The sequence below is a fragment of the Solanum stenotomum genome, chromosome 2, assembly GCF_019186545.1.
Source record: "Solanum stenotomum isolate F172 chromosome 2, ASM1918654v1, whole genome shotgun sequence".
NCBI classification, from domain to species: domain Eukaryota; kingdom Viridiplantae; phylum Streptophyta; class Magnoliopsida; order Solanales; family Solanaceae; genus Solanum; species Solanum stenotomum.
The window spans coordinates 69024569-69096657 of NC_064283.1; the positions used below are offsets into that span (position 1 = coordinate 69024569).

At 29.1% G+C, this 72089-nt stretch overlaps 5 protein-coding genes across 6 annotated transcripts in view; 2 read left to right on the plus strand and 3 right to left on the minus strand.

Moving 5' to 3' along the window:
* Positions 1-2598: 2598 nt before the first annotated feature.
* LOC125855439 (putative Myb family transcription factor At1g14600) lies at positions 2599-7904 on the plus strand. 2 transcript variants are annotated; one of them, XM_049535162.1, is made up of 7 exons: positions 2599-2831; positions 2937-3481; positions 3610-3686; positions 3766-3802; positions 4251-4455; positions 5231-5429; positions 7583-7904. In XM_049535162.1, exons 2-7 carry the CDS (start codon positions 3355-3357, stop codon positions 7865-7867), a joined length of 930 nt encoding a protein of 309 aa, XP_049391119.1. In that variant the 5' UTR covers positions 2599-2831; positions 2937-3354; the 3' UTR covers positions 7868-7904. The 2 variants fall into 2 exon arrangements, with proteins under 2 accessions (XP_049391119.1, XP_049391120.1); XM_049535163.1 differs by having other exon boundaries at positions 2599-3481; positions 4254-4455.
* A 25855-nt stretch (positions 7905-33759) lies between these two features.
* Positions 33760-36237, minus strand: LOC125855386 (60S ribosomal protein L15). Its single transcript, XM_049535106.1, has 4 exons — positions 36093-36237; positions 35030-35196; positions 34410-34607; positions 33760-34185 (listed from the first exon to the last, which is right to left on the minus strand). Exons 1-4 carry the CDS (start codon positions 36094-36096, stop codon positions 33940-33942), a joined length of 615 nt encoding a protein of 204 aa, XP_049391063.1. The 5' UTR covers positions 36097-36237; the 3' UTR covers positions 33760-33939.
* Positions 36238-49443: 13206 nt separating this feature from the next.
* On the plus strand, positions 49444-54930 carry LOC125856356 (probable potassium transporter 17). Its single transcript, XM_049535877.1, has 8 exons — positions 49444-49596; positions 50677-50899; positions 51375-51608; positions 51720-51770; positions 52376-52636; positions 53061-53113; positions 53201-53570; positions 54090-54930. Exons 1-8 carry the CDS (start codon positions 49483-49485, stop codon positions 54926-54928), a joined length of 2145 nt encoding a protein of 714 aa, XP_049391834.1. The 5' UTR covers positions 49444-49482; the 3' UTR covers positions 54929-54930.
* Positions 54931-56904: 1974 nt separating this feature from the next.
* Positions 56905-59952, minus strand: LOC125856242 (D-galacturonate reductase-like). Its single transcript, XM_049535777.1, has 4 exons — positions 59639-59952; positions 58732-58975; positions 58180-58359; positions 56905-57181 (listed from the first exon to the last, which is right to left on the minus strand). The coding sequence occupies exons 1-4, from the start codon at positions 59950-59952 to the stop codon at positions 56969-56971; spliced, it is 951 nt and encodes a 316-aa protein (XP_049391734.1). The 3' UTR covers positions 56905-56968.
* A 3922-nt stretch (positions 59953-63874) lies between these two features.
* The window catches only part of LOC125856604 (D-galacturonate reductase-like), a 10059-nt gene continuing 1844 nt past the window's right edge, over positions 63875-72089 (minus strand). Inside the window, exons 2-5 of the mRNA XM_049536192.1 lie at positions 66761-66941; positions 65483-65726; positions 64893-65072; positions 63875-64087 (exon numbers count right to left, since the gene is read on the minus strand). Of these exons, the coding sequence (XP_049392149.1) occupies positions 63875-64087; positions 64893-65072; positions 65483-65726; positions 66761-66941 (818 nt within the window). The remainder of the gene's footprint in view (positions 64088-64892; positions 65073-65482; positions 65727-66760; positions 66942-72089) is intronic.

Here is a 72089-nt window from a genome sequence, read left to right on the forward strand (position 1 = left end):
AAAATGTTCTTCGGGTGATCAAAATTAGATTTCTGACTACCTTAATCTATAATCCCTAGAAAAATGGAATAAAACTTGACAAAAATCTAATAGTATTATTAGTAATATCACATCATAAGTAAGAAAAACAACAACCAAAAGTGTAACGAATAGAGTATTCTAAATATACACCATTGTTTTTACTCTCAATCAAAAGTATAACGAATGATAAATATTGGGCAATTTCAAATAATATAGTGGCAAATTTGAATTTTTTTCATACAAAAGTATAACAAGATGATAGGATCAAGTATGTTATAGCAAATAATATGCAATATTAAAAAAAATAATGGAAATTTATATGATTATTATTAGGAAAAATTTCAACATTGGCATTTAAAGTGCAAGAAAATAAGGATGCTTTTTTTTTTAATGGGTAAGTTTGATTTTTCAAATAATTGGCACCGGCTAACAAATCCGTCTTTTGACTAATTTACCATCTTGTCCTCACTCTCTATTCGTCTTTCTACCGTTGATTTCCAATAAAAGATATTTATTGAACGGTTAGGATTTCATTGATTAGTTTCTATTTGTCCTTTGATGACTTTTTCTTTGTTTGGACTCTTTCTATTATCTTTTGCCTTTGTTTTAGGTAAAGTTGACTTTTGTCTGTCTGGAGTCTTGACTTTGTGAAAAGAAAGAAAAAGGACCATTTTTTCTTGAGTCTAATATTTCATCTGTGGTAATTTATGTGATATCGTTTGATTTAATATAAAAAATAAAAAATATGAAATTTACAATATAAAATATTTTTTGACCACTTTTATGAATATAAATTATTTTATCTAAGGATAAAGAAAATTTAAGTTATGTTATTTCGAATCATAGAAATATGATTATTCTTTTTAGCAAAACATAAATTTGGACAGAAGGAATACTTCTCCTTATAATAGCCTCGAACTTTATTTATTATTTTTCTTGGAGGGGGGAGGGGATTCTATTTCCGAGTCTGTTTTCGATTCTTTCGACCTTGAATCTAGGAAGTGGGGGTTCTATGTAGTTTTTGGTATTCGCTTTGAGATTAGATTAATTTGAATTCAGATCTGAAAAGTGGAGGTGGAATGAGCGGAGATGGGGTAGGGGGTTTTACGTAGACCGTAGTATTTGATATTCGCTTTGAAGTTAAAGTAATTTAAATTCACATCTAAAAAGGGGTGGAGCCGTGGTGGGAGTGGAGGGAGAGGGGGGGGGGGGGGGGGNTATATTCACTTTGAAGTTAGAGTAATTTAAATTCACATTTGAAAGGGGTGGAGTCATGGAGATGGAGGGAAAGGGAGGGGGGTGGAGGTGGGGGGGTCAATAGACCTCGATTAAAGATAGATGAATACTTATAAAAATTACTTACAATTTTACCACAAAATTTGATGGTGTATAGTCTGAGGTTGTTTTCAAATTAATTTTAATTAAATTATTCTTCATTTTGTTAGTCTAATTATGATTATGAAATTGAGGTGGGAAATAGATAATAATAACTATGCATCGCTCAGCAGATAGTCTAAATCGTATATATAAAATTTGTTATGTAATACCATTCTATTTAGACTAGAGTTTAAAATGTAATTTAATATAAATGTTAATTATTTGATTATCTTAATGTTATGAACTGCATTTATAATTGATAGTCGTTAATTTATTTTTTAAAAAAGACAAATTATTGACCAAATACATTAATTTATACTGATATTTTTATTTATTTAATTGAATAAACCAAATGTGTATCCAATTGAGTAAAACGTGGTGTCTTGTACATCTGATCATGTCGGTCTACTTGTCTTATTATAATACGAAATAAAGAATCATTTTTCAAAAAAATAAAATATTATAAAATATTTAAAAACAATACGAAAAGTATAATAAAATACAAAAATGAATTTTAAAAAAAATACTTCAAATACACATAAAATTATACATTTAAAAAGAAAGATATTAAAATTGAACAAATAAACACAATATGTTCTACGTGATAATTTTGTGTCTTATATGATTTCCGACATATATTATTGCATAGAATTCGGCATAAAATATCAAAAATTAAATTACCGAATCCCACAACCTTTTTACCCTTATAGTTTTCGTATTTAAATTTGGTATAAGACATTAATATCATTTGATATTTGAAACTAAATATCAATTATTACTTAATCAATATCATATATCAACATGTTCATTACTCATTAGTATAAGTTTACGGACTAAAATATCATGCTTCTTCATAGAGAGATAGAAATAATTGAAGCAATCAGCTACAATTTCAATATGATATTACTAAATACTATATCAAATCAAAATTTACTACTATTTGATATTGATTTTAAATTATTAATTATTAATTATTGAATATCAAATGTGCAGTAATATTGGTGTAAAATGAAACGATGAGAGTAATATGTAGGGTGGGCATATGTGATGATGAGAAAGCGAAGAGAGTCAAAGTATCAGCGCATCAGTTGCTTCTACTATTTGTATATTTGTAATCATTTCTCTTTATCAGAGTGAAAACAAAATACATATATAGACAGAGTGAAATATTTTTGACAAGGAATTTCATTTTCTCGTGATCTTTCTTTTTTTCTCTTTCTACAGGTAAAAGTAATAATTGTACCTTTTTTTTTGTTGCTTTAAACCTAGACATTTCCAACGGGATTGCCAAAATACCTACTCTTTTCTAACTTCAAATATCACCTTCTTGTTCAACCTCTATATAGAAAAAAAGAACTTGGGTAAAAATCTTTTTTCTTCATTCAAAAAGGAGTTTTTAAGACACCCTTTTGGATTTTGAAGTGATTTTTGAGGTAAAAAAGGAGTCTTGGAGATACCCTTTTGGATTTTGAGGAGTTTTTTTGTGGTAAAAATGGAGTCTTGAAGATACCCTTTTGGGTTTTGAAGTGTTTTTTGAGGTAAAAATGGAGTCTTGATAATTCCCTTTTGGATTTTGAAGTGGTTTTTGTGGAAAAAAAGGAGTCTTGGTGATACCCTTTTGGATTTTGAAATGATTTTTGTGGGAAAAAAGGAGTCTTGATCATACCCTTTCGGATTTTGAAGTGGTTTTTGTGGGAAAAAGGAATCTTGAAGATACCCTTTTGATATTTGAAGTGATTTTTGAGGTAAAAATAGAGTCTTGATCATACCCTTTTTGATTTTGAAGTGGTTTTTGAGGTAAAAATGGAGTCTTGATCATACCCTTTTGGATTTTGAAGTGATTTTTGAGGTAAAAAAAGGAGTTTTACAGATACCCTTTTGGAATTTGAAGTGATTTTTGTGATAAAAAAAGGAGTCTTGAAGATACCCTTTTTGATATTTGAGCTTAAAAAGAGAATGGGAAATTGTGGAAGAAATGGAGGTGTTAGACAATACATAAGATCAAAAGTTCCACGTTTGAGATGGACACCTGATCTTCATCATTGTTTTGTTCATGCTATTGAAAAACTTGGTGGCCAAGACAGTAAGTTTTTAAACTCACTATTTTTCTCTTCTTTTATTGAATGAGTTAGTGGTAAGTCCTGCTTACATTCTACGTAACATTGTCGTACTTGTTTTTGACTTTTTGTTTTGGTGCTAATATATGTATAGAGGCTACTCCTAAGCTTGTTCTTCAAATGATGGATGTGAGAGGACTTACTATTTCTCATGTCAAAAGCCATCTTCAGGTTAAAGATCTTTTTTTTTTTATAAAATTTGTAAAGTTCAAGACTTTATTATAAGTAACACTTGTTTACATGAAAACAGATGTATAGAAGCATGAAGAGTGATGTCAACAAGCAAGGTATATATATTAATGTTCATTGTTATACTATACTAGTACTAGTATATTAAATGTTCTTTCATTATGGATTAATTGACCATATCTTTTTTGTTTCCTCTATTAGACTTTCTTGATCTTTGCTTTTTTTCACATTTGTGCATATCTAACATGTAAGCATGTTTGTGGAAATAATCTCACTTTCATTTATTGCATATCCTTTCTTTCTTTCTTTCCCAATGAATGCATGTTTCTTTTCATTATCAATACATCATAACATACTCAGTATAATTTCACGAGCAACGTCTTAATACATTGCAATATACATAGACTTGTGGGAATAAAGAGACTGTTTTTGATAGACTCGGGATAATTCCACAAGTGATGTATTGAGACGTTGACTTGTGATAGTAAAGAGATTGTTTTTGATAGACTCTAATCGTAAACATTTTTTGTTGTGTTTGACAAATAGCAGAGAGAATGAGTATTCAACCAAGAAAACAAGAGTGTTTAGAGGATCTTGGTTGTCATTATCAACAACAAGAAGAACAAGAAGATGAAGGGTGTGTTGAACAACAAAAGCTTTTGGTTTACCAATATCCATTATCTTTTAGCAGCCCCAATATGGAGAGAACAGATTCTACACCATACTTTAACAGTGTTCAACCAACAAAAAGGTGATTTTGTACTGTTTTGTTGGCCTCAGTTTCCCATGTTATAAAGTGGTTTTTTGCTAAGAAACAAAAAAGGATTTTGCATTTATGCATTTTGATATGGCATTATTATCTTTCCTTTTAAACTTTTTCAGACTTATATTGATAATCTAAAAAGAAATTCTACACTATTATATCACTTATCTGTGGTTTAATTGGCGGGGTAAGAATAATAATCTCTGGATATTTTTGATTTTTTTTTTCCGTGTTTGGTAATGGATATTATTTTGTCTCAAATTATTTTATTAATATAAATAGTAGTATAGGTTATCTCATATATTCCACGAGATAAAATAATCTCATACGATATTCTTGTCTATATCATACCACCAACCAATTGACCCCTTAAAATATAACTATAGTTATATTGCTCAGACCCTTCGTAAATGTGGTTGCACCCATATTAAACCCTCTAACAATATTGTCTCACCCATAATGAATCCTAAAAAATACATACTCCTATCCTTCAAAAATATTTGATACACATCCGATAATATTTTTAATACTCTACACATAAAATGCGTTCGCACGTCAAATAACACTGACCATGAAAAAAGTCTTTAGTTCTACATACATTGTCAATCATGTTTCTCAAACTCTCCAAAAAATATTACCACTCGTATCATATCCTTTAGAAATATAACACCCATCAATTATATTTTTAAAGAATTCGAGCAACAAGTGACAATAGTAACTTGAAAAATAACAACTTTTTGTTTGATGAATTTATTTTATACAGGGCTAGAATAGAGAGGTGCAGCAGCCAGAGAATACGTGAAGCAGTGAGCAATGAGTACAACAGTAGAAATGATTATAATATCCATAGTATTATGGCAGATGAGAAAAATGAAACAGCACAACCATTGTGCAATAGTACTACTCATATCTTTAATCCTCTTACAACAAGCAATGAACTTCAAGAATCTCAATTTTTCAAGGTACGTATCCCAATATACTTTTTTATTTGTTTGTTCAAATTAAACTGCTAGTTATAAGTCTTGGTATTAGTAGTAGTAGTAGAAATAGTAGGGGTAGTTTCCTTTGTGCAGCTTTTTTTTACTATAACATAAGGTTGAGTGTACTATTTGTGTTATCAGAGGCGGAGTCATGATTTTTTTAGTTTATAGATTTTGAATTCAAGTACATAATAAAGAGGACTTTTAAATATAAATATAGAATTTGATCAACATTTTAACATATAACATATCTTATTGCACGAAGGATATGCTTACGTATGATTCTTTTTGTTTAGTTTTTAAATATTCAGAATTTTAATTTCATAATATTTTCGTTGTTTCAATGTATGTGAAACTGCTCGACTTAGCCTAAAGTCTAAGAAAAAAAGATTTTTTTTTTGAAATTTATAGTATAAGACGTTATTTGACAATTTGTGTGATTATAAATCATTCTATTAACGATAATAGAGAAATCTTTACTCAATATATAGGAATGTAACATACTATTTGAAACAGACTAAAAATGAATTTGGATGGAGAGAGTATTGAGTTTAAATAATCTAGTTTAGTTTTAATAGTTAGTCAAATTATAAACCCTGAAAAAAGCTAGAAGTGTCACGTAAATTGAGACGAAAATAATAAGGAATACTATTTAATTTTGGTTTACTTTGAAGTTCCAACTCTAGTCATACATCATACTTCTATTTTTTTTTCTTCTTTTTGTCTAACTTTGCCAGTAAATTCTTTGCTTGAATCTTCAACATGGTGTCTACAACTGGCAAAGCCTATTAAGTCTTCATTCTATAGGGTATTAGGTACACTAGTAAGTAGTTGACAGATAAAGTTAATGTTGCTTTCTCTTCTCTTGTTTTTTCTAATAATATTTTTTTTTTCCTTAAGAAGAAAATAAATTAAGTATGGTTAGATACATTGCCCACCCCCCCTCCCCCCAAAAAAAATAATTTAAAAAATTGGAAAACTAATACTAACAAGTTTCAACATAATAATAAGTACAAAAAAGTGGAATTAGCCACGAACTTGGTCGCTGAATTGCTGATAGTTGACATGATTTGTCGCTAATCCTTTGATAAATAGGATTATCGACGAATTTTTGCTGTCTAGCTACTAAAATTTTGTATTGCTAATTCTTGTTTCGTGGGAGTTTCATGCCTCATTTTATAGGTCTATTATCTCGTTTATTATGTATATTCATCAATAGTTACATCTTTTAAGAGACCTGATCGTTCAAATATATCTATGTCGATATTAGATATAAAATTTCAAATATATATATTATTTGTTGGATGGGTTGTTGAGAGTGTATTTATTGTGCGTTGGTCATGTTTTGACATGAATAAACATGTTGATAGGGAAATGGAATTTCCATGCTTTGCAATTATATTCCAACATTAATTAGTCTTTCTATAACCTAAGTTTTTGTATTTTTCTTCATAGAATAACCTCAGCATTTGACAAAAAAATTATGGTTGTTATAACATATGGTAAATTTAGAAAACCATACAAATGTGGAAGGGAAATTGAGGAATATTTCAAAATCTCTTTGAGATCTTATATTATAACAAAAAAAATCCAAGTGGTATTTAATACATATAGTATGGTACAAATATGAAAGCAGCAGTGCATTTATTTTGGTGGACCATATTTATTTAATAAGTAATGAGTAGTCTTTTTGGTACATTTTTTTTCACAAAATGAGCAGTGCATTAAGATATTTGAAAATTGTCATCATATAACATAAATAAAAATAGACGTTTTGGCTTTTGGACTTATTAGAACATAATTCACATTCAACAACATTTGTTGTGGCATTACCAAGAAAAATAATCTCTAATTTTAGCCAAGTTAGAGTTAAAGGTTAAAATTATTAGCTATGTTCAAACTTTTTAGAATAAATCATTAGGTACATATCTGATCCTTCAAAAGTAATGTACTTGACATCATAAGTTGTATTGCTCTTTATGGTTGGACTATATATCTTATCATTACAAAATATGTTAGTTTACAATTAAGTTTAACCTTTATAAACGAACAATGTTTAGATAATCAACCATCTACTTAGTTTAACATGTTAAACTATACTTGATAGTATGTACATCAATTTTTTTGTTGCTTAGGTATTGAAGACACAAGATTCAAGTAGGGATTCATCAAAGAGATTCAAATTTGAGGGCTCGATGAAGATAGATAATGTTCGAGAAGAAGAAGAAGAGGAGGATGAACGTGGATTATCGTTGTCTCTCTCATTGCATCGTCCTACGACTCAGAGAAGCAACGCATCGTCCATAATAAGTGAGATTAGTGAAACAATTTCTTCATACTCAGGAGGCTTAAGCTTGAATGTTTGGCATTCTTCATCTGAAAAACAAAATGTTAATCTTAATCTATCTATTGCATTATGAAACTTAATTACAAGAAAATTAAATTCCCCCTTAGGTGAAATTTTGAGATTTTTATTTAGTCTTTATGTATATTAAGGGGTGAATTTTTACTTTTTTTTACTGTAGTGTTTCTCTCTCTCTCTATCTTTTTTTTTTTTTTTTGGTTATTATTTTTTGTCTTTTTGTTCATGTTGATATTAGGAAACACTTCAGTAACTTGAGTGTATTGTAACTTTTATGTAATTTTTATATTTTTTGTCTTTTTGAGTAATCTAGGGTTTCATATTTGTCTTACTATTATTTTGTTTTGTTTGTAGCATTAAAGATGGTGGTGTATTGCACTTTTGTCTTTTTTATGACTAAAATGAATGATATTAAAGTCATATTAATGTACAATTTTGTCAATCATGAACTGGAAAATAATTTATTTTTTACATATTTGTTGAATTGGTATAAAAAGTAAGATTTAAGACGATAACAATAACATGTTCAACGTAATTTTATCGATAAAGTTTGAAAAAGGTAGAATGTAAGTATACTTTTCTTTTGTAGGGTAGAGAGGTTAAGAAAAAAATAATAAGAAGAAAAAAGGAAAAATAATCTTGTGCTATCTTGCTGTGTATCATTTAGAATCGTTATAAATATAATTAATAAATTTTAAATCTTGAATTGGCTTTTATCAAGAATTGTTATAAATGTAATTTCTAAATTTTAAATCTTGAATCGGTGTTTATCATGTTGATATCATATGAGTAACTTGGTCATTTATGTTTAGCTTTTCTAAATCTTGAATCGGCGTCTATCATGCAGATGTGGGTGTTGATGGTTTGGATAAAAATTGATCTAAACCGAAAAACCAAACCAAAAAATCAAACCAAACCGATTAAATGAACCAATTTAATTTGGGTTTTGGTTTCATCAAAATTTATTTATAATTTACTTATGAAAGAAAAAATGTCCAAGGTGAGAACATTTTTCTTATTGGTTTCATGTATATAAATGTCTATGGAAATTCATTGTGGACTGAAAATGTCATTGTCTCTTCCTTCTATGCCAAAATAGTGAATTTTGAAGTTTTATTCAGTAAATTCAATTATCCAAAGTTCTGTAATGCCAGTCATTCTAACTATTTTTTCGTTTGAATGGATTGTTATCACTTTTTTCACGTTTTGAATGAATTGTTTCTTTTATTTTTATGTATGGTTAATAACCGAATAACCGAACCAAATCAAACCCAAATCAAAAACAATTAAACCGATAAATGTATATTATATTTGGTTTGGTTTGGTTTTGATAATTTTAAAACCGATTAAGTTGGTTTGATTTTGATTTTGACCAATAACCGACCCAAACCAACCCGTGAACACCCCTACATGCAGATATCAAATGAGTAACTTGATGTCTTGATCATTTATGTTTAGCTTTCCTAAAATTCAACTTATCATATGTTTTCTCTATTTTATCACGACAAAAAAATAATGTCTAGTATAATTATTTTCTGCAAAATATATAATGCAATAATATAGTGGCAGATACAAAAGAGAAATTTGTAAGTAACAACAACTTATAGATTAACTTACTTAGAAATATTAATACCCATATTATAGAATTTCCCAACAATAAATTATTGATACCATCCTCTCAAAAATTTATGAATATATATTGTTTGACCAACTAGTTTATCAATATGCTCGAAATATATACAATATATATACTATCAAAGTATATAGTGTATATAAGTATATGTACATTTAGTATAATCATACATTTTGTACATATTTTGTAAATCAATTGACTGAAGTGTTTAATTGAAGCCATAATTATCCCATTAAATTAAGAATAGAATGTAATAGGGCCCATGATTTTTGACTCTTGATCCAAGTGAGACACCAAATTAGGTAAGATAGTGATTGAATTTAGCAACATACATGAATTATAATTAATTATACATACTCTTTAATTTGATGTTCATGTACATTTGGAAAAGTACTTACAATTTTGTCAAACCTTGACATGCAATATTCCTCAGAAATAAGGTAAGCATTACGTCCACCCTAGCTTTTAATCATATGGTATGCTATGAATATTATATAGTAGTGACCGTGGGTTATTGTGGTGTTCTAAAAAAAATACTAATTTTAATCGGACGATCCAAAAGTTACCAATTTTATAGGTAGACTTTTTTGCTTCGATTTTTGTATTATTTGTTGCTGCTACTATTTTTTCATTCATAATTTTCAATATGGCTTCTTTATTATTACTATATTTCCTTTTTAATACCCAATTTTGTTTGTTTTATTTGAGCTGAAGGTTTATCACAAATAATCGACCAATCTTCACGCGAAATGGATAAGATTGAGTACAAACTATCCTTCCAAAATTACACTGAATATATGATAGTGTTGATATTTTCAATATGATTTTTTGCCAAAAGATAATCTTTCTTGTATTTCTAGTTTCTTTTTATATGTATATAATAACAAAACTTAGAGGTGATATAAAGAAATATATTAAACATGGAAATGTGATGAAAAATAAGTAAAGACTTTTAGTAAACTTGAAATTGTGAATATGAGTCTTGTTTCGTGGAGTTATAATAACCATCAATATCTCTAATTTTCATTTATCTAGTTATAGTAAAGGTTGATATCTTGTAAATATATTTTTTATATAGATATGGTGGTTATACATTTTTAAAAATATCTTTAAATATTTATTTAATCATGAATTTTGATCTTCAAATATTTTCAGTCGCATAACTTTAAAAAAATCATGTAACATACATGTTCAAACACAATTTCAATCTTCAAAAAATACGATTACAAAAATTCAATATTTGCATTTTAAGTTTCAACTTCAAAATTCATGTTCAAACGAGAGTTAAAGTTACCTGAGATTTTTCGAGATAAAAACTGTCACCTAAACTCTTCTAGAAGTTTGACAGAGCGAACTTACGTTATCACTTAGGAAATTCAATATATAAGAAAAAAAATACAAGAAGAAGCTGAGAGATGTAATAATTATTATTGTATACGTAAATAACAATTTTCATATAATATTATAATTCTTCGATGAAAGAAATTATGAATGAATTCATTACAGCTCTTGTCTAGTTAATTTAATTAATATGTGCACAAAATGAGCCACTAATGAAGAGCTAACACTTTGACAAAACTAGATATGCAACATTGTGATAAAACACTCGTGCACAAAATAGGTCAATTATGGATGTTTGATGTGACATTTAATTTCTTATATTATGCTAATTTGAAGTAATAATCCAAAATTGGATCCCAACAAGTACTATTTTCTTCTTGTTTTAAACTTGGGAAGGGTAGGAACAAAGGAAAAAAAAAATAATTTTCTATTGCCTTGCATTGAAAACCTTTTAACTTTTTTCTTTTAGTAGGTTTCCAAATAAAAATATATGGGTGTTTTTGGTATGAAATATTTTTCAGAATATATATTCAAATTTTTCATGTAATTTGGTTGATCCACTGTTGAAAAATATTTTCTTTAGAAAAACAAGTTGCTTACCATGATTGAAATGATATTTTAAGTTCATTGTTTCCTTTTTACCCACCCGATGCCCCAACCCCCCACCACTTGACTATATTCCACCCCAAAACCATGAACCCCCATTCCCTGCCCGCTTTATCTGATCTTACAGTATTTTTCTAGATAACATATAATTGCTCGTGTGAAGTAATATTTTTTTTGGTTACTTATCAAATGCTAGAAAATATGTATAAAGCATATTTATTTTCCAAAATAATAAATATTTTCCTTGAAAACCAAAAACACCCTTAAATGTAAATTCCCCTTATTTTTATAAGTATTAAAAAATTTATTTATTTGCATGAAAGATTCTGACAAACAACCTGCTAGCTACTATAAATTGATCTTTGACAAAACAAAAGTTGTGTTTTCTCATTTGGTCAATTTTAATTGACCAAATTAGTAGCCATGTTTGAATATTGTTAATTAAACAAAAAAGGGATAGAATGTTACCTAGAGAATGGAAAAAGCTCTAATTTAAGACTTTTAGGTAGGAATATTGTTCAAGATAAATAATTGTAATAAGGTCAAAGATCACAGCTATATAATCACATGCATGATTATTAATATAATTATTTGAAATACATTTTTCAAGGAATTAGGGTTGGGAATCCTATGGTCTATTTTTTATGACAAAAATTCAAATAGAGTATTCTATGCAATTCACACAATGGAAGGTTATTCCTAACAGGTTGGCAATATTGACTTTGATTTTAAAAGTTTGCATTTTTAATTTATTGTTTAGCGATAAAAGTTATATATAGTGTGTCTGTTTAGGTTTTCTTTCTATGCCCTTCGTCATATTTCTGACTCTGTCGAATTATACTATTTGATCAGTTTCCCTCATTTGAATTGCTATTTGATCGCGTTCACTCATAAAAGGTGTTAACTATCTCATCAACCAATATTTTTATCTGAACTTTAAATTATGTGTTCATAAATACATTATGGTTCTTACTGATGTATTTGAGTGTTGTATCTACAGGAACTATAAGACTAGGATTTTAGTTATGTACGTTTATGTCCATTCGAGAATATTCGATGATAAAAACAAATATATCATGTACATTGACTATATATATATATATAAGAAATTTATGTCATAGAAGTAGTTTAGGACAATACTTTTAATTTAAAAAAATCATTTCCAAGAGTTTGAACATTAGACTTTTGGTTACCGAACGAGGGAAATCAAACCATCTCACTCCAACCCATGAATATTTTTCAAGGGTCAAGGAAAAATTGAATCATCTCACCCCAATTCATGTTGATCGATATAGTATTAGTGATTTGAACTATGACACCCCAAATTTTGTATTTTCACCTAAGTAACATATTTTGTTATATAAGTAGAGATTGGCAAAAGTTTAAATTTAGTCAAATGTCCATAGATTACAAATGCTTTAATAAATTATTTTTTTTTCTATGCGTATAGTTGTTAGTTATATGTATTTTTATTACAATATTTATATTGAAATGCGATTAAAAGGTATTATGAGACACACGTCGTTTTAGTTTTTCATTTTAGTAAGTGTGAGAAATTGCAATTGTATAGTGTCTAGATTTACTTTAAGAAGTCAAAAATTCTTCAACTATACATTAAAGATTAGTTTCATAGGCCGAGAGCTTTTCAGAAATTAAATAATCTCTCTGTATTCATAAGTTAAGACTAAGGTTTGCGTCAGCTTTCCCCAGACTCAGAGCTGAAAGAACCATACAAGGTTTTTTAAGTCCAGTTGCATACACTCTATCCACTAACAATTGGTTGATGATATATTGGAACTTTTTTTTTTCTTTGGTAGGGAAAGGAGAAATGGATACAGGGTTATAAGGTAGGCAATTGAACCCTCACCAATAACATAAAGTTCAAGTAACCAACCAACTGAGTTACTAAGGTTTACCCGAGTCGGCTTCCAACATTAAGTCCGTTGTTCCTCAGTAGCTCAGTGGTAGAGCAAATTCACTTTGGGATAACGTTAATTATTATTGTCGAATAATTATATAGTATTAAACTGCTTAATAAGAAAAACAAAATTTCAATTTTCATTTTAGCTGCCCATTTTTATGAGTTGGATAAGTGCAAGTGTGGTAGGGAAAAATTGGCCCAACCCATTGGGACAAAGCCCATCATTATTGGGTCGATTCCGGGCCCAAAATACAAAATAGTAATTTCCTTAGATTGAAGCGAAATGAAGGAAAAATTAAGAGGGAATTGGTTAAAATCCTTCTGAAACGTCGTCATTTTATGAGTTTTACACCTAAACTAATACATGTTTATGTTAACCCCTTGAACTATAACTCCCTTTAGAGCATAAACCCCGATTGAATATATAGCAAACCGTTTGAGATAACTTGTTGAGAGGCACGTGAAAGATGAAAAAGTCATAAAATTGGATCCACGTGTCACAATAAATTTTTAGTAGTTGAAGGGGTTTTATGAATTTCCTATCGTTTAGATATGAAACTCGTATACGATGATAGTTTGGGGGGGGGGGAGGGGGTAACCTACTCACACAAAAAAAAATTCACGTGTACTACCACTTAGAACACTTTGCAGGAGTTTTTGGATTTCAATATTAACATAACATGTTATATTTCTGTAAGGAGTATTTTAATATGAGTTCATGATAATTGATAGTCCAGTGATCAACAACCAATAATTTACTCAAGAACTATTATTCCAAAATTATTTTTTGTTGGAATTTTCACATAATGTTCTTCGATACTCAATTCATATTTAATGATTCCCAGTTAATTTCATTTTGGCTAATTAGAATTTCCATGTTAAATTTAAAAAGTTAAAATGAGCTAAGCTTGTGTAAATAAATGGACAAAATTTGACTCAAATAACAACACACTCAATTAATTAACCAAAACCATTAAATTTCAGAAACTGAAAAGATCAATTTCTGAGTACATTTTGATTTCTTACTTATTTTTACGATAACATGAAAATCAAACAACAAAAACGAAAAAAAAAACACATCCATTAGTTTATTTTATTTTATTTAAAAAAACACTCGAATAAGATGTCAATTAATTCGCGAAATAATATTAATTAATTTAGCAGTGTTTAGTGCAGAAGCAACGGCGACGGACACCACGACAGTGACCACCAGTAAAGCCTTCAGTCTGACAAACATTAGCACAATTGCTCTTCCTAACGCACGGCCCCTTATACTTGTGACTTTGGGACTCGCAAGTCCTTGCCTCAGCCAGTTCTGTAAAAATTATGTCAAACGTAAATTTGTTATAATAAGTTAAATTATAATAATATAAAAATTATAGTATTTATTTTGTTAGTATACATAAGTTGTTGAATTTTAAAGAGTTTTACCACTTGTGCCTCTTTTGTTAGTTTAACTATTTGATATGTGAAGTACATTAACCTTATTAATTTAGATTGACGCTGCATAAGGTGAATAGCATAAAAATTCCTTATTACATATTTTTTTTTCATTTTCAATATTTTTGCATTATATGAAAGTAAGAATACATTTGGTATATGTCAAATGTTTTAAATTTTTCTCAATTCTTTTTGTTTAATGAAAAGTTTTGTTCGTCGCTAATTTCTGCTTTTTTTTACTAATGAAATATGCATATAATTCTCATCCAAATTTTCTTTTTTGAAATTATCACACATGATCTTTCTTTAAAATTCTAGATTCCATCAAAACAAGCAATATATATATATATATATATAACCTAGCTAATTGTAACATAAGAAAAATCAAATGTAAGTAAAAGAAAAATACCAGTAGCAAAAACCAGCATTAGCACAAGAAAAAAAGTTGCCAACAATTTCTTAAAACCAGCCATATTTTTTTCTTTTTGTGTGAAAAATAATAAAGATTACTATTATTTGTAGAAATTAATTAAGAGTGATGAAACCATCAATAAAAACAAGTCTATATATAGTAGTAGTCTTATGTATGGGCAGTGGGTTAAATAGTATAGTATTATTTAAACTGTGGGTGGTGGGTTGGCTTACTTTGAATGATCTATAATAAAGTTAAGAATGTACACAATATATATATATTATTGCACTATTTAAGTAATTTTTCGATAATTATGATATTCAGGTAAGTTATACGCATACTTAGTATAATTTTATATATGTAATATATGTTATCTTCTGCTAACACATATGTAAGATAACTATGTCCATGTCTAAGGTTTAAGCTGCATATGTAAAAAATTACCTAGCATTATTTTGGCAAGCTGGAAATTTAATCTAAATTTTATCGTTCTTATTTCACTTCATTAACACTAGCCCATACCCTTGAATGCTAGTAAATATCGAAGATGATTTCGTTAATTAGTAATGAGTTTAAGTTATATTATGGTACCGTCACATCACTATATGTAAGAGATTTTTATACTATGAGGCTGTCTTTGCTTATTATTACAAATACTTTCTCTTACTTTCGAGATTACAAATTTTATATTTTAAGTAGGTTAACATGTAAATATCTTTTAAACTACTCGTTTATATTATATAGAAAAACATTTACCCTGAGAGTATATAATTTAAGCTCATTTGTAAAATGATATAAAAAAAAGTGATAAGTAATAATAACAATAATATGCTATCACAAGTTAAAAGTAACCAATAATATAAAATATTTTTATCACCAACATATATACCTTAAATTAATCCTTATAAAGGTTAAAGAAGAATATATACATCTACTAAATTGAATTATGACAACTCAATATGCACGAATTCTTGCTCTTATAGCTTTTTAAAAATCTTTTGGGATTGAATATATTTCCCATTTTAGCAAAATCTTCCTTTAACCCTACCAAAAATAATAAAATAAATAAAAGAAAGATATAAAGAGCTAAAAAGGAAAAACATAAACGTGTGAATATTCACTTTAGAGGCCTAAAAAGGTGTGTGATCGGATCTACATTCTATCTAGCTTTTTAAAAGTGAAATAATTGTATAACTTACATAAATCTCATAGTGTAAAATCTAAATTACATTATATTTCTATTCTTTTTCTAATTACACAAATCCATATTTTTTAGGCATTTCGAATACATAATTAAGGATCCAGATCCATTATTATTGATACATTATGCATCAATCTGTTGCACTTATTAAGGGAAAAAAGTTGAAAAATCAAATTAAGATCTCATAGTATCCATCTGTTGCACTAATTAAGGGGGAAAAAAAAAATTGAAAATCAAATTAAGATCCCATTAATTGCTCTATTCCATTCCAAATTATTGTCAAGAATTTAATCATAAAGTGTAACAAACCAAAAAAATCAAAAAATAAATTTCTTCTTCTTGTTCATTTTTCTCTCAGTTTCATCCATTAGCCAAAAAATTCATACGATACATAACGAATATTTCGATCTTCTTACATTTCTTCTTACTTTCAATCATACAGAGATACATCCTAATAGAACGAAGAAATTTAAATTTTCAAATGATGAGGACATAGAACATTTGAGAATACACACATAATATTATTCGAAACAAATTGTATTGCCTGATAAAATCTGTCTTGTTTGATGGAGGAAACATTCTCGAGTTTGATGCTCCTAACCAGTTATTGAAGAACAGTTCTTCTGCATTTTCAAATCTGGTGGCAGAATTCTTCATCCATGGGGTTAACCTAAAAGCATGCACATGTGATAGTAGATCTAGTTTAGATCCTCTAAAAGGAAGGAATGACCAATTCAATCTGCCAATGTTAATGTGGGATTGTATAGTACATAATCACAAACTGACATCAAGAAATACAACAAGTAGAGCAGCAACTTCAAAAAAGTACATTTCTTATATTTGCCAACGAAAGGTGACATGAAACCTGCAGGATATGTACAATGTCAATTCTTAATCCTTAATTATTCAGCGAAGAAACCTTTCAGATTTGATTAAAAAAAATTTGTCGAAATTTTGGGTAAAAAGGGTGAGTTATGAAGGATACAAAAGTGATGGAATTGTTGTTGGACAAACGATTTCTTTTGTGAATCTTCAAGTTCATCAAAAATCCTTTCAATTTTGATTCAAGATTGTTGAGAATTTTGAGATTCAAAATTTTTCTCCCAATTCATTGAAGATCCTTTCAGTTTGATTCAAAAATTTTGAAAAATTTGAGCTTCAAATTATTCTCCTAGTTCATTGAAGATCCTTTCATTTTGATTCAAAATTATCAAAATTTTTGAGAAGATACATCATGAAGATTCTTTCAATTTAAATTGATAAGTGTTGTATTTCTACCGATACATTAAATAAGAAAGTGTTGCCCATAAGATTTTAGGTTTGAAATCGATACATTATTCTTTGGTAATTATTATATGTATCGGATACATTTAGTAAGAATTCGAATTTACATAGCATGCTTAAAAAAATAGTGCATTATATATTATTATTTATATATCTTCTTTTTTTTTGGGAAATACTATATTTTATTTTTTTAGAAAAACATTATACCTGTAACTGTTCCAAATAACATGTTTTTTGGTGTGTGATACATAACACAAAGTTTATGTATCAAGTACATTTATATTGAACATGATAAACACTAATAGAAGATTCAACAACATTAGAGTTATGTATTAATACTTTAAATATGAACATTATACATTGAATAAAACAAAGGCTATTGTAGCAATGATGTATCGGATCAATGATAACACTAATAAATACTAATTTAATAATCAAAATAAGCGAGATACATTGAAAGTAAGTCCAAAAAACTGAAAGATCGAACCAACGGAATGAAGTGTATCAAGACCGCCATTAGAAATTCCTGAATCCATTCCAAATTCACTCCAAGATGAACTTTGTGCATTAGCAACGTTTTTCCACCTCTATTCCATAAAGAGATCGGGAGTAAAAGATTCAGTAATTTTTTAAAATGATTTTTTTAAAAAAATAAATAAAAGAAATCGAAAACTGAAGGATTGAAATAAATCTACTTCTTGAATAACTTGAAATCATTAATTGGAAGGGGAAAAAAAATTGAAATTCAAAAATAGATTAATGAAAGTAACTAGGGAGAGATTGTGGAGGGAAAAAAGGAAGGAAAATCATGGATAGGAGATTTCAAATTAATTTAACTATAAAGTATCTTAATGTTTAGTTGATACATAATGATAAAAAAAAAGTAACTAATGCTCAATACAAATTGATGATCTATATTTATATTTGATACTAAATGCCCACTAGTTGAACATGATGCAAAAATTGTCCAACACTTAAACATGATACAAATAATGGATTACAGTTAAATTAGTAACTTGCAATGTATATTATGTGTGTATTTGATACTTTTTAGTAAATTTTGTGTATCTGATACACACTCTAATAGTGCAGGTTTTGAATGTTACACCAATGAACATTATTTTTGTATCAATAACTTCACATAATTACAACAACTCCACAGATGATACAAAAATCCCGCTACTATTGAACATTATTTTTGTATCAATAATATCAGAAAATTACAACTCCTCAAATAATGAATAAAATTAGTATAATCTACATAATCCCATAGTGTAAGATCCTAAATACATCTTATCAATTAATTTGATACACTATGTTTTCTCTATAGAATAATAGGATTTATGTATCAAGTGTATTTATTGAGTAATGTGTACATGCACATAATCTTCTAATTTAAATAAGTCTGAACAAAAATTAAACACTACAGATACATAACAACAATTGATACATGGTAGATTATACAATTTGAACACGATATATTGAGCATGATAAAATTGTAATGTATCATAATGTTGAAAAGAAAGCATTATACATTAATTTAATAAAAATAAAAATAACTAGATACATTAAAAATCTGAATCCATATATATATATAAAAATGAATAAGAAAAGATCGAAAAAAACCCCACAATCTGATCTGTTTCTCCTTATCCTTCTCAACATATCGACAATGTATCAGATTGTTGCTGCATTTGTGGTAGTCCATTGGATGCACAATAAAAACCTTGCCAATATATTGTCATAGCAAGTCTACCATCACCGACATTTTAGAGGAGGACAAGATGGACCCCAAGATCTCATATTTGTCTTAGAAGAATTTAGTTGATTAACTCCAATACTAATTGAAGGGGCCTGTCCCATATGTATTAGGAAAAAATTCTGAAAAAAAATGGAAGAAGACAACAATGAAGAAGACAAAACCCTACCTATTCACATGTTTGGAATTGATTGACTTGAAAGAGAGAATCCTTTTGAAAATTAAATTAATTTGAAAATTGTAATTGCTAAGAATGTGGAGTGAATTTAGGGAGAGAAAAGAGGAGTGAAAAGGGGAGTTGTAAACGTGGGTTTTGGCTGGTGGATCTTATGTATCTAAAAATTGTAAGAATTGAGAGAAATAAGGGATTTATGAAATATTTCAAAAAGGTAGGGAAAAATGGAGAATAAGGTAAGTAAAGTTGTGTATCTAAGTAATTTATCCAATAATTAATCTCGTTTGGCCATCAATTATTTTTTTGGAATATTTTTAATTTATATAGAAATTAATATTTGTTCATAATAATTAAGTTATATTTAACTATATTCAAGTATGAAGATTATTTCAAATATTCTTTGCAAAAAGTATAATCAGGCATAACTCTATCTTCACTTCCAACTTTATTTCCTTAAATTCTGAACGTTTCAGAGCTAGCTCAGGCTTTCAATAAGAGTTTATTGTTAGTGACTACATAGCAGTTTGTTCGAGAAAATGATATAAATAGTCTCTTAACTATAGGAGTAGGTCTAAAATGGTCCCTTAATTATACACTTAACGAATTTAATCCTTTAATTATTCAAACTCTTATCAGTTTTGATCCCTTAACTATACACTTACCGGTTTTAGTCCCTTAACTATAAACTTACCGGTTTTAGTCCTTTAAGTATTCAAAAACTTATCAGGTTTGGTCTTTGTCCATTTTTAATACAAATAGCTTAGGTTTATATTAATCGAAATCTTCGTGAAATCAAATTTTTAACCCATTTTTTAAAGTTGTTTCTCTATCCCGCTCTTTTTTCTTTAAACTACTCTTATGAAAAGAACCATAACGTCAACGATTCAAAATAAAATTAATGAGGAAAGAAGAAATAAGTCCTAATTTTATTTAATGGAGGATAAAATTAAGCATATAATTGTTGTTAATGATTTGAATATGCAAATCAGTGCGGATTTTATTTAATTTACTCAAATTTCTTCACGTTAAATAAAATGAATTGAATAATAAAATTGATCTATTTAAAAAAAGTTTAAAAAAATTGCAATTTTACCATATTATAAATTTCAAATTCTGAAAAATTAAACAAGTTTTGTTCAATGAAGACGTTGGAGTACAAATTTTGGATTTTACGGTAATAATTTTTTTTCTTTTTATAATAAAGTTTAGCATATTCAAGTCATTAGTAGCAATAATATGCTTAATTTTATCCTTTGTTTAATAAAATTATGAGTTATATTTTCTTTCCTTGTGAATTTTATTTTAAATCGTTGAGGTTAAGGTTGTTTGCATAAGGTTCATTTGAAGAAAAAGTAGCGGAGAGAGAGAAACAACAGAAAAAGTTGCTAAAGGATTTAATTTCTTAAGGCATGGATTCCATTAATATAAATCTATGCTATTTGTATTTAAAAAATGGACAGAAATTAAACCTGATAAGTTTTTGAATACTTAAAGGACTAAAATCGATAAGTTTATATTAAGGGACTAAAACCGGTAAGTGTATAGTTAAGGGACTAAAGCTGATAAGTTTTTGAATAGTTAAAGGATTAAATCCGTTAAGTGTATAGTTAAGGGATCATTTTAGACATACTCATATATATAGTTAATAGACTATTTATGTCATTTTCTCCGGTTTGTTCTGTTTCTGTAGAAAACCTAGCCAATTTTTATTTTATTCATATAATATTTATTTTATGAATCAAATTTCACTTTTCTTACTATAAGGCCAATGATTTGAAGAAATATTTAATCAATTATCGCGATTAATTTGTTTTTCTTTTTTTTAGATGGTTTTTGCTTTTGGTTCTCAAAATACATAATACAATCTTTCAAATTGTTATTTCACACTTTTGATTTTTGTACTTTATTATATTTTATTATATGCTGAAGAAAGCACTAATATTTTTTATTATATTTTATGATTAAATATTTGATTAGAAATATTGTTTGCATGAAGAGTTGAGTACCTTCTTTAAGTTAATCAAAGATGGTATAATCATGTTTATGAACTTTAATAAAATTTATAATAGCACGACTTAACATAATATAATCTCTAAAATTTCCTACCATTTGGATTAATTACAAAAAAAATCCCTTTTTCTTCTCTCTTGACATTTGGATACAACACTCCACCTATGCATTACAATTTTGTTTGTATACAATATATCTGGTACAACTGTGATTGTTGATACATAACCCCAATTATTTTAAGCATAAATCAGTATGAATTTAATTTGTAGTTATGTATCTGATACATAACTTATGGATCGTTTGCTATATATCGGGTGAAGGAGAAATACATAAATTTGAAAATTTTCCTCTTTCCCCCTCAAATCGTGCTTTACTCAACACAGTCAGATTTCAAAAATTGAAATTTTTCCTCTTTCTCTCTCAAATCATGCTTTATTCAACACAATCAGATTTCAAGGTATTTCTTTTATCCATCAACGGTTAATATACATTAGATTCATTTATATTTATCAATTGATTTTCTTTTGCATGTATGATTAGGGGTGTTCACGGGTTGGTTTGGGTCGGTTATTGGTCAAAACCAAAACCAAATCAACTTAATCGGTTTTAAAATTATCAAAACCAAATCAAACCAAATATAATATACATTTATCGGTTTGGTTGTTTTCGGTTTTGGTTTGATTTGGTTCGGTTATTCAGTTATTAACCTTACATAAAAATAAAAAAAACAATTCATTCAAAACGTGAAAAAATTGACAACAATCCATTCAAACGTAAAAATAGTTAGAATGACTGGCATTACAGAACCTCCGATCATTGAATTTATGGAATAAAACTTCAAAATTCACTATTTTGGCATAGAAGGAAGAGACAATGACATTTTCAGTCCCACAAAAAATTTCCATAGACACTCATATACATGAAACCAATAAGAAAAATGTTCTCACCTTGGACATTTTTTGTAAATTATAAATAAATTTTGATGAAACATTTATAAAATCTTTAAAATTGTTTATGAATATAATATATTATGTATGTATAATAATAAAATTTATGTATATAACTTGTTGGTTCGGTTTGGTTATTTCTTCGATTTTTTTCGAACAAAACCATAACCAAACCAAATACTATCGGTTCTTAACAATCTAAAACCAAACCAAACCAAAACCCAAATTTGGTAGATATGTTTTCCATGAAAAGTGTTTTCCTAGAAAATGTTTTTTCTGAAAAATAAGTAGATTTTTAACTTATTTTCTCATGTTTGGTTGGTGAGTAGAAAATATTTTTCGAAAAAGATTTTTTAGTGTTAGATTTATGAATAAAAAATACTTTTGAGAAAGTATCTTTTATTTTTACTAGAGAGTAGAAAATAATTTTTGAAATTGAAATTGAAAATATTTTTAAAAAACAAACTTTAATATTTTTTTTGGGGAGGGGGCTGGTGGGGGAGTAGGGGGCTGGGGGGTAGGGGGCTAGTGGGGGTGGTGTAAAAAAATTGAAGTAGAAAATAATTTTTTAAAACAAACTTAAAATTCTGTTTTATGGAGGGGTGGGGGGCTGGTAGGGGGGGGGGGTTGAGGGTGGGGAGGGGTGGAGTGAAAAAATAAAAATTGAAAATATTTTTTAAAACAATGTATAATTTTTTTTGTGCGGGGGGTGGTAGGGCTGACGGGTGGTGAAAAAATAAAAAATTGAAGTTGAAAATATTTTTTAAAAATAAGCTTTAAATTATTTTATCAACAAAAAAATTGTAATTTGAAGTTGGAGGAGAGTTTTGGAAAATGTTATCCTTAATATTTGAAGGGAAATCGTTTTCCTTAAATTTGAGGAAAATTAGTTGATTTGGAAAACAATTTCCAAAACTTTTAACCCAAATACCCAACCAAACATGAGAAAATCGAAAAACATTTTTTCGGAAAATCTTTTCCTTCATACCAAACACACCCTTAATGTCCCTAATAAAAGAGATTATTTCGTTTTGACATTAAATATAGATATGTCATTTAACATTTTGAATATGTACAAGTAGACATTTAAGCTTATATTAAGGTTAATAAACTAAAATAAAAATCTATAAATACATATGTAAAAAAATATTAAAAAATATTATTCTACTATATTATAAAAGAGAGTTTAGGCCCAAGTATAATATATAATATTCAAGATTGTGACTTTTCCCAATCTTGAATATTATATATTATACTTGTGGGACATTTAAAATTCTATTTTATACCCAAGTATAATATATAATATTCAAGATTGAGACTCTCTTGTATATTATATATTATATTTATTATATAGTAGAACTTGGGCATAAACTCCCTTAGAATATATATATATCTCACAAATGAAAAAGTCTCAATCAAGGAAGCAACATATATCATTTACAAATGACTTAAAAAGCTTTAAAATATTTAAAAGCTATATAATAAAATAGGTTGACTCTCAGAATTCTATCAGGCTCACATATATTGGGACAAAAAAAATAACACATATCATTTTAATATTACCAAAAAAGTACTATAAATAATAATAATTAACAACTTAAAATATCTTAAAGACATTTTAAAAGGGTTAATTTTGTAATTTTATCCATATCACATAAATTAGGACAAAGTGACCAGTAATGTACATTATTTCAAAGTTACATAAAAATATTATAAATTACAATAATTAATAACTTCAAACATTTTTTAAAAAAATATGAAAATTTGGATGACTCTCCAAATTTAATTTGCGTCACATAAATTGAGACAACAAAAATAACATATACTGGGTCCATTTTAATTTATTTATCTTATTTTTTTTATATTTAAAAATTGCGTAAAAATACTATAAATCATAATAATTGACAACATAAAATATGTTTTGAAAAAAAATACAAAAAATTACACTGATCTTGAAGTGAATCTATCGTAAAAATACTATAAATCATGATAATTGACAACATAAAATATTTCAAAAATGTTGTATGTGGGTAGTCTTATTATGCCTTAAATAGCATCAAAGAAAGTACAGGTTTGTGATAAAAAAACTTATTCCTTTATCCACGCAAACAATCGCTTCAAAAACTCGCTTATTAGCCCCAAAATATACCATTTATATTATTGGGCCCGTGCATAGCACGGGCAACTTTATCTAGTATATATTATAAAAAGATGTTACATAGACGGAAGACTAAAAATGATAAGGGTAAAATAAACTTTGCCTAAGAAAAAGGGAGGAGAATGATTATTTTTTAAAATTGAGAAAGAAATTTGATTTTTAAACCAAAGTTAAGGGTGCAAATGATTGTCATTTAAAAAAATAAACACAAAAAAAAATCGAAGAAATTTTATATATGAAAAACTAATAGCATACAAAAGTTTGTTATATCCCATTCTTGTTTCCATGTTACAATTTGTTTCCGACTATGTCATCCTAGAACTTTCCTTTAGTCAAGTGCCCTTATTGATTATTGTTTTAATTTTCTTTTTTTCATTTATTTTAACTATTAGAATAATTAATTCTAGACCAATATGTTATAAGAAAAACTAGAATAACTAAATTAAGATTAAAAGCTAAACTAAAAAGAAATATATGATATTTATTTATTTTTGAAAAAATAAAAACAAAAATTATATCTAACATATGATTTCGATACTAATTCTACAACTAACATTAACTTGCAAAGTAGATAGTGACTGATTTTTTTTTTCAATAGTGATTTCTTCGCATCCTCCTCCAACCAGCATTTGAATAAACTTGTATCGCATGATTATCACTTTTAGTCCGAACTTAAATCTGTAAAATCTAACTCTTGGACTTTAATATGTAAAACTTATTTTCTGAAATACAATTGAAAATACATTAGAAATGTGAGATAATTTGAGTTGAAATTAGAGGATAAAAGGAACGAGAGATATAAAAAGTGATGAATTTTTTGTCAAAGAGTTGACCATTTTCCTTTTCTCCTCCTTTTTATAGCTATTAAACACGGCCTAGTTGAGTTTTATCTTTTACTCACATTTATTTGTTTAATTCAACTAAAAAATTGATTTATTAGGTTAGATAAGATGGATAGAAGGGTTATATTGGAAGAAATTAGAATAAAATTATATACACGCATTAGGTATCACGTAAGATGCTAAATATGAGAATAAAATTAAGAATAAATATATCAATAAAATTGAATGGAGAGTACAAATATATCAAAAAAAATGGCAACCCATAAATTTGGAATGCATATTTGCAACTTTTCTTAGACCAGAAGTTATAGGCCTTGATACAATTGAGTAAAGAGTATTTAACGTATAGATAACATAATTGAGTGTCAACAATTCTTTGAGAGATTGAATTACTTACAACATTTTTTAGAAAACCTAGAACTTATACTCAAATCACAACTTTTCACCAAACTTTTTCCTATTATTGACCTAGGAATTGAGGTCTTAACAACAATACGTCCTTGTTTTTTTATTCTTCTTTTTCTTGTTGGTTCTCACATTATCATAAACGAAAGGTTTCTCCCACCGTAAATTAATAGAAAATTTGTGCAATATAAAACATAATTTTTCTATTCATTTTTCATCGAACCAACTTATCAGAAAAATGCATATTGAGAAATAGATTCTTATTAAAATAGTGGAAAACTTTTCAATTTTTTCATGTGAAAACATTATTGTTTTTTCCTTTCTTACAGACTCAATTAAAATATTTGTGAGGGCATTAAATGTTTTTTAGTAGAAAAATAATGTTTTTTTGGTAGTGTGAAATTAAAACATATTATGAAATCTTCCAATAATATATTACTACTAGGATAGTGGATTTAATTTAAATGTTATTAAAGTCGTAGGGCATCTTGACCCAATAATTCAAGAAGTGAAATAAAGTGTTATGAAAAAAAACCTATGCATTCCTACTTGGAAATTGAATCTTCTCAACGTTTTCATTCAGTGTTCATAATTATAAAAATTGAATATATTTTCCCATTTTAGCAAAATCTTTCTTTATCCCCACCAAAATTAATAAAATAAATAAAAGAAAGACATAAAGAGCTAAAACAGAAAAAAACATGAACGTGTGAATATTCACTTTAGAGGCCAACTTTTTTTCTGATTTCTTGTAAAGCTGTGTGATTGGATCAGCATTACAAAGAGTGAAATAATTAATTGTACGTTTTGGAAATAAAAAAATGTGTTTTTTTTTTTAAAAAAAAAGAAGTTAAAAACGATATTAGAAATTAGAGTTGTGTTTGGACATAATTACAATTTGAAAAAATGTTACTTTTCTTAAAGGGTGTGAAACACCTCAAAAATAATTACCTATGGTATTCTATTGTGATTGCTTACTTTTTTTCTTTTTTTCTTCTCATCTGTTGTTCAATACTTGCATTGGAGTTCTATTATATCGGATTCGCATCGGGTATAGCCCCATCCACGTGTAGCGCTTTCTATCAATAATTTTTCATATTCATGGCTCGAACTCAAAAACAAGGAGGGTTGGATTTACATTTTAACAAACTAAAGGATAATTCAAAAATGTCTATAAAACAAAAAGATTGTAGACTATGTTGAATGTATTTGGTGTAGAACATTCTAGATACTCCCAATTACTATGTCGGTTCAGAATTCTTGATAATTTGGGCTTTGGAGTTGGGCTACTCATTTAAAACATATAAAAGACGGTTGAGGAACTTTATAAAAAAGGGAAAATTAGTTATATAGTCATAATACCTAACATATTTAGTCAAAATAACAACACTTTGAAATATTTATTTAAAATGATAGAATGTCAATATTTTCAAAAATAATTTGTATTCACATTTTATTATTTATATTTCCTTTTATTAATCAAAAGACTCCATAATTGGATCAAACTCTAACCAATAACAAATTAAAAATAAAAAAACAAATACAAAACTATCCATTAATATCTTCCCACATCTTAGACGATTCCCACTTTTCACGTTTTGCAATTAAAGTTTTTGTTTCCCCCCAATTTTCACGTTCTTAGATTCTCTTTCTTCAAGTTTTTTGCTCACATTGAAACACAAGGTATTCAAAGCTCGATTCTTCAATAAAATTGGTGGATTAATTCAAGGGATTAATCGGTTGGTAAACAAAATCTAGAGATTAACTCAAGAAATTTTGAATTTGGTAAAGGTAATATCGATTAGTTATTTAGATTTCTTTTGATTTGTTTTCAATATCACCATCTATGGTTTTATTTAGAATTGTACATATTACGGATTTTCAGCTAATTTTTTTTATTTTTATTCAAGTTTGTTTACATATTCATCTAATATTTATGTATTTCAGATTTTTAGTCGTTTAAACAATTTTTTTCTAATTTCGTTTTAATATTTCAGAAATTCCTCCAAGACGTGATTACTAGCATATGAATGATGGTTAGAATCTCTTCATGGTATTGGCACTAAGGGATCTAGGATCAATTTCAATGACCCCATTAAAGGTGCCACAAGTTTCCCCCAAGTTATTCTTACTGCAGTTGGTTTCAATAGAACTTTGTGGCATTGAATTGAATCGGCTATTGCAATTGAGGCAAAGGCTATGTACAATACAAGATTCATTTGAATATGGATGCTAAATTGTATGTCAAATTGATCTGTAGTTCTTGAAGAATCATACTTGTATTCATTTATTTTTTTCACAACGTAATGTATTTTTTTCAAAATTTTATATCCTTTCCTAAATTGTATTCATTCCAATATATATGTGTATTTGTATTCATTATGATTTTCATGTTTGGGTTTGTATAATGACATTTGTATTTCTTTATTAGTTTGTATTCATTCTAATAAGTATGCCAAATGAAATACAAATTATTAAAATTTCGTTGACAAACAAATTTGGAAGAAGAATTCTCAATTCAAATTTCGATATAATCTGTGTTCTCCAAAACTGAAACTTTCTTTTTTTATTATGTTTTCATCATAATTATATATCAACAACTTTTGCATTTTATGTGCTCACTTTACCATTCAAATTAAAACTTAAAACTTATATTTTACTTTCATAGTGAAAACTAAAAATTGTATCCGAGTGATCAAAATTGTATTACATAACACAAAAATGTTACTGATTGTATCCCAATATAATCTAATCATTACATATAAATACGAATTAAGAAAGGATACAAACTTTTGTATTCATTTTGCATTTGAAATAAAAAATGATATTGAAATACATAATTATTTTTGGAATACAAATTGAGCTAGAAAAATAGTTGCTACAATTTTAAAGTGAAATACTAATAAAATAACAAAACTGGATATTGTAATATAAATACAATTATTTTATTACAACTTATTCTATGTTTTTTGAAAATAATATTTTCAGTGAAATAATAATAATATATCAAACTGGAATATAAATACATTTTAGTTTGAATACAACTTAATTGTATCCAATACTTAATTGTATCCTGCAATCACTACAAGTCAACAAAAATCTGTATACAACCACTAATTAGTTGATGTTTTTTACTCCATAGTTGTACGCTGTCCAGAATTGTTATGCTTGTATCCCTATAATACAAAACATCCGTAAAAAGCAATAAATTCAAATACATACAAAGATTTCACTGATTTAATCAGGAAAAAAAATAACAATTATACTCGACATATGCGAATATTTCATCCAAACAAGAAAAAAAATCAAAAAAATACCTGATTGTTTTTCGATTGTTCACTGGATGCGACAAATTTATAGTCCTCAATTTTGAAAAATTTCGTTTCAAATAATATGTCGTATTCAACTTGAAGAATCTTTGAAAGTTATAAGATGAATGATTCGGAAGACAAACTAAATTATTTTTAAAAAAAATTGATGTTCTTAAGAAGAAAGAAAAAAAAGTCTCGACAGAAAGATGGAGATTTGTATTTTTTTTCAAAAGGTAACTGATTTGTATTTAAAACCTTTTTTACCTTTTTTGAATTTTTTCGTTCCATGATTTTCTCTTTTCTGTTATTAATTTTTGTATTCTTTTAAATTAATCAAAATAAAATAAATACATAACTAATCCATTAACAAACTAAAATAATGATATTTTTAATAAATAATGAAACTGTTGCTAAGGAGTCCCACTAAAAGATAAAATATTATTATTTTGTAAAATTTCCCTATAAAAAATTATCATAGTTTAGGCTTAATTAGAGATTTATAGCTATAGTTTATCTAATTACGAGTCATAATTGTAGTTAGAAGAAGGAGAGATGTGAGCGAGATTGGGAGAGAGGAGAAAGGCAAGTAAGATTCGGGAGAGATACTAGATGCAAGTAGTATAATGGAAGCTAAAGTTAGAAGAAAGAGAGAGGCAACGAATGCAATCTGATGCATACAAATTGTATTTGATATATACTTGTTGTTAAAGGAAGGTGAGAGGCAATGAGAGGAGAGATGAGATTGAGAGAGAAAAGAGAGGCAAGTAAGATTTGGGAGAGAAGATAGATGCAAGTTGTATAACGAAAGCTACCATTAGAAGGAGAGAGGCAACGACTAGAATTTGATGTATACAGGCTATACAAATTGTAGTTGATACATACTTGTTGTTAGAGGAAGGTGAGAGGCAAGCGAGAGTGAAAGGAGATATGATATTGAGAGAGAGAAGAGAGAGGCAAGTATGATTCGGGAGAGATGGTAGAGGCAAGTTGTAAAACTAAAGGAGAGAAGCAACGACTTCAATCTAATGCATACAAATCGCATTTGATACATATTTGTTGTTAGATGAAGGTGAGAGGCATGTGAGAGTGAGAGGAGAGATGAGATTGAGAAAGAGAAGAGAGAGGCAAGTAAGATTCGAGAGAGACAATAGATGCAAGTTGTATAACGAAAGTTAAAGAAGAGAAGCAAAGATTACAATTTAATGCATACAAGCTAATACAAATTGTATTTGATACATACTTAGGGGTCGTTTCGTAGAGTGTATTAGGAAAAATAACGCATGCATTAGCACTGTGTATTACTAGTACCTTGTTTGGTACTCTTTTCCAACATTAGTTATACACTCTATTGTGTATTAAAGTGTGTATTGCTAATACCATGGATTTCTAGGTATTAGCAATGCAATGGCTTTAATGCATGCATTAGATTAACTAATGACAAAACTACCCTCTATTATTAATAATAATAATAATAATAATTATTATTATTATTATAATTATTATTATTATAATTATTATTATCATTATTATAATTATTATAATAATAATTATTATAATTATTATAATTATTATAATTATTATTATTATATTATAATTATTAATAATTATAATAATAATTATTATTATAATAATAATTATTATTATTACTATTATAATAATAATAATTATTATTATTATTATTATTATATTATTATTATTATTATTGTTATTATATTATTATTATTATATTATTATTATATTATTATTATTATTATTATTATTATTATTATTTTTGTAAAAGAATGTGGGGGTATTTTTGTAAACAAATATTTTTTTAATAGTCTTTATACAAGGCTTGCTATTTCCAATACATCAAACCAAACAATGTATAAAAAATAATGCAAGCATAACTAATGCAAGCATTACTAATGCTTGCATTACTAATGCATGCATTACTAATACATCATATTCACCATTATTCTTATACACTCTACCAAACGACCCCTTATTGTTATAGGAATGGAAGAGGCAGGTAAGAGTGAGATAGAGGAAAGATGTGATTGAGATTTGGGAGAGAGACTAGATATAGGGATGGCAATGGGGTGGTTGCGGGGCAAATCCGCTTAAACCTGTTAAGATTTTGATCCGTCCCTCCCCACTCCACATAGCATGATTAGTTGTTTTCAACTCTCCCTGCTCCATTCCATATAATTAGTAAAAAAACATTTCAAATGATAGGCATACAAGTTTTTAACTTAAAAGTTTGAATTTTGTTAAATGTTAACAGCTAAACCATCCCATATAATTAGTAAAAAAAACATTTCAAATGATAGGCATACAAGTTTTTAACTTACAAGTTTGAATTTTGTTAAATGTTAACAGCTAAATCAACCGGTTAGTGTTGCATTAAAATGCAATTTTATAATACTATCTTTTAAAAATGTCAATACCATATTTTTTGGTAGCTTTGAATTAGGTACATTTGATGTAATCAGCAAAAAATGCAAATAGTGACAAACTTTTTTCTTCTTTCTATTTTCTTGGCCATTAAAAAAAAGGGAAAAGGGTCAAAAATACCCCTCAACTTTGGTTTATTGTTTAACTATGCCCTTACCGTTAAAATGAAGTTATTTTTACCCTTTCCGTTACTAATTTCACCATTTTTACCCCTCAATTGGATGGAAAACCCAAATCAATTAAAATTACCCAATTTCAATTAAATAACCCAATTTTTTCTCTTTTTAATCCGAACCCGACCCATTTATACCAAATTAAAACCCCAAATCAAGCTCCGCCAATCCCCATTCATTTTCTCCGTTTTTCGGCGAAACACCACCAAAACAACCTCCAAACGACCACCTGAAACCACCACTCAAAACCCCCAAAAACCAGAAACGACATCAAGCAGAACATTAACAACAAACCCATTTTCCTCTACTTTCCGGTGACGACAACAAGATCTTTCCTCTCTATTTCCTGCCAGTTTCAAGCTGGAACAACATTAAGCAAACCACCCACCGTCGGAATCATTCAAATAGTCGTGAAATCGACCTGAAACAGCTCTCAAACACCACCCTCTCCATGCCAAAATCCAGTGGTAAAACCACACTTCAGCCCACCAGAACCCAGACCTCTATCACCCAAGCTAAAACAACCAACAAATGACCATTAGACCACCAGTTCTCCGACCTCCAAACAACCAACCAACAATACCCCGACCAAAACCCCATCGGTAAACAACTGAAGCACCGCTAACAGATCAAACCAACAACACAATCAGGTGAGAATCAAGGCTCGAAAACAACAGCCACAACTTCATATCTGGCTAGGCTCAACAAGCAAGCAATATCATAGTTTCAGATTTGCCCGCAGGAAAGCAAAATCCGATGATTGAACGAGCTCCAAGCTCCGACCACACTAGTGTGCTAAATCTCTCTAATCTTCTTCATACACTTCCTCTATTGAATGTGGTCATGGAGGAAACCCACTGTCAATCCTGGATGGGATTTTTATTGCAGTCAAAGATGACATTGATTGCTATTTTCATCCAGGTATTTGTTTAACTTTATATTTCCTCCGTAAATATCTCTGTCATTTTTAGCTGAACATTTTTCCCAGTTAAAAAGTGCAAGTGGTTCTAAATGGTTTCATGAGGTTTGTCAGGTGAAGGCAGATGGGATTTTTGTGTCAAAATTATGAAATAGTGGTGCAATTTTAGTAGGAAGGACAAATATGCATAAGTTTAACTACAAAATATTTGTTGTCAATTTTAGTAGTATGTGTTTCAATGGAAGAAGGAGATGGAGAAGATTAGAGAGATGGGTTTAGGGTTCTAATTTGATATAAATGGGTCTGGTTCGGATTAAAAGAGAAAATCGGATCATTTACTTGAAATTGGGTAATTTTAATTGACTTGGATTTTTCATCCAATTGAGGGCAAAGGGTCAAAAATACCCCTCAACTTTGGACGGGTCGGGCATTGGGTTTAAAATGGGGAATGGGTCTTTTTTTAAAATTTGGGTTAAATTGAGTCAATTTAGGGATTTCCGTCAATTGAGGGATAAATTTGGTGAAATTAGTAATGGGAGAGGTAAATTAACTTCATTTTAACAGCAAAGATAAAGTCAAACAATAAATCAAAGTTGAAGGGTATTTTTGACCCTTTTCCCAAAAAAAAATCATAAATATTCAATCAGTTCCATTTTTTACTTAAAACTATCATATGATTAGTGCCTAAACATGTGCAAAGCTGATTTAAAATTTATGTGAAGAGAGAATTTAAGGATTCTTCATCCTTAACGTGCAACCGCCCCGCCCAGAGTAAATTTTTTTAAAAATAAATTTAAACCCACCCTGCCACATACACTGGAACCCGCCCCGCCCATCCCTAGCTAGATATAAACTGTACTTGACGAATATGAGTTGTTGCAAGTTGAATTTTTTTGAGGTGTTCACCTGTGATACTTCTTGTTTAGAGTCATTACTTCAATCAGTTAAATATTATAAGCAAAGAAAATGGATACTTCCAACACAAAATGTACTAGAATCTATTGTTTGAATTCAGTAAACTCTCTCAGGCCTCAGCAACAACATAAACTAGTTGTTCAGAATTGTAAACAACTGAATGTCTCAAGATAAAGGGGTTAAAAACCAGATAATGCAAAAATATTAAGCAAAGCGACAATCTCTCAGAAAGGTCAAGCAGATCAACGGTAACGGCGGAGAGATAGAGTCTGGTTCCTTTTCCAGGTTGCCCTTCTTGAGGGGCGAGCTTTGTGGTGGAGATGTCCTCTTCCTCGAAGTCCTCTGTATTTCTTACCAGCCGAAGTGAGACCACGTAATTCTCTGTGCTTATGCACTGGGTTGCAGATCCAGTTGATCCTTGGATCGTTGCGAATAGCAGCATGGGCTTGGTCAACCAAAATTACCTCAAAGTACTTGTAGGTAGAATCCTGCATTAGACAAGATAAGAATAATATAATTCCGTTCCAAACATCAAGCCAAGTCTCAGTCAGCGAAATAGAACCATTTACAAAGTGGTATTTGCATATTCATAAAAGAAATTCAACCGCCATATACTGAATTTCTGTCTCAATTACAAATGCAATTAACTATGCACTGAGAAGCTAAAAAATGCACAAGTAGATGAACTACGTTAAAAGTTTAAAAGACATACCTCATTAATCCAGTAAGAATTGAGGACTCTAAGACCACCCAATTTCCTACCAGCACGCTCCTCAGCAACAGATCGCTTGCTGCGCTGGAATTTGAGTTGGGTGACTCCCTGATTGGTGGGTTTACCATACACAATACCCTTGGAAACTGGCCTCTTCCTTCCACCACGTTTCACACGAACACGGTAGACCACATAGCCCTGGAAAGATAATGGTCTAAATCACAACTCTAAAGTACACACTATGGAAAAGAAGCAAATGTAGAATTAACATTATAAAAGAAAAACTTCTGCATAATACTTTTCCTTTAAAGGGGTATATAAGAAACAGGGTGTTTCTATGTTTTGCTTCTACAAACTACACATAAAGGTAGAACAATAACACAATTGCACAAGCATCTCAGTATCCACCAATGAATGTCTCAAACATAACCGAGAAATAAAATAGTATCTAATAGTGAGTCAAATAAAAGTAGACTTAAGTTCATAAACGATTAACGGATAAACACTGTTGAGAAGAACATAAATCTCAAAATTGATTTTCACTAAATATCCAAAGTCACTATTTTACGGACAAAATATATCTGTGGTTATATACATTGCTAGACACAGCAGAAATGTACCTGCTTGGCCTTGTAACCCAAGCGGCGTGCCTTGTCAGGACGGGTAGGCCTGGTGACACGGACAATAGATGGGAGCTGGCGGTACTCCCAGCACCTCACCCTTTGCAAGAACCTCATAACATCTGACTGTTTCTTTCTCCATAGCTCCGACACATAAGTGTAAGCACCTACGTTTCCACCAAAATCAAACATCAACAGCTATTCTAACAATACCAATATCCAAAACAAACACTGTCTCATTTAAACTTTCTACCTATCCAGCTTCTCGAGTATAATACAAGACCAATCATATTTTCAAATATGACAGCTTTTTGCAATAAAAAGGACAATCTTTGAGGGAAATGCAGCATATACAGCAAAAATGAATATGCAGTAGTAAAAATTCTACTTGTAGTATATGGGTTTTTATTACTACTAAGACCATTTGTTCCCGACAAATGGTGTGTTATACTACTTGTAGCTGTAATGATATTACACATGACCAATTATTAACTTGGTCTCAAAAGAAAAGTGCTTTAAAATTGAACTACATTGGTTTGTAATGTGAGTTAAACTAGATGCTTTATTCATACTCGTCTCGTTGCTCATGATAGTATGAGTCACTTTAAAACGCAGGGCTGCTATCTAAAGTTACTTATGCCCAAAGTGTTCGACTATCTCAATGTCTAAAACTGTAGTTGAGAGATATTTTTCAACAACAATTCCGCTATCACAACAAACAACTAGATTTTGAACGAATCCATTATTTCTTCTTAATCCACTGTTCACGGCAGAAGACTAAAGTTGTACGATATAGCATTGATCATGATAGGTAAAAAAACAAAAAAACTAAAATAAGTAGCAATTGTTATTACACCTTAAGGACCTTGCGATTCAACTTAAATCTAGTCGCTAAGAACAAATCTCTATGTGCATAGACGCAAATAAATATACAGTGATTCAAACGCTAGATCTGCCTTTGTTCAGTTCAACAAATTATACTGCAAATTCGGCGGTTTAACAGGTATTTCAAAGTATGAGCAGAAAGAAAAACTACAGAAAACGTAAAAATGAACAGACATACCCATTGTTGCTCTTCTCCCTTAGTGCTGCTCGACAATGGAGATTAGGGTTTTGTGATGGAGAAGCAATATAAAAGGATTCTACTGGGCTTAGTTTTTTCGGCCCATAGGCCTTTGGTTATTAATTGGCCCAAATCCAATTTCATTTCATTGAGGGGAAAGTGCACAAATAGCCGGTTTCAGGGGGACTCTTTTAAAACGTAATTATTTAAAAAATAGTCAATTGCACTGAGTAGCCAATATTTGGATAAAAATATCCCTAAACTAAACACATTCAATTTCATAATGAGATTTTGGGTCGTGACATTGTGTGTATGTCTTGTGCATGTCAATGTATGTTAGGCGAAGTTCAAATATGTATAGTCATTAGAGTATGTATGTAGTGGCGGAGCTAAAAATTTTATCAAGGGTATTCAAGAATAATAGTGTGTGGCTGTCAAAATAGATAACATCATAAAATTGTGTTATTTGAGGTTCGAACCCATTACTACTGCGCCAAAGGTTTAGCTTTTGTCAAGGATGTCCAACTTTAAATATATATATCATTTAAATGCAGAATTTGACATATAACATAATTTTCCGACGAAGGATGTATGTATGTATGACAACTAGGATATGCATGTATGACTGACTACTAAGGTTTGAATAGTATATTTTGAAGAAAAAAAAAAGTAGTTTTGCTTAGTTTTTGAAAAATAAATAATCTCTCTTTTATTAGGGATATTAATTGTATTATTTATTGATATTTCCAAAATTAATACCAAACCAGGACGATAAGGACCCAATACGTTGATGGCCCATACTTTTTTGAGTATTACTGGGCTGCAACTGATCACAATCACAAATATAAAGGTATAATAATGGAATATTTGTGTATCGGTTCAGTTTTGAAGTTTATCGATTACTGATTTATAGATATGTTAATTAAATCGTTATAGAATCATTAGATTGTAGAGTAGAGTTTGAGATAAAAGTCCAATAATGGGATAAATTGTATTTTGCTCAAAAGCAAACGCTAAACATTGTAGAGTAACCGTGAATTTGAGACAACTAGAAATAAAAGTATGAATACTAAACCCTTAGTGAAGGACTTTATATACCGAATGGTAATAAATATAAATTATAAAGTCACTATATATCGGGTTATCGGTTAACCCATTAAACAAAACTTTAAACCGTTAAGAATCGATAATCCTATAATAAATCAAATTAAAATCGTTACCGACACCGCTATCATTATGATGAACCAATAACTTTTTTTAGATTCGATTTTAAACAACTAATCCCTCTTAATTAGTGCACTTGTTATTTTTTTTTAATGTCAGTGATCTTCTATAATAAATTAGTGATAAACTAATATAAGAGACATTAATTTATACTCTGAACTAGAACCCCAAATCCTAGTTCAGACAAATTTCTGAATTTGAACAAAAATCTCAAACCCTAAAATCCTAAAATCCCTTTGAATAAGAATCTCAAACCCTAAAAACCACATTGAGCAAGAATTTCAAACCCCAAGGCCCAAGGCCCAAACCCCGAAACCCCTTTCAACAAGAATTTCACTTCATATATCATAATTAGAAGCTCAAGTTCAAATTTACTTTGAGATATTGCAAGAACATTTCTAAGTCAGTTTTTCTCTTCTCCAACCTTTATCTGACAAGTTTTGTCACTAAGTATCCGTTTGGACATGTGACTTTATGTCACGATATGAAATTTCGAGATGAAAATTAGTGTTTGGATATGTAGTTTTGCACTAATTTTATTTTAGGGAAAAAAAAAAGAAAACAAATATACCTCCAAAATTATCCAGAATGGTATATGTATACCTTCGTTTCATTATTGAGACACCAGAGTCCTTCCCGTCCAAAAAGTGAAGCACTTCATTGGCGGACGAACACGTGTCCTCATTTTATGCATCTACCCGATTATTCACTTAATTTTAATCCACAAAGAGAAACCATCCGAATTAAAAAAGACCCGATCAAACCCACCGACTCACTGACACCTTAATAATATACCCAAATCAAAATATCCCCAAATTCTTCTACATTTCTCCTATCAAGGTCATTTCTATAGTATTCCTTTTTATTTATGTTCTTAGAAGTATTTTATCTTTTAATATTTTGTACGTTCATTTAGAAATCCATTAAATTATACTCCTTTTCTTTTCTCAACTAAGAAGTATTTTGTCTTTTAATATTTTGTACATTCTTTAAGAAATCCATTAAATTATACTCCTCTCTTTTCTCAAATTTTCTACACCATTAATTGTAGCAAGGATATATTTGAAAAAAAATCTAATAATTACCATCTTTATCGCTTTTCTAAAGTGACACTTATTCTTTATCATATTTGAAAGGTTAAAAGATGTCTGAGTTAGAGGGTGTTTGGATTGGCTTAAAAGTTGGTCAAACATACTTTTAGGTCAATTTTTTACTTCTGAAATTGTTTGTTAAATATAAAAAATAACTTAAAATAAGTCAAAAATGACTTAAAATAAATAAGGAAGTGTTTGACAAGGTAAAAGATGACTTAAAATAAGTCAAAAATAAAAAGTAGGGGGATCAAAAATCAAAAGTAGGTCTCCCCCTACTTTTTATTTTTTGACTTAAAAATTATTTCAATTTGACTTTTTATTTTTGACTTAAAAGCTACTTTTTTAAGCCAATTCAAACGGTCTCTTAATAACATCACATTTGAAGGCATATTTTAACTACTTTTTTAAGCCAATTCAAAGTATTGACGAATAATTGTTACTTTAGAAAACTAATAAGGTATTATTTATTATTTTTAAAAAATAAAATAAATTCATACTACTATTAATGGTCTAGAAAATTTGAGGACATGAAAGGAGTAACTTGAGAAGATATGAAAGGTAATATATTCAAACAATGTATATAATTGATATTATTTAATTATTTTTTAATGTAGTTACAAAATATCAAAAGACAAATACAAAGAATAGAAATAAAAAAAGGAAGATACAAAGCAATTTTGATGGAGGCAAAGCTCAAAAAAGGAAAAGAACAAATCAATGACTTTTGATATGATAATAATATGAAAGGCCTTCCCATTTCTATGATATTCAGAGAATTAGAAGTTTCTTCGTTATTATATTTACGTAATATACATAAGTAGTGAATTCAATATTATGCTTTAATATTTTGTAAAATCTTAAAGTAATATTTTGTCTTCAAAAATGAGGAAAAATGGCCAAAAAAAACTACAAAATAGAAAAATAGGTTTCTAGCCCTTAGAGGCATGCCACATCATCAAGTCTAACATTCTCTTATATATATATACTAGTACACATATCCGCGCTTTGCGTGGTTATGAAAAGCTTTACTGGATTTATGAATAAGTACTTTTTAATACCTAAATATTTGAAGAATTGTAAATATTTACGAATTGCAAATTTTCACAGTTTCAAGTCGTGAAAATAGCCTCTTGCAGAAATGTAAGACAGGCCACATGAAAAAATCTCTTGTGGTTCATTCCTTCCTCGCAGAAATGTAAGACATACCACATGCAATTAGAGCTGTCAAAATGGGTTGGCGCAACCCAACCCAATCCTAACGGGCTAGAGAGTTAAATGAGTTGGGACAGGCTGACCCTTTTAATTGAAGGGTCTATAAATAGCAGCCCAACCTAGCCCTAAGCGGGCCACGGGTTGGGACGGGTTGGTCTTTCAACCAAAAAACGGATAACATTTTCCTCTTAGAAAAAATACGAACGTTGATGAATTACACATACTTCAGTGAATATTTACAAACAAATACATAATAGCCAAGATACAACATTCATAAGTTTAATCCGAGCAAAAAACATTACATAATCACTATTTTCATAAATAAGACAATAAAGGAGAAATGAAAAATTAGGCATAAAAACAAAAAGGGAAAAGGGTCAAAATTGCCCCCGAACTATATGAAATAGACCATTTATACCCTTCGTTACATTTTGGGATAAAAAATGCCCCTGCTGTTATCCTAAGAGATCACAAATTCCCTCAAGAGTTAACACCCCAAATTTTTGTTGACATGGCAAGCCACGTGGGACTAATCCTTCCACCTAAGCGTTGCCAACTAGGATTCACTACAAAAGAACTAGACCTTTAGTGGCAACAACAGTCGCCACAAAAGCCCAGAAAATCGTCACTAAAAGTTTTTAACATTAAATTCTAATTTTGTGTTTTTTTCTTCATTGCTTTTAAAAAATCAAATATGATATCGATTAAGTAGGAGTTTGAAGACACTATATGTTTTATTTTTATGTCATATGTAAATGTATAAAATGTACAATGATGCATTATATATATATAGTAGGAGATTTGAATCGAGAAGTAATTTTGATTATTTTTCGTAATAATATTGGATGTTTTTAATATGGATATTGCAAGTTATTTATTTTAGAAAATTAGGTCGCAATCGAAAATTAATTATCATATTTTTTTGTTGAAAAAATAGGTTTTACTAGCGAATGGTTGTTGGAGCCTTAGTCGCCACTAAAAATCACTCATAACCTTTAGTGGCAATATTTTGGGATTTTGTGGCGACTTTGTCGCCACTAAAAGTCAAGTTCTTTTATAGTGAATCTTAGTTGGCAATGCTTAGGTGGAGGGATTAGTCCCATGTGGCTTGCCACGTCACTAAAAAATTGGGGTGTTAACTCTTGAGGGTATTTGTGGTCTCCTGGGATAACTGCGGGGGTATTTTTGATCCCAAAATGTAATGGAGGGTATAAGTGGTCTATTTCGCATAGTTCAGGGGCAATTTTGACCCTTTTCCGAAACAAAAATAAAAGAGGTCAAAGATTCTTAGTTATAATGGAGTAATGAACTTGGGCTAATAAGAAAATTTAGTGGGCTAATGACCCTAAAATGTAAAAAATATAGTCTTGATTTTATATTGGTATTTTAAAATTATTTATTGACAAAATCTTAACAAGTAAAACACTACTTAAAATATATATAATAAATATTTTTAAGATTCACAGCCCACGGGCTGGCCTCTGTAGCTTGCGGGTTGGGCCTACGAGGCCAGTGGGCCACATGAGGTTGGGCTAAAAAGCCTCGTTCCTAAATGGACTGCAAAAATTGAGCCCAACACCATCTAATTCAAGGGTTGGGTTAGGCCAATCTAGCGGGCCAAACCCATTTTGACAGCTCTACATGCAATAAACTCTTGTGGTTCATTCCTTCCTCGAATTTCGCATATAGATGAAGTTGTAATACACCAAACAACCCCTTTTAAGCATATACTTTTAGTCTTCAAATCCAAAAGCACCCATAATGAGTTTGAGTATGCTCCCTCCTCTTGCGATTCATTAAAAATTCAAGATGGAACACCATTCTTAGTAGTAAAATTTCTAATTTCTCCATTTTTTATATTAAAAAAATTACATATTTTTCTATTTTCCTGTCGCTCCTCAACCAATGCCATGATATATAAGTTTTTTGAAGAATTTTATTGATACATATAAAATTCGTAATTTATGAACCTACAATTTTTAATGAATTTATGACGATGGTTGAGATTAACTATAGAATTTACAATGTGACAAAAGTGTGAAACATAAAATAGATGATTGATACTTCAATATTTGCATTTTACATCAAGAAAGTCATTCTACAAAATTTCACCCCGTGGAGATCAAAAATATTATTATTAGTCAAAATAACATATTAATAAATCACCAAAACAATAATTAAAAATAGGATAAATAGAATTAATTACATTGAAGTAGCAGTGTTTTTGTCCAAAAAAATTACAAATACATAAAGTCTTCCACGGGCATCAAAAATGTATTCTAGATTACCTATTCACCCGTTATTGACATCATTTGCAAATTTTTAGCTAGTTACAACTTTTTTCTTCATTCTTCACTTGAAGAAGTCTTTATCATCTTTTTCTAAGGCTAAACAATTAAATATCTCCATCAAAATATGATAAAAATGCAGATAAGCAAAATGAAGATAAAAAGACTCAATCACAATAAATGAGTTACAAATATTAAATAATTACAGAAATAATTAAATAAATATGTACATTTAGGAGTTATAATGGAATCAATATTCAATGTATTAATTGTAATTAAATAACGGGCAAAAGTCTATTGAGAGTGAAAAAGAAATGGACCAATAAGCAACACATAAAATGTGCAATAAGGAAAATTTAAAGTGGAGTACTAATAATTGTGTCATTCATCGTCTCATTAACACATAAAAATAAAGAAAAAAAGAAGATAAATGTAATTTTAGCCAAAGAAATGTCAGATCACCCATGAATTCATATCCAACTTTATATAATACTCATTATTTTTATTTGGCTGATATTAGTATTTATATACTGATTATTCATATCATAGTAGTTTTAATTTTTTTTTTGATAAATATTAGCAAAAAAGGTTTATAAAAAATTAAATAGTATTCTTGTAAAATAAACTGCAAAAGAAAATTATTTAGGAAAAAACTATTAGTAGAAATTAAATGAAAACATATTCCAAAAGGAAAAAAATAAATCAAGAATAATATTTCAAATAAATTATATGTGTTTCCTCGCTCAAAAGATATGTAATTTTATATTTATTAGTAGAGTTTTTTCGCACCTTTTAAATTGAAGCAGAAAAAAAGCCCAAAAAAATAGAATTAACTTTTCAAAGAAAAAAGGGCAACTAACAGAGTGTTAACTATGGCTTGGTATAGCAAAAGAGCTTTCATGCTTGCGAAGTTCATTAAATCTACACCACTTGTGCTTTATCTCGGCGAGACAACAACACTGCTTCAAACATATTATTGTTTGTTATTATGTTATTGAGTTAAACACAAACATTTTAAGAACTAAAACAGAATAGATATAAGGGATCTAAAATAAACATGTAGAAACATGTAAACCTGTTATTGACTACAAAATTTTCAAAACACATTTTTATAATAAAATTTATAATTATTTTTAAATTTTCAATTTCCAATAGTGTATTTTTTTAAAAAAAATTACCCGTCAAGTGTCAACCATGGTGGAACTCCAGAATAGCACAAAGAGACATGTAAACCTGTTATTGGCTACAGAATTTACGAAACACATTTTTATAATAGATTTTGTAACTATTTTAGATTTTCAATTCGAATAGATTTTGAAAAAAAAAATTACCTGTCGATCGTGGTGCAACTCCAGAACAGCACAAAAATTGACATAATGCATTGGATGAGCCAACAATATAAAATGATGACTTTTGGGCATTCTAGTTGTTAAATGACATAATTTATGAGTCTATTCAATTTATAGGTAACAATCCACTATTTAATTTTTAGACATTTTACATTAAATTGATAGAAAAAAAATGAATAAAATGTCAAAAAAGAAGAGAGGATAAATGTGAATGTTGGCCTTAGAAGCATGCCACATCAGCATTTCTATATTCTCCTTTATATATATACTAGACATCGGAGCCGTGCTAGCACGGGCCTAATATGTATCATTTTTTGTTTCAATTTATGTGACAAAGACAAAATTAAAGAGTTAATTAAACTTTAATATTAATTTAAAATGATTTAAATTTTTAATTATTGTTAACTATGGTAAAAATTTTTTTATGTCTTTTAACATTCTAAATTGCTAATTATTGTTGTATGATTTGTAATATCTTTTACGCAATTTTGAAATAATAAAGGTTATTTCTTCTTTCTCAATTTATGTGGTACTAATAAAATTTTGAGATTCAATCAATTTTTTTTGTCTTTAAAATATTCTATTGTTAATTACTGTAAATTATTGTATTTTCTAAGTAATTTTCAAATAATATATATTGTTTCATTTGTCCAATTTATGTGTCACCGATAAAATTTGAAGAGTTAATAAGATCTTTTACATATTTTTATATCTTTTGAATATTTAAGTAAATAATTATTGTGATTTATAATATTTTATACAATTATTTTTAAAAAATTAAACAACAAACAAAACGAATTCATCATAGGAAAATTACCAAAGCATCCTTGAATACATCAATAATGAGTCCCACTTTTTGTTTTAAAAAATATGCATATTGGGAGGATATTTTTGTCCAAAGTGGAAATAGAATAAATATAAAGCATTAAAGTCTTTTAAAATTTTAAATTATTAATTCTTATTGTATGATTTGTAATACTTTTACGCCATTTTCAAATAATAAAGGTCATTTCTTCTTTCTCAATTTATGTAGTTCTAAAAAAAATTTGAGATTCAATCAATTTTTTTTGTCTTTGAAATATTTCTATTTGTTAATTACTGTAATTTATAGTACTTTCTAAGAAACCTTCAAATAATATATATTATTTCATTTGTCCCAATTTATGTGTCACCGGTAAAATTTGAAGAGTCAATCAGATCTTTTATATATTTTTATATCTTTTAAATATTTAAGTAATTAATTATCGTGATTCATAATATTTTATAAAATTATTTAGTATAGTAAAATAAATATAAAAGAAACAAACAAAACAAATTCATCATAGGAAATTACCAAAGCATCCTTCAATACATCAATAATGGGTCCAACTTTTTGTTTTTAAGAAATTGCACATTCGAAGGATATTTTTGTCCAAAGTGGAAATATTGTGTAAAAAATGTGTATTTATTGTGATTTTGAATGTTTTGTGGGGTAATAGGACACACACAAAGTTAAGGTGTCTTTTTGAAAATATGGGACAACTTCAAGTATCACTTAATGTTTTTTCTCAAAATCTAATTTACTTTCGTAAACTATGTGTCAGATCAAAATCAGATTAACAAATTCAAAAGGAATGAGTAATAAATAGTTCATACAATGACATATTTATTATTTATGTAACTAAATAATAAATATGTAACTAAAAATCTTATTAGCTTTTGGTTGAAAGCTAACAAGATAGTTACAATGATATTTACATTGTGACTTATTTTATATATATATATATATAGAGAGAGAGAGAGAGAGAGAGATTTTTCGGTAAAAGGAATCAAGCTTAATTATATGTGAAAGTAACATTAAATTCAGCATATCTAACTTTTTATTCCATATCGCTTTTCCTTCACAATAGACTAAATGAGAAAGGACAAAACTAAAATAAACATTGCGGTTGGAATTTAGTTCTTTTTCATAATTTAGTCAAGTCCACGTGGTTTGTTTACATTACTTTAGTATGATAAATTGGTAATAATATCAAAAATAAATAATTTAGAGGATTGATATTATATAAGTAACTAGGTCTATATAGATTTGTTTTTCAATTTACGTTATATTAAGTTTCAAAAATATATGTATCATATTAACTGAATTAATTATGTCTTATAAAACTCTCCACTTTCTCTCATTTCAATGTGGGATGAACCCTCCCTTCCGAGACGTCACAATAGACTAAATGAGAAAGGACAAAACTAAAATAAACATTGCGGTTGGAATTTAGTTCTTTTTCATATTCTAGTCAAGTCCACAAGATTTGTTTGCATTACTTTAGTATGATAGATTGGTAATAATATCAAAAATAAATAATTTAGAGGATTGATATTATATAAGTAATTAGGTCTATATAGATTTGTTTTTCGATTTACGTCATATTGAATCTCAAAAATATGTGTATTATATTAACTGGATTAACTATGTCTTATAAAACTCTTCACTTTCTTCTCTCATTTTAATGTGGGATGAACCCTCCCTTCCTCCTTAGACACGTCACAATCGACTCGACTCGAACTTATCCAAAGATGAAAACGCAATGATATGTAATTCTCTATATAAGTAGTAATAGTAATCTTTAAATGTATACAAATGCAATCAACGAAACCATATACATCTACCTAAATTATTATACCAAAATCCTCCAACAATCACCCATGTATGTACTCTGTCTTAAATTAATTGTTATAATTTTAAAAAATATTTTTTAAAAAAGTTCAAGATAACAATATATTAATTATGTTTTCTCATTTTATATTTGCGATTTATTGTTCTTAAAAACTATAAACACCTCATCAGATCAATTATGTGGTAATGTTACTATTATTTAAATACAAGTGAAAATAAAATAGTTAAAACCTCTCCTAATTGATATTTCTTAAGAACTGTATAAAAGAAAATCACGATAGATAATTTAAGATACGAAGTATATATTAAAAAAGAGTTATAGTCATATGGCTCATATCAAAATAAATATACACGTAGAACCCAACGAACCAAGTAATTGGTCTATTATTACATGTTTGCACCAAAATAGAAAAATAAAACAAACTTGCAAAACCTAGTCAAAGACTCGAAGGCAACATTTGGCTAATTAATAAAAAAATCCTCAGCTATCACTATTATTGTATATTTTAGAATTATAAATTAGAAAAGAGTCATAGTCCTAAAAATTCATACCTAAATAATATAGTATAGAGAAACAAACAAATCAAACCAAGTCTTCGTAATTGAGCCACGTGCTTTTAGTATATGCTTCAGTATGAATCACATAAGGATACAATTTATAATTCAGTAATCAACGACTCACTCATTTAATGACTTAATATATTGATTCGTATTATATTTATGAGATAGGAATTGAGGAACAGAAAAAAATCCAAATGAAGAAATTCAAACTTAAAAAAGATATTCCTAATTCACAAAAATAAGGGGACAAAGAGATTGATTTTATATTTTAGAGAAATATGTAACAGATTTTCAAGTATTCCAAAAAATTACTATAAGAATATGTGTTTGTTGGGGTTATTTTTGGTAATTTCACTAAAAATGCTTAAAGAATATTAATTTATACATTTCAGTATTTACAAATTTATTCTTAATCTTTTTAAAAGCAAAATCTACATAATTAAAGTTAGATAAAATGAGTTCCATAAACTACAATTCCTTAAAAACATTTAAAATGTTTAAGAATAAAAATGTGGAAAGAGAAAAAAAATGTACCTGCTATGATTATTTTAATCATCTTAAATTACGTTTAATATGAAAGATTATATTTATAATTTTATGCAATTTATTCCTACTTTCAACTTCACTTTTAATAGATAATATAAATTTAATCTTTGAACTAAATGTAATAAATCCAAATTTCAAAAATCGTTGTTAGTAAATTCGTTCCACCCAAAACGGTGTCCACGTTTTTCTGCATTTTAAAAGAATTTTGGTATTTTTGAATACAATTTGAAGGAAAAAATTTACCCGCATCGGGTGTTTACATCAAACTAATACAATTTTTATTATTATGTGATTTAATAAAGTAAACACATGTTAATTAATTAAGGTTAAGTAAAATGAAGGATAAATTTAAATACATGACATGCATGCATTGATTTGGTGTAAACACCCGATGCGGGTAAGTTTCTCCCCAATTTGAACAAGTAACTAAATATCATACCTTAATTGTTTTCATGATTTCATCCATGTTCACGGACGAATTTTTTTTTTTTAAAAATAAGTGGCTTATTTACTTTTTATTTTTAAAATTCAGGATAATTCGCATTCGCTATAATTTTTACCTTTAAAAATATTTGTATATAATTAAGATATATATTATTTGGGTGGGGTGGGGTGGGGGTGGGAGTGGGAGTGGGAGTGGCGAGAATGAGAGTTACGAGGGATGGGGGTGAAGAAAATTTTGATTCTAAAAATATTCGTTTTTCCTATTGTTTTAATTAGCCAGATCATTTTTCCTCATCTTTAAGGAACTTATTTTTCAAAATATTTGAAATTAAACATAAAAAAATTTGAAAAACTTCATACCAAACATAATCTAAGAATAAAATATTTGAATCTCAATTCACATCTGAATATTAAGACGTATCTTAAGATTTAATTATTGTATTAAATCTGATTAGTAAATAATTAAGATGCTTTGTTTTCTCAACATCTGAATTTATAAAATTTGTTTCTATTTAAAAATTAATTAAATATATCTAATACTATATCAATAAGTTTAAAAAATTTGTATGACAATTGGAGGTGATATATGGCTAGAGCTGGTTGTGGTGAGGGACGATTAGGGATATTTGTGTTGGGTGATGACCGATGATGATAGTTCTAGATAGTAACTAATGATGATGGCGACTCATCATAGTAATTAACAACAATCGTTGATTATGATAATTAACGATGATAAATATAATTGTAATAAACGAAGTATGGCTGATGATTTACTATTCAAAAGATGAAGACGAAAACGAAAACGAAGATCAAAACAAAACAAGATAATAATTAGTGATAAAAATAGTTTTACCTGTGTCAAAAAAAGAAGAAGATGAATATAAAGATAAAAGAAGAAAATAATTTCGACGAACGAAGAGAAGAAGAAAACAGTAATTTTAAAAGTGTCGAATGACTATTTTTTTCTTTGATAAAATAATAAATTAGTTATTTTAAATAAAAATTTGACTTAGTACATATTCTATCCATTTTTTTTTGTGTAAAAAAGGTAATAACATACTATGTGCCAAAAAAAGAGTGGTTATCTTATCAACGTCTTGTTTTTTCTCGTGTAAAAGAGTCAAGCCTTCCTCTTTTCTTTGAACCTTCTTAAAAGGAGACGTTTATTTTGGGATAAGTTATTTCGTAATTATTATTATTTTAATATGAAATAAAAATAATATTATTTTGTAATTTTATCCTAATTAGATATGAATAAGTTTATTTTAAAATTAGTTTTGAAATTAGTTACACCAATTGCTCAACAATAGTTATATACAATTAACTTGATGTACATCTTAAGAAATAATATATTATAGAGACAATATTATTACATTACTATTCACTTTTACTTGTTACTTATTTCTAAAATATTTTTTTTATTTTTACTTGTTACTTTTGACATATCAAGAAAAAATAATTTTTTTTCTATGTTTTATCTATAGCATTAAATACTATTTTTCATATCATTTTTCAAGACCCAATACTAAACATTAATTAATAAAGATAGTGTATTAAAATATGTATATCAATGATTATTTTTTTAATTGATGTATCAAGTCAAACAATGATAAGTAAAAATGAACTAAAGAATTATTTAATTTAGTACTTTGAAAAATGTATTAGATATTAAATAATAAGAGTAAATTATTTATTGATTTTTTAAATTGAACAAATATTATTGAATAACTATTTTTAATATAGTTGACAAATAAAATAGACAGCGGGAATATACCTTATCATTCATACTAAATGAGCCCATACTCTTTTGTTTATTTTTAATTAAAGATCTCAATTCGAGTTTTTAAATACAAAAATTATTTTTTGTTAGAACGCGTTTTATCTTCTCATATGAAAGCACGTATGGGACTATAAATTTACTCTCTTTCTTTAGTAATTCAGTCTGCAATAAGCTATACGTGCCCTACCCCCACCCCCACGCCCACGCCTTCTGAGGATTTTTATTGGATTGAGTGGGCTATGGATCGACAAACCGGACGGTCTGACTTGACGGCGGCAGCAGCGGCGGTGCAGTCAGATTCAGCCGTTATGGTGGCGGTGCATGACGGCGAAACCATTAACAATGACCAAAAGGTTCAGTGGTTCATCTCATTGCACGCGCTCTGTGTATCCATCTCTTTGTGTTGTGTTTTTATTTTCCCCTTAAAAATGGAACTTTGTGCTCTGTTTTGTAGTATATTTATTTCTCTCTGTGTTTAACTTCCATTGTATGTTTACATTCATTTAGTCGGAGTGCACACAAACTACTGCTCTATCTTTTTAGTTTACGTGATACAGTTGGAATTTCGTGATTCAAAAGTTATAAATTTTGATTATGAATTCAGACATAGAAGGCTTTTGAACTTTTTTTTTTGAAATGATATACACTTTCTCTATTTTGATTTAATTTTCCATTTTTTAAACTTGACACGGAGTTTAAAAAATTTAATACATAAATACTTTTGAATTGTATGGTCTTTTGTTTTTTTGATGACCCTAGTGTACGGGTGAGCTTTTCGCACACCTCGATTAATTTCATGGGATACCTGTCACCTCGAGCAAAAGGTACCAAATAACTGTCTACCAAGGCACAGATAAATGTGAAGAATCACCTAGTGTTTTTTGTTTGTACTGAGTTTTGAATTGAATGGTCTTTAAACTAGAGATATGTGGAATGTATCAAAATGTTATTTAATCTTGTGGTTTTAAATATGTTATTAAAAGTTGAAACTAAAGTGTTGTCAAAAAGAGAAAAGAAACAGAGTTTTTTTTTTGAAACGGACTAAAAAAGGAAAGTAAGACAATAAATTGAAATAGAGGTAGTATTTGGAAACTACTTCGAAAATAATATACATCACATTAATTAATAAATATAAAATATTTAAAAGACATATAAGCAAAGTTTGGTCGAAGAAAAACGTGGTTGACTCTCAAAATTCCAACTGGTCCACGTATTGTGATTTGAGGTGAGGTTGTTGATAATGATGATATTTCCTTAATCCAATTCATTCATTATATATAGATGTATCTTTCAATTGAGGTGAAGTTGTTGATCATGAAGTTGTTGTTGATGATGATGGTTGACTCTACAAACAATTTTGTGTTCAAAGTTAAGTTGTCTCTACTAGGATGTACTTTGACATTTGTTTTTACTCGGAAACTATATTTGTTTAGGACCCTAGCCAATGGGAGACGTTGGTACTTGCATACAAGACCTTAGGAGTTGTTTTTGGGGGTCTTGTCACATCTCCACTCTATGTATATCCATCAATGCCATTAAAGTCTCCAACTGAGGATGATTATTTGGGGATATACAGCATAATGTTTTGGACTCTCAGTCTAATTGGTGTTGTCAAATATGCTACCATAGCTCTCCAAGCTGATGATCAGGGTGAAGGTATTGCTGATCGCTCTCTCTTTGTACTTTTGCTACTTACGACAACATTTTCCCATTGAAAAAAATGGGAATTGTTTCATATGGAAAAAATAGGAAACTTCTCAATATTTCTGAGAATCTGGTTCCCACCATGCATTTTCCCAGTGGAGCTGGTTCAGGTTCAGTGGGGAATGAGTGGAAAAATCATATGTTATAGCACAAATTTCCCACTTATTTGCAGGTGGGAAAAACCTTTATTTCTAGTAGTGAGGTGACTCGAGTTTTAAGAAACTGTCTGTTTGTATTCATACTAAAAGATTAATCTTTTGGAGAATGTCGAAGGTGTTAATGAAGGATGTTTATAATGTTGACTCCATTCTTAATTTTCATTATTTTTTGGTCAAAATTCCTTTTGAAAGACACTTCAGTGTTTCTTCATTTTGCTTTTGATGTGATCATTATCAAAATTTTAGTTCTAGAACATGGTCTTTTGTAGGTGGAACGTTTGCTCTTTATTCATTGCTCTGCAGGAATATAAATATTGGGATTCTTTCTTCCAAGAGTGCCAGTTTGAATTCAAGCCATTCCTATGTTAACCAATCGAAAAAGCTAAGTAGGTTGGGTAAATTTTGTGAGAGGAGTTTGATTGCCAGAAGGGTACTGCTTTTCATCGCAATGTTGGGTATGTGCATGCTTATTGGCGATGGCATACTTACACCTGCCATCTCAGGTATGTTAGCTTGTGTTGGGCCTTTTAGTTTACTTTCAGCAACCTTTTGAGTGCTTGTCAGTTTTCCCTCTTTCATTTTCAGTTTCATTAATTGTCCCTTCTTTCTGTTAGTGTTGTCTGCAATGGATGGCTTAAGAGCACGATTCTCCTCGGTCAGTAAATGTAAGTATGACAGCATGCAGTATGGTACATATTGTTCTTTTCTTTTTCAGTTGAGTTCGGTGCACGGGGCTTGCCTAGTGCGGCTTATCGCTCCTGGGTGGTTTGCGGGCTATTACACTGAAGCGGGGTGTACCCTATGCCCACCCTAAGGGTAGCAGCTCTGGGTTCCCTTGTCATAAATAAAAAATTGTCTTTGAAAGGAGAGGCGTTTATGCTTTTGAGGGTAATTGGGAAGTGGTAGAAGAACAATTTTGATTCTTGTAATTTCTCAGGTTTTAAGGTATTGTGCTTGTTAAAAGACGACCTTTCACAGATTTACATATTGATGTTACATGAGTCCGATTCTGGAAGTTAATTGAAATAACTTGAATCCTTGTTCTAGTAATTATTTGAAGTAATTAAGTAATGATTGAACACTTTAAGGTCAATAAGTCATATTACCGAAAAGGAGACGCAGAGCAGTTTCTGAAAGTTGTAAGTCTTTTTTATGACAGGTTGCAAGTCCTTTTTAAACACTAGATCATGCGAAACATGTTTATTGTCCCATTTATGTAAACACATCTCTCCCTCTCGATATTCACAATTTCTCTGCTTGCTACTTGCAGCGTTGGTCGAAGGTCTCTCAGCAATTGTTCTCATTGTTCTATTCCTTCTGCAGAAATTTGGTACTTCACGAGTGAGCTTCCTGTTCTCTCCTATCATGGGTGCATGGACTCTTACCACTCCTCTCGTTGGGATATACAGTATCATAAAGCATTATCCGAGCATATTTAAGGCAATATCACCCCATTACATTGTCCTCTTCTTCTTGAGAAATGGAAAACAAGGATGGATATATCTTGGTGGTACTGTCCTATGCATTACAGGTAAGCCTTGTTGTTGGTGTGGTCTGCAAAAGTTCTTCATTTTGATTAAGATATAAATCCATTTCCTCATGTTTGGAGTTCTTTTACTTTCTTTCCCTATTACTTTGCTATTAAGATTGGGGGAAATTTTGGACCAATTATCATGTGTGCAATGTCTACCTATGGCCGGAAAAGCTTAGACCTGGTGTCTTGTTTCATATCCAGAGAAACTCGCAAGAAGATGAGTGGAGGTGGAAAATATTATAAAGAATACGGAATGTCCCTGCAGTCACTAACTAAAGGGAAATCCTTTATTTGTTTTCAACAGATGCTGATCTTCTTGTTTCCCGCACCTTGGGAAGGCTATAAAGATGTTTGAATGTAGACAAGCAGATTAGTAAAATATCCTTTGTTTAATAGTACAATCATATCATTAATTTTTCAGGTTCTGAAGCAATGTTTGCTGATCTTGGTCATTTCAACAAGAGTTCAATTCGGGTAAAAATACTTGCTACGTCTTGGAATTTCTCTTAGTCTCTTCTTCTTGCTTGTTTATATGATTTACGGAACCTTGTTTTCTGGCAGATAGCATTTTTCAGTACTATATATCCATCATTGGTGCTAACATATGCGGGACAGACGGCATATCTGATTAGAAATCCCGATGACCATTTTGATGGATTTTACAAGTTTATACCATCTGCTGTGTACTGGCCAATTTTTGTGATAGCCACATTAGCTGCAATAGTTGCAAGTCAGTCTCTGATTTCAGCCACCTTTTCGGTTATTAAGCAGTCAGTTGTGTTGGATTATTTTCCTCGGGTGAAGGTAGTTCACACATCCTCCAGCAAAGAAGGCGAGGTTTACTCACCAGAAGTTAACTACATCCTCATGATTCTCTGTGTTGCAGTCATACTAGTTTTCGGAGATGGACAAGACATCGGAAATGCCTTTGGTAAGATTCTCTAAACCCTCTGCTTTTAATCTTTCATTCTTAGGGTCTATCTAACTGAATTGATCCCTTTATGGAAGTTATCTTTCACTCGACTCCTCTTCGTAGGATGGTGGTTGTTACTGTGGCTTGACATCGACTACTAGCATTTTCCTTACCTAATTTACTGCTACTTGGGGATGACTTGCTTACTAACTGGTGTAATGAATTGAGCTAAACAAATTGTGAACCGGAATTTTCTCATTCTGTTTGTTCGTTGTTTTCAGAAATTGTCTCGTCTTGTTTAGCATTGTCCAATTAGCAATTTCACGAGTAGTGATAACGCACATATATGTGGTGCAAATCAAGTTCAACAAAGTCGTCTTGTCTTATTTAGCATTGTTCAAATAAAATTACATATATGTATGATCTTGTAGGTTTATATTAAGTTATAAATTGCATTTTTTCTTGCAACTGTTCAACTCTTTCGTATTGTCTGCATAGTAAATATTGCAATAACTAATTAAAATGATTCTCTAACAGGTGTTGTTGTTAGCATGGTTATGCTTATAACGACTATATTGTTGACATTGGTTATGATCATTATTTGGAGAACTCCACCAGCTCTGGTCGCGCTCTACTTCGTTGTATTTTTTGTGATGGAAAGCGTATATGTTAGTGCAATCTTCACAAAAATTCCCGAAGGTGGTTGGATTCCTTTTGCCATTTCTCTCATTCTTGCTTTCATTATGTTTGGTTGGTTCTACGGTAGGCAGAGAAAACTCGAGTATGAATTGACACACAAGATAGACTCGGAGCGACTAAGGACACTACTAATCGATCCAGGTCTTCAGAGAGTTCCTGGACTCTGCTTCTTCTACACAAATATCCAAGATGGTTTAACCCCAATTTTAGGTCATTACATAAAGAACATGAGATCTCTTCACAAAGTTACTGTATTTACAACTCTTCGTTACTTGCTGGTTCCTAAAGTAGCACCAGGTGAAAGGTTTGTTGTTAGTAAACTAGGTCTCAGAGGGGTTTATAGATGTGTGATTCGGTATGGTTATGCAGATAAGCTTAGTCTTGAAGGAGATGATTTGGTTAATCAAGTCATCCAAAGTTTACGAGCTCACGTGCTCCACTGCTCCAATTCGTTGGAGGTTGACGATGAAGTTTCCGAGTTGGAAGAGGCAAAGCTTGCTGGAGTGGTCCATATTCGTGGAAAGACAAGGTTTTATATTGGTAAGGAATGTGGATGGTTTGACAGAACAATGCTTGCTTTCTATGAAGTTTTGCATAGCAATTGCAGATCTGCATTGCCTGCTATGGGTGTACCTTTACCTCAACGTATCGAGGTTGGAATGCTTTACGAGGCATAGGGGTGTGCAGAAACCAAACTGATTGATAAACCAAACCGAAAAAAGTGTTATTGGGTTAACGGTTCCTTAATGGTTTTATAAAAAAAATTATCGGGTTATCGATTCGGTATTGGTTTTCAATATTGGGTTATTGGGTAAACCGATAATCCATTAAGAGTTAAGACTATAGTAATTTACTACTTTTATATATACGTACATATTAGTAAATATTAATCTCAATATCTTAATAGTTATGTATTTGTCATTTAGCCATCAATTCATACTTTGCTGTGACTTTGAGTTCACAACTTTACATTATACAAATCGTCAAAACCTAAAGTAAGAACCATATTCCTCTTAATTTCTCTGTGTTACACATTTATAGTTCTTTTCATGGTTGTTATTATTATTTCTATTTTATAATGGTTTAGCATGTCTACAAATCGATAACCGCTAAGTTAGATTGATAAACTTCAATATCGACCCAACCAGATCGATAAGCAATCTAGATCCTGGATAGAGTTTTAAAAAGTTACAATCCATTTTTTTTAATTTAGGAATGCCAATCATACTAGTATAATTTACGATTAACTCACATGTTTATAAAGCGTCACCTTTCACATTTATTGAATTTGTACAAGTCTGACAAATCCCAAAATGAATAAGTATATACTAATTAAATTGGTCAGTTTATAATAAACAAAAGCCCTAATATATAATCGACATGTTAATTAGTCTACAGTCAACCTAAAGAATATATAGATCACAAACATTAAAGTATACCTAAAAAAAATAAGCTAATAATTGAATAAATTAAATTAGAGATACCATATTTCAAACAATTTAATACTATTTGTTTTATCATATAGAAAATTAGACGCATGATCAAAATGGTTTTAGAATGAGGAATAGTGATCAAATATAGTTTTTTTTTTTTTTTAAAAAAAACTATAATGAAAAATAGAAGCTTTGTAAATGATTAATGCTTCGTAACTTTATGAAACTTGAAAAATGTAATCTTCCATGAAATACAATTAGATCTCAGCATCTAATTGCAACAAAAAATCAGGAGGTCCATATAGAGAAGCCGCGGTGAACACACTATGTATGTTATTGTTGTTGTGAAAGTGATTAATCAAATATTTGAAGGTAAGTATAAGATATACATACAATTTATCTTTTTTAGATTTTAATCGTGGGATCACACAGAGTTGTCATTGTTCTTGTATAGCATTTCCATAAAGTACAAAAAATAGAGATAAGGTGGAAGAGCATACTATATATATATATATATATATATATATATATATATAGTCAGATCTCTCTATAATTGTCATGTATAAGAATATTACACTGTAGTGGTCAAATTCCTATTTAGATTGATTTTTCATGTTATATCATGTTAAATGTTCACTATAACACTATATTGCACTGTAGTGGTCAAATTCCTATTTAGATTGATTTTTCATGTTATATCATGTTAAATGTTCACTATAACACTATTTTACTATAGCAATAAAAAAATGTTATTAAAAGGTTCGGCTGTAATTCTAGATTGAAGGAAGAAAATTATAATGAAAATAAACACAAGACTAAACAAAACTTGAAAAGAATAAATAAGAGCGTGATCTAGTGATCAATGAAGTAACTGATTGAAAATCATCAATTTACAAGGTGATTTCTTCTCATTAATTTGTCCCGATAAACAAAGCTACCTAATACATATTGCTAGAAAAAAAAACATATTCATACTCAACAAAGAAATGGAGGTCTATCGTAGGCATTTTGGTAATTTAAAGCGCAAAAAAAAAATCATGGCTAATGGAAAAGTTAGTTTCAAGGACTAATTTAGCACACTTAATTAAACTAATTAAAAAATTAAAGGTGATCGAATAACACAAAGACGAAAATCACAATATAACAATAATTCTCAGAGACTAAAGCTACTATATAGTTATTCAAAAGTTACTGTAAAGGACGTCCATCGATATCATATTCTTAAGTTGGACTAACTAATAACTTTAAATTAAATCTTGAAATCGAGCTCTGATTAAAATGTAATTAGATCTCTGCATCTAATTGCAACACAAAATCATGAGGTCCAAAAAGAGAAGCCATAGTGAAACCTTTGTGCTGTTGAAGTTCACTTATTTTTTCCAAGTCTCGTTGAGAAAGTGACCAATCAAATATTTGAAGATTTTCTTTCATTCTCTCCTTGTTGAGACTTTTTACAACAAGACTTACTCCTTGCTCATAAATCCACCTCAATGCTACCTGCACAAATAAAGACGAATTTAGAATTTAAATATTTGTTATTTTTTGTAATCACAAAGGTGTTTGTTTTTAAATTCACAACATTATTTAATTTTATGAAGCTAGCGGTAGAATAGAAGATTTCTTACACTATATGTCATGTCACATAAAAGATTAATACAAATAACTGCTTATAATAAGTGGATAATATTCTTAAAAATAATATAGACAACTTGCTATGTATAATATGTTAAATTCATTATGATATACCATTCCAAAAAACTAAAAAAAAGAACCAAAGGTCGAATGGAATTTCTCCCTGTCTTTTTTGTACCTTTTTTCACTTGGTGTTCGATAGTCGCGTCGGGCTCCAAATCATTTGAATTCACATTGCGTAAGGCTTATTCAAGAGAAAATCTCTTCAATTTTTTATTCATATTCAAAATTTGAACTTGAAATTTTTGATTGAGACTGAAGGGATCTTATTTATCCTACCACAATCTTTATTGGTCGAAAGATGATTTAACCAACACAAGCTTTCACTTCAAGTTTACTATGCAAAAAGGATTATTTACACCTTTTGTTATACTATTCATTCCACCACAACCCCTGGCGTTACAAAATTGTTACAAAAATACTCCAATGTTGATCCTTCACCCTAAACTCATTTGACCTTTTTTCACAACTTAAAAGTCACCAAGAGGAGGAACATTGTACACATTTTTTCTTTAATTTATTCATATCTGAATAACTTTGTCTAATTGAACGACAACCATATTTCTTACTAAAGAAAACTTGAGGACATAGTAAAACTTATACTATAAGAGCAATTCACTGGGGCCGAAAGGTGAAATATTGAATGTTGAAAGACTAAACCCTCTACTGGTAATATCGAGAAGGTTAGTGTCCTCGTTAGAAGGAATAAAGATAGAAAAGACCATACCATATAATTCGAGACTAAAGGATGAAATTACAATTAAAATATAATTCACAAGAAGATGAAAGCACAAGAAGAATACCTGAGCAATGGTTTTCCCTTTGGATTTAGCAATTTGAGTTAGAACATCACATTCCATAACTCTATTGTCACCCCAAATTGTATTATAAGCACCCAAAGGAGAATAAGCAGTTATGTGAATTCCCTTTGCCTTACAAAATTCCCTTAGTTCCTTTTGTTGCCAAATTGGATTCATCTCCACCTCAACAAAACAAAATTAGCCATCTATCAGACAAAGGCAGATTCAGAATTTTAAGTCAGTTGAGATATATAAGTACTACTATATTCATTAATTTGTCTATTTTAAAATTTTCATTTGTATATATTTCGAGTGGAAAGTAATAGGTACGGTCAGATTGTAGCCAAAGATGAAATGGTTAAGAGGGTGTTTGAGTAAGCTTATAAGTTGCTTAGTAAAAATATTTTTAGCTTATAAATACCTTTTAACTTATTTATATGTTTGATAAACATCGATTATTGACTATGTTTAATCAACTAATTCAAACAGACTCTTAAGTCAATTTATCTTATCTATTCTCTTGAGTAGTTGAAATTTTTGAGAAAATTGACTTACTTGATTGACGGCAGGAGGAATTTTAGCGACTGAAAGAAGTTCCTCAATTTTTTTGCAGGAGAAATTACTAACACCAATTCCCTTAGTGAGTCCAAGATTTTTGCATTCTTCCATACCTTCCCACACACCCTTAATATCCAATGGATGAATTATTTCTTTTGGAACTGGCAATTTTTGAATTGTTTCACTTACTCTCAAAGGGTGGTGAATTAGATACATATCCACGTATTCCAATTGCAATTCTCTGCATTAAAAAATAATAATTAAACACAAAATTAAATTTGTGGATTTAAATATATCGACTAGATAGATTTTGGGATATATATGAACGTTTATTTGCAAAAGACTTTAGATAATTCACAACATTTTGAATCGAAAATAAAAAAGTTGAGTAATGGTTATTTTCAAAATGTACTAATTATGTCTTAAAAAAGTTAATTTCACTAAACACTTTTATAATATGATTCAATTTTAGATAATGTATTTTAAAATCAATACTTATACCCTTTATACAAAAAAATAATCTAGTTTTTACACCCCCTATGAGATATATTGGTACATAAGTTTATCAAAAAATAAATTAAAATTATAAATGTGTATATGATTCAATTTTAGATACATCCTCTGTATTTTAAAATCGAACACTTATAACACTTACATATCCCCTTTCCCTACCCCATGAGATATATCCATAACTAGGTGTGTAAAAATAAATTAAAATTACAAGTGTAAATTTTTTTCATAATATAAAAGGTATAAAGATTTGGTTTTGAAATATAGAGGATGTATTCGTAATTGAAATATATATCTGAAGAATTCAATGTAATTAATTAAAAAAAATTACTTTCGACTCTGAAAATTATAATGTTGTCACATAAATCAAAACGATATAATATATAACTCTTACCTAAGACTAAGTTTACAAGCACCAACAATTTGGTCAGGTTGAGCAAAAGTGCACCATAACTTTGTAGTAATAAAAAGTTCATCCCTTGATTTAATAAGGCCAAGATGTAGAGCCTCAACAATGACTTCTCCTAGAGGTTTTTCCGATTGATAAATAAATGCGGTGTCGAAATGGTGATAGCCGGCTTTAATGGCCTCTAATAGGGCGGATTTCATCGTCTTCGATGGGTCCGCCCCCGGCCGAGATGAAAGAACAGTTCCCATGCCAATTGTCGGCATGGCCTTGTCACAATTGTTCAATGTCACTTGTTGCATTTTTATTTTTTGTTGAAATGTTTTGATCATATGATATAAACCTAAAATTTGAGAGAGGAAAGAGCACTTATTTATAAATAAGATATTAATAAGATTTCACGCCTAAAGTCAAACTTCACTTCCAAAAAAGGTAAACAAATTATTTAAATAAGAGGGAGAAGAGTCAAATTACTGATTAAGTAATAAATAGATGTAATATCTTGATATGCATTTATTGGTAATTTGATTAAGTAATAATATGATATTTATTGTAGTTTAAAAGTTTTTCCTATTCCTATTTTGGAGTGATCTTTATTTTATTTTCTTTTTCTAAAATTGGCAATTTTTAATTTTTGCACATGTTTTTTATTTGATGAAGATTTGTGGGTCAAAATATCTTTGACTATAACTTAATTTACTAGCCTCTAATCCGCAAGGCATATTTAGAAATTTTTTGCATAGTCCTGCAAAAGTTTAGAGAACTAAGAATCAGAACTTTGTGGGTTTTTGAAACTAAACTTATGACTTGTAAGGCATACCTTGTACTTGTGAATTTTATCAAATTTTGTCTTGTTCGGTATAAGTTTAGAGAACTAAGAGGCATTAATTTTGTGAGTTCTGAAACTAAACTCAAGGCTATTTTCAGTCACAACTTTGTTACTTGAAAAACAAAAATTAAAGATCACTCTAAAATAGGAGATAACAGATTTTATGTGATTAACTTAATTTAATAATTGAATGAAAACGTGCACTTTAAAAAAATATATAAATTAAAAATATCTAATTAAAATACTTTATTAAAAGTTCAAAATCTATCTAGAATATTCTAACAAATTCAAAAGATTAGTTATACATTAAGCCATTTTTATCTCACCTAAATAATAATTGTAATTTTTAAAAAAGTATAGTTTAAATCTGAATGAGCCCATTATGAATTTTGCCGGCCTAACCCCATAGAATGAGTTCAAATTTTCCGGCCAAACCCCTATGTGTGGAGATCATACTATATATAAGTCAGACCTTTGTATAATTATATGTATAATAGATAACGCTTACTTACTGAGTTTACAAGCACCGATAATTTGGTCACGTTAAGCAAAAGTGCACCATAACTTTGTAGTAAAATAGTTCATCCCTTGACTTAATAATAATAATATATATAATAATGAAGTGCGTCTAATTATGCAGTTTCTCCTTTAAATTTAAAAGTATAGTTTAAATTTGAATGAACCCATTCATTATGAATTTAGCTGGCCTAACCCTACAGAGTGAGTTCAATACAGGCCCGCAAATAAGGCAAGTTCGGCCGTATAGAGTGAATCCAAAACAAGTTTTTTCACATTTCTATTTTGGGATGATCTTTAATTTTAGTCTCTTAAATTTATAATTTAAATTTTTTGTCTCTTGTGTTCATTTAATAAAATTTTTTGGGTCAAAGTATTCATACCTATAACTTGAATTCGTACAACTAATTCAGCAGATAAAACTTTTTAGAAATATTTTGCCTTAATGCATAACAGGGTAGAATTTTTAGTGAACTTTTGTATTAAGGTATAACTTTTGTTACTCAACTTATTTTTGGGACATAACTTTTAGGGATAAGGGTCTGAAAAATACTTCAACTTTGGTCGAATTTGCTGTTGCGATACTAAACTTTCATGAGGACCTATTACCCCTTTGAACTATTTAATAGTGTTTTTTTTACCCCCTGAACTATTTAATAGTATATTTTAAAGGTATATATGTGCTCACGTGGACACATTACTATTTATAATTTTGCATTATTTTTTATGTCCATGTGGGCAAATATATATGTTTAAAATACGATATTAAATAGTCTATGAAGGTAATAGGTCCTCATGAAAGTTTAGTATCGCAATAGCAAATTCGATTAAAGTTGAGATATTTTTCAGACCCTTATCCCTAACTTTTATACTGAACTTATGTCTTGGGCATAATTTCTGTTACTGAGCTTATGTCTGAGGCCTGAGGCATAATTTCACTGAACTTGTACCTTGGAATTTGTTTTGTTTTGTTTTTTCGCTTTTAGGGACATTTTTGGATTTTTTTCACTTAAAATTTTGAAGGGTAAAAATTAAAAATCAACAATTTTAACAAGTAAAAATTAAAGACCACCCATAGAAACATTTATGTGAATAACCCAACTCAAATTTCCAAGAAATTTTCAACAAAGACAAAAGTAGGTCCATGCCTTGGCTAATTAATTATGTACCAGTTCCATAATTAATCAATATGTACTATTTTATAAGCGCGGGGTGTTTGATCATGAAAATTAGAAGTGTTTGAAAAAAAGTACTTTTAAAGTGAAAAAAAATATTTAAAAATTAAAGTTGTGTTTGTCCATAAATACAAACTAAAATTGTGTTTGAAATTTTGTGAGTTATTTGGAATTAAAAAAAAAAAACATCTAATTTATTTATTTTTAATAAAATAAAAGTGAAAACAGCTTTTATCTTTGAAGGCTTTGAAGTAAGCCCAAAAATTCCCACCAGTTGGATTTATACTAGTCTAGCAAATCCCAATATCCCAAAACCCAAAATGGATAAGTATATATACTAAATTGGTCAGTTTGTAATAAACAAAAGTCCTTATATATAATCAACATGTGAGATAGTTTACAATTAACCTGAAAAATTATAGATCACAAGAACTAAAGTATGACTAAAAAAAGGTAATCATTAAATAAATTGAATTAGGAGATGCACCATATTTCAAACAATTTAATACTACTTGTTAGAATCATATAGAAGTTCACATCAATTGGACATATGATCAAAATGAATTTAGAATGAGTAATAATGAGTTTTTTTTTGTATGGTTAAAAAGTAGAAGCCACGGTGAAAACACTAAATATGTTCTTGTTGTTGAGAAAGTGACCAATCAAATATTTGAAGGTAAGTATAAGATATACATACAATTTACCTTTTTTAGATCTTAATTGAGGGATCACACTGAATTGTTATTGTTCTTGTATAACATTCCCATAAAGTACAAGAAACAGGGATAAGGCGGAAGATCATCCCATATATAGTAGGACCTCTCTATAATTGCCATGTATAAGAATATTTCGCTATAATGGTCAAATTCTTATTTAAATTGTTTTTTCATGTTATATTATGTTAGATGTTCTCTATGAAATTATTTTGTTATAGCAATAAGAATATATTATAAAAAGGTTCGATTGTAATTCTAGACTGAAAAAAATAAAATTATAATGAAAATAAACTCAAGACTAAACAAAACTTGACAATAATAGATAAGGATGTGATCTAGTGGTCAATGAAGTAGCTGGTTGAAATCCATCAAGTCGCAAGGTGATTTCTTCTAATTAATTTGTCTTAACTTTGATGAACAAAGGTACCTGATATATATTACTAATGAAAGATGACATATATTCTGTGAAATTAACCCAAACACCACATTCTTTTTTTTTAAAAAAAAACTATACAAGAAAAAGTATCCACCAAGAAGTTGAATGAGGAGTGTTTGTTTTTTCATTTTTCTAGAAAAAAATATTTTCATACTCAACAAAGAAATGGAGGTGTGAAGTGGGCATTTGGTAATTTAAAACACAATAATTCATGGCAAATGGAAAAGTTAGTTTCATGGACTAATTCAACACACTTAAACTAATTAAAGGTTAAATGCGCTTGGCCGAATAAAACGAAGATGAAAATCACAACATAACAATAATTCAGGGACTAAAACTAAAACTGTTATATATGTAGTTACTCAAAAGTTAATGTAACCAACAACAAATGACGTCCATCGATATCAAGATGACACTACTATTAAATATTTATTTGATCCAAAAATCGATCTATAAAACATATTCTTAAGTTTGGACTAACTAATAGCTTTAAATTAAATCTTGAAATCGAGCTCTGATTGAAATTAAATGTAATCCTCAATAAAAAAACAATTAGATCTCTGCATCTAATTGCAACAGAAAATCATGAGGTCCAAAACGAGAAGCCAAATTGAAACCTTTGTGTTGTGGAAGTTCACTTATTTTTTCCAAGTCTTGTTGAGTGAGTGACCAATCAAATATTTGAAGATTTTCTTTCATTCTTTCCTTGTTGAGACTTTTTACAACAAGACTCACCCCTTGCTCATAAATCCACCCCAATGCTACCTGTATACATAGAGACGGATTTAAAATTTAAATATTTGTTATTTTTCTTGTAATTAAAAATGTGTTTGTTTTTAATTCACAAAATTATTTAACTTTATGGACCGGTGTAGTAGAAGAATTTTTACACTACACGTCATGTCACATAAAAGATGAATACACGTACTTGTCTATGATTAATCAAATTAATATTTTTAAAAAATAAGATAGACAACTTGCTGTGTATAATAGATTAAAACGGAGGTCGGATGGAATTTCTTCCTCTGTCTTTTTTGTACGTTTTTCACTAGGTGTTCGATAGTTTTTCACTAGGTGTTCGATAGTAGCGTTAGGCCACAAATCATTCGGATTCACTTTACGTAATGCGTAATTCGAATTCACCTTGCGTAAAGGCATGTCAACCTCATCACCCTAACCTCATTTAACCCTTTTTTCTCAACATAGAAGTCACAAATAGGACCATTACCTTGCGTCTTTCTCTTTATCTTTTTCATATCTAAAATTTTTGTCTAGTTGTTTGACAACCAACTTTCTAAAACTTTGAGGACACAATAAATCTCCTACTATAAGAGCAATTCCTTGAGAACAGAAAGGGGAAATATTGAATGTTGAAAAACTAAACCCTTGACTGATAAGATCGAGAAGGATAGCGTCCTCGTTAGAAGAAATAAAGATATAAAAGACCATATTATATATATATATATATATATATATATATAATTCGTGACTGAAAGAATAAAATTATAATTAATTAAATTTCGAACAAAAGCAAACAAGACAAGAAAAAAGGAACCAACAAGAAGAATACCTGAGCAGTGGTTTTCCCTTTGGATTTAGCAATTTGAGTTAATACATCACATTCCATAACTCTATTGTGACCCCAAATTGTATTATGTGCACCCAAGGGAGAATAAGCAGTTATGCAAATTCCCTTTGCCTTACAAAATTCCCTTAGTTCCTTTTGTTGCCAAATTGGATTCATCTCCACCTCAACAAAACAAAATTAGTCATATATCAGACAAAGGCATATTCAAAATTTTAAGTCAGTTGAGAGATATATAAGTGCTACTATATTCATTATTGAGATAGATTTGTCTATTTGTTTTACCAAAAAAAAAAAAAGAGATAGATTTGTCTATTTTAAAATTTTCATTTGTATATATTTCGAGTGGAAAGTAATAGGTACGGTCGGATTCGTAGCAAAAGATGGATTGGTTAAGGGGGTGTTTGACTAAGCTTATAAGTTGGTCAAATTAGCTTATAAACACTTTTTGATGTATTTATACATGTGATAAACATAGACTATTGACTACTTTTAATCAGCTAATTCAAACAGACTCTTAAGTCAATTTATCTTCCCTATTCTCTCGAGGTGTTGAAAAAATTGAGAAAATTGACTTGATTGATGGCTGGAGGAATTTTAGCGATGGAAAGAAGTTCCTCAAGTTTTTTGCAAGAGAAATTACTAATACCAATTCCCTTAGTAAGTCCAAGATTTTTGCATTTTTCCATGCCTTCCCACACACCCTTAATATCCAATGCATGAATTATTTCTTTCGGAACTGGAAATTTTTGTATTGTTTCACTTACTCTCAAAGGGTGGTGAATTAAATACATATCCACATAGTCCAATTGCAATTCCCTGCACCAAAAAAATTATAATTAAACATAAATTAAATTTGTGAATTTAAATATATCGACTAGATAGATTTTGGGATATATATGAACGTTTATTTGCTACAAAACTTTGATAATTCACGACGTTTTGAATCGAAAATAGAAAAGTTGAGTAATGGTTATTTTGAAATGTACTAATTATGTCTTAAACAAGTTAATTGCACTAAATGATTCAATTTTAGATATATCATAGGTATTTTAAAATCAATATTTATACCCTTATACACAAAAATTCTACTTTGACAGAGATATATCGTTACCTAAGTGTATCAAAAAATAAATTAAAATCATAAATGTGTATATGATTATTTCAGATACATCCTCTATATTTTAAAAGTGAACACTTATAAAAATTGTAAAAATTAGGCAAATCACATAGTATAAGAAGGAAATTACTTCCTATCCCTACTCTTTTATTAATTACCAAAAATCCCTTTTTTAGTGTCTTTCGGATACATAATATAGCAGCGCGGATACTTTAATTAATAAAGGGCGGATATTTAAATTATTAAGTTGTTGGCATGGATACTTTAATTAATAACGGGCGGATACTTAAATTAACGGATGGATGCATAATATAGCAACACGGATACTTTAATTAATAACAGGCGGATACTTAAACTAATAAAGTATCCGGTTAAGTTGAATTGGGGGAAAATAAGGGATTTTTGTATTTTAGTAAAAGAGTAGGGAAATATTGAGAATAGGTAAAGTAATGTTGTGTACTTAAGTAATTTGTCCATAAAAATCCCCCCTACCCCATGAGATATATCCATAACTACGTGTGTATAAATAAATTAAAATTACAAGTGTAATTTTTTTTTTTTCATAATATAAAAGGTATAGGGATTTGATTTTAAACTATAGATGATGTATTCGAAATTGAAATATGGATTATCTTGAAGATTTCAATGTCATTAATTTGAAAAAAATTGCTTTTGACTCTAGAAATAATAATGTTGCTACATAAATCGAAACGATATAATATATAACCCTTACCTAAGACTGAGTTTACAAGCACCAACAATTTGGTCACGTTGAGCAAAAGTGCACCATAACTTAGTAGTAATAAAAAGTTCATCCCTTGACTTAATAAAGCCAAGATGAATAGCCTCAACAATGGCTTCTCCTAGAGGCTTTTCCGATTGATAAATAAACGCCGTGTCGAAATGACGATAACCTAAAATTGGAGATAGAAAAGAGTACTTATTTATAGGTCTCGACAAGATTTGAGGACTAAAGTCAAATTTTATTTAAATAATATGGAGAAGGTATGACATTTAAGTTTTATATATTAATAGAGTAAAACAAATATATTTATAGAAGAATCAAATTACTGGTCAAGTAATAAATAGATGTAATATCTTGATAAGATATGCATTTATTGGTAATTTGATTAAGTAATAATATGATATTTATTATACAACCAATAAGTTAGATCAATAAACTTCAAAACTGATCTGACCCGACCCGATCAATACACACCTTAAATTCCGGATATAGTTTTAAAATGTTACAATCCAATTTTTTTGGTGTGTTTAGGAATGTCAATCATTTTTTTTTTTACCAAAGTTGGAGATTACTTTCTCAAAATCTAATATCCAAAACTATTAGATATTCACTCCCCGAGTCTATTAATCATTAAGTTGCCGTTCATTACTATACATAAACATAATCTTCATAAGAAATTTATAAGATTCACGACCATTTATATAATAAATTTCTATTTCTATACATTTTGTTGCTTTATTTTTATTTCTACACTTGTTATTTCTTTATGCGAGTGGTGATCGTCTACAATAAACTAGTGATAAATTAATAAAAGAGAAGTTAATTTGTAATTTGAACTAGTACCCCATAATTCACAAATCCTGAATTTGAACAAGAATTTCAAACCCAAACCCCTATTATAAACCAAAATAAATTGTTTCAATCAACCATTTGAATAATTAATTATAAATCAGTATGATTTGCAATTAATCCATTTGATTATAGGCCACCACCTTATATGTTTGTTGAATTTGACAAGTCTTTACAAATTTCAAAACCCTAAAATTCAAAGTGGTGGTGAAGTATAGACTAAATTGGACAGTGTATAATAGACAAAAGCCTTTATATATATTATCAACATGTTAGTTAATCTGCAATCAACCTAAAGAATATATAGATCACAAGCACTAAAATATGGTTAAAAAAAGTAATCATTAAATAAATTAAATTAAGAGATACACCATATTTCAAATAATATAATACTATTTGTTGTATCATATCGAAGTTCACATCAATTGGGCACATGATCAAAATGATTTTAGGTATGTTATAAATATTGTTATCGAGAAAGTGATCAATCAAATATTTGAAACTAAAAATAAAATATGATATAAGCCAGACCTTACTATAATTATTCTTATTTAAATTGATCCTTCATGTTATATTATGTTAAATATTCTCTATAACATTATTTTACTATAGCAAAAAAATATATTATTATAAAAGAGATTCAGTTGTACGTAATTCTAAACTAAAGGATGAAAATTATAATGAATATAGAACTCAACACAAAACAAACTTGACAAAAATATCTAAGGGTGTGATCTAATGATCAATGAAGTAAGTTGAAAACCATCAAGTCACAAGGTGATTTCTTCTCATTAATTTGTCCTAACTTTGACAAACAAAGTTACCTGATACCTATTTTTGATGAAACGTGACACATATCTTGTGAAATTAATCCAACCATAACATTTTTTAAAAAAATCAGGCAAGAAAAAGTAAACATCAAGAAGTTGAAAATACAACAAGAAAATAAGAGAATACCTGAGAGTGGTTTTTCCATTTTTCTAGGAAAAAAAAAACAATTTCATAATCATCAACAAAGAAATGGAGGTGTGAACTGTGAAGTGGGCATTTTGTTAATTTAAAAAACAAAAATTCATGGCAAATGGAAATGTTAGTTTCAAGGACTAATTCAACACAATTAAACTAATTAAAAGTTAAATGCACTTGATTGAATAACACAAAGATGAAAATCACAACATAACAATAATTTGGGGACTAAAACTGCTACATAGTTTCTCAAAAGTCAACATAATCAACAACAAATGACATTCATCGATATCATAATAACATTATTGAGTATTTATTCGATCCAAATCAAAATCAATCAATAAAACATATTCTTAAGTTGGACTAACTAGTAACTTTAAATTAAATCTTGAAACTGAGCTCTGATTAAAATGTAATTAGATCTATGCATCTAATTGCATCACAAAATCATGAGGTCCAAAAGAAGAAGCCATGATGAAACCTTTGTGTTGTGGAAGTTCACTTATCTTTTCCAAGTCTGGTTGAGTGAGTGACCAATCAAATATTTGAAGATTTTCTTTCATTCTTTCCTTGTTGAGACTTTTTACAACAAGACTCACCCCTTGCTCATAAATCCACCTTAATGCTACCTGCATAGACAGAGACGGATTTAAATTTTTTTTTTTTTTTGTAATCACAAAAATATTTAACTTTATGAACCAATAGAATAGAAGAATTTTTACACTATATGTCATGTCACATAAAAGATAAATACAAATATCTGCTTATCATTTGTGGAATTAATATTCATAAAAATAAAATAGATAACTTGCTATGTAAAATAGGTTAAATTCATACTCCCTCCGTCCCTTTTTAGTTGTCCACTTTAGAAATGACACACAGATTAAGGCAACAATGATTAGCACAGTGAAGTTACAATTTTACCCTTATGACAACTTTTCACTTCAAAATTACAACCACTTATTTGAATTAAAGTGAAATAAATTGGAGGGAAACAACATACACTTTTACAATTTTCAAGAAGTGTAAATAAGGGTATAATAGGAAAAAATTTGTTGTCCTTTCTTGATTTGTCAAAATGGACAACTAAATAGGGACAACCAAAAAAGGAAATATGAACAAGTAAATAGGGACGGAGGGAGTACTAATTTAACATTCTCAAAAACTACAACAAAAAAACAGAAGAGGTCATATGGAATTTCTCTCCGTCTTTTTTTTTTTTTTTTAGCTTTTTCCTCGATAGCCGTGTTGGGCCTCAAACCATTCGAATTTATGTTAGTAAGGCTTATTGAATGGATAATCTCTCCAATAATTTTTTTTGGGAGGTGCTAAATTGCCAAAAAATTTGGTCAGAATTTGGCCAGAATATTAAAAAAACTATAATATTTTATTTTATTTTATTTTAAAATAAACTGATCTTTTTTTCCATTTTTTACTTAAAAGGTGTTAAAATTAAAAGGGTAAAAATATTTAAAAAGATAAAATAATATAGCTAAAATATCATTCTGACCAAAAGAATTTATCCTTTTTTTTCATATTCAGAACTTAAGCTTGAAATTTTTGATTGAGAGTGAAGAGATCTTATTTATCCTACCATTAACCAACACAAGCTTTTTTCACTTCAACTTTTACTATGCAGAAAGAATTATTTACACCATTTGTTATACTATTCCTTCCACCACAATCCCTAACGTTACAAAAATACTCCAATGCTGATCCTCCACCATTCCACACGACTTCATATGTCATTGAAGTGGACACATGCCACCCTCATCACCCTAACCTCATTTGTAGAGTCGTCAATATGGGCTAGGCCTGTTGGGCCGGCCTGACCTAACCTAACCCGGGATTTAATAGGATTGGGCTAAAAATTTTGGAGCCCATTTAAAAAAAGGGCTTTTTAGCCCGGCCTGAATAAGTCTGTTGATTTGTGGGGCTTGAGAAATATAGGTAGGACCGGCCCGTGGGCTAATACAAATTAATTAAAAAATATAATATAATATTAAAATTTAAAATTAAAGAGATCCAAACTCAAAATCTATTTAAAGTTTTTTAGAAAATCACTAAGTATAGAAGTTGCATCCACCATGAATATGTCCAAACAGTTGTTGCTACTCGAAACTGGTAATATATTTTTGTGTACATTTAAATATTATAATTCTCAATTTAGTTATTTTTTAATATTTAACTAATTGAAACCGCATATAAATTGCATATGAAAATGAAGATGTTAAGAAAACCTTCCCACAAGTTGATTCAGATATGCTTGATGAAGATCATGAAGTGTTAGATACACCATAGGTTTCATGAAGTGTTAGATACACCATAAGTTTCATGATTTTTTAAGGAGTTTATTTTTTACATTTTTATGGTTGGAATATTGTCATATTTTTTGTGTTTTATTGTGATCATTGCAAAACAATTAGATTAATATTTCTATTTAGATATTTATACTTTTACTTGAAAAAAACTTAATAAATATTATAAAGATAATTTTATTTGTGGATTTGATTAACAAGTAGTAACATTAACACCATGTAATATTGTTTTATCGATATTTATGATAATATTTTTAAATTATAATTTATAATTTAATTTAATAATTATAAAAAAAATATATAACTTTTAAAAAAGTGGGCTGGCCCGGCAAGCCTGTAGCCCACGTACTTGTGGGTTGGGCCGACCATTTTCTGGCTCATACCAAAAATGGGCTAACTTGGCCTGACCCGTAAAATATCAAAGCCTGTATGAGTTAGCCCGGATGGGGTGGGCTAGCCCATATTGACAGCTCTACTCATTTGAGCCTTTTTCACAACTTCTTTGTGACTTATATTACATCTTTCTTTATCTTATTCAGAATATCTTTGTCTATTTGATTGACAATTAACTTTTTCAATAAAGTAAACTTGAGGACATAGTAAACCTTATACTATAAGAGCAATTCACTAGGATCGAAAGGTGAAATATTGAATGTTGAAAGACCAAACCCTCTATTGGTAATATCGAGAAGGTTAGTGTACTCATTAGAAGAAATAAAGATAGAAAAGACCGTATCATATAATTCGAGACTAAAGGATAAAAATTACAATTAAAATATAATTCACAAGAAGATGAAAACACAAGAAGAATACCTTAGCAATGGTTTTCCCTTTGGATTTGGCAATTTCAGTTAGAACATCACATTCCATAACTCTATTGTGACCCCAAATTGTATTATATGCACCCAAGGGAGAATAAGCAGTTATGTGAATTCCCTTTGCATTGCAAAATTCCCTTAGTTCCTTTTGTTGCCAAATTGGATTCATCTCCACCTCAACAAAACAAAATTAGCTATCTATGAGACCAACATTGAATTGTCATATTTCTAATAAGCAAAAATATTGACCTTTTCAAATGTAAAATAATCCTAGAGCGATCAGAGGTAGGTCTAGAATTTTAAGTCAGTTGAGATATACAAGTCTTGCGGTACTATACTCATAATTGAGATAGATTATATTTGCTT

What these genes read in the sequence shown, in the direction of transcription:
- LOC125856356 (XM_049535877.1), top strand. Translation starts at nt 49,483, where the DNA reads ATGGATCGACAAACCGGACGGTCTGACTTGACGGCGGCAGCAGCGGCG. An exon ending in ATTCTCCTCGGTCAGTAAAT is followed by an intron (nt 51,771 to 52,375) that starts GTAAGTATGACA and finishes TGCTACTTGCAG; the next exon opens with CGTTGGTCGAAGGTCTCTCA. An exon ending in AGACATCGGAAATGCCTTTG is followed by an intron (nt 53,571 to 54,089) that starts GTAAGATTCTCT and finishes ATTCTCTAACAG; the next exon opens with GTGTTGTTGTTAGCATGGTT.
- LOC125856242 (XM_049535777.1), bottom strand. Translation starts at nt 59,952, where the DNA reads ATGCAACAAGTGACATTGAACAATTGTGACAAGGCCATGCCGACAATT. An exon ending in GCTTGTAAACTTAGTCTTAG is followed by an intron (nt 58,976 to 59,638) that starts GTAAGAGTTATA and finishes TTTTTAATGCAG; the next exon opens with AGAATTGCAATTGGAATACG. An exon ending in TTCCTCCTGCCGTCAATCAA is followed by an intron (nt 58,360 to 58,731) that starts GTAAGTCAATTT and finishes TGTTTTGTTGAG; the next exon opens with GTGGAGATGAATCCAATTTG.
- LOC125855439 (XM_049535162.1), top strand. Translation starts at nt 3,355, where the DNA reads ATGGGAAATTGTGGAAGAAATGGAGGTGTTAGACAATACATAAGATCA. An exon ending in GAGTGATGTCAACAAGCAAG is followed by an intron (nt 3,803 to 4,250) that starts GTATATATATTA and finishes TTTGACAAATAG; the next exon opens with CAGAGAGAATGAGTATTCAA. An exon ending in AGTGTTCAACCAACAAAAAG is followed by an intron (nt 4,456 to 5,230) that starts GTGATTTTGTAC and finishes TATTTTATACAG; the next exon opens with GGCTAGAATAGAGAGGTGCA.
- LOC125855386 (XM_049535106.1), bottom strand. An exon ending in TGGGTTACAAGGCCAAGCAG is followed by an intron (nt 34,608 to 35,029) that starts GTACATTTCTGC and finishes TTATCTTTCCAG; the next exon opens with GGCTATGTGGTCTACCGTGT. An exon ending in ATTCTTACTGGATTAATGAG is followed by an intron (nt 34,186 to 34,409) that starts GTATGTCTTTTA and finishes TGTCTAATGCAG; the next exon opens with GATTCTACCTACAAGTACTT.